Genomic DNA, 72,089 nt, shown 5'->3' on the forward strand with positions numbered 1-72,089 from the left:
TGCATGAGACTCATATAACTTTCATTATAAATTTTTCATGTTGGGACTTCTTGTTACTCAAGCTTTTGTACTTGAATGTGAAGGTCCATTTGACAAACAATGATTTTGTACGAAACTGACAAGTTTATTTTTATTTTATTTATTTAGTTTATGGGGACAAAGGATCCTCAGAAATGTTTTTTTCCCCTCTCACCCACTGATTTTGACCTACTTGAAATGAATATTAATCATTTACTAATACTATTTTGGAAACTTGGTATCGTCAATATATAGTCAGCACCTGAAACATATTAACAGTTTGGTTGGGGAAGCTGTGGAAACTTGAGATCAGCTTCCTTGTTTTGCTTTGGTGAAGGTTTCAACCAGAACCTGTGGTTTTCAACAACACTTAAAGAGTTTTTATGTGCAACTTGGATGTTTGCCATTAATTGTACTTCCAGTGTAGTATTTCTTTTGCTGCACTGAGTAAATCCAGCAGTGATGGATGCGGGTGAAAAACAGATGTGGTAACACCTAAGAATCTTGCTGCAAGCATTTTCTCAGACGTATTCCTGTAAAATGCCCCTTGTGGTTCTATTGGCAACTTCAAGCCATGGCCTCTGGGTAAATTTGTTCTTCTGCAAATTCCCAGCCTACTTTTGTTCTCATGTGTTGCCATTTTGTCCCTTTCCTATTTTTTTTTGTAAAACATACTCATGTACGTACTTAGCCATGGTGAATCAGTTCATCTTTGTAGTTAAGTGTTGGTATTATGGTGAAATGTGAGATTCTGATAATCAAACTACAATGACTCCAGGTGACCTCCAGTTGGTAAATAATACTTATTGATGAAACATAACCTAATTATTGTAGAGCAACCTATGAGCACAGTGAACCCCCGATATTTGCAGGGATTAGGGATTACGTCCGCCCACAAATAGCTACAATCTGTGAATAATTGAGATCCCGCGTAAAATTGTTGAGAACTCCCAATTTGAATAGCACAAACACTAAATATGCCTTAATATGCATAAACAATTACAGAGCAAGCCATCTTGTCACTACCGCAGAAGCTAACCTTAACCCGTAGCCTTAAGATCCCCAAAATTAGCAGGAGAATGCTGATGGGGAAAATATCTGCGTTTCCCCTTTAGTTACCTCAGTGACCTGATCTTAGAAAAAAGAAGAGAGAATGAAAGAGGGAGGCCTGGAGGTACGGATGGTGTCTCCACAACTATGGGAACACATGAAAATGTTCCTACTTATTTAGGCTAAAATGAAACCTGCTTTTATTCATTGTTTAAAATGATCCAGTTTCTGTTACAGTGATTCATCAAACATATTTGATGATCATTATTTTCAAGTGTATTAATGACTTCCAAAGCAAGCTAGCATAGAGCTTGGGTCCTCAAGCACTATGTAGCTTTCACATTGTGAAAACGGGAAAGCTTTCATTTGAAAGTTTGTGAGGACGTTCCCGCGGTCAGGGATGTAAAAAGTGAATGCCAAGCAGCTGTAAACTAGAGGCTGTTTGATGAGTGGCTCCTTTGACCTTTAGTGCTACAGTGCACCCAAGAAGTTGTAAGCTTGCACACTAAGTGAAACTCAGCATGTCCTAAAAAAAAAAGATGTGCCTGTACAACAAAGCGCAGCTGTGATGGCCGACTCTGATTCATCTGTTTGGACAAAAGAAAACAGGAAGTTTGGAAGACACAGACCTTGAAAGGTGCCTCTTCTTTGTTGGCGTCACATTTTATCAGCTGTGCAGAGGCCTGTCCACTGATAAACATGACTGCAATGATTGCGGATGGTGCCGGTGACTTGTAGGGCTCCTTAGTGAAGGATGTTCCTGCTTTACAAGAATAGTTTCTGCAATTCTGAATTGGAAAAAAAAAAAGTCTACCTTAAAGTCTATATAGACTTCTTATTTATTTATTTATTTTTACTTCAACTAACTTGAAATGTTTCTATCTATAAACTCCTTCTTAATCTGCATCTGCACTTTTATTTAGAGAGAAAATAATTGTTCCCTCTGTCCCACTCTGAGCTCGAGGGTTTCAGCATGGCTCGAGCTCAGGGTTAAAACCCACGGCCACCTGGCAGTAAGTGCGTCAGTCTGTCATGTGTAGCCTGTTTCCTCACATTGTGCTGGCCCTCACAGCCTGCATCTATTATGTTAGCTGTTGAACATGTCACCTCTCAGGGGGACAGCAGACGTGACCTACCAAAGCACGACCGCCTGGGTGTTTTTTATCCTCCATATTTGACAGTGCTAATATGTTGGTTTAGATTTTAGTGAAAGAGACGTAACTTGAGAAGCGCACTTGCTTTTCAAATTGGAAAAGCAAACATTAGGTTCTTGCTTCTTAAACTGTGGTACAAGTACAGTAGTGTGGAGTAAATGAAAATGTTTGAAGTGCATGTCTTTTTTCAAGACAGCACATAGTACTCAATCATTAAGGAGTTTAAACTGAAACTACTGCCAGTACATCGGCAGTGGTAAATATTTTCAAAACCCTGTGGTCAATGAAATAGATGAAAGTGCCGATAGCCACAGAATGGATAAACTCTCCATATGCTAACAACAAACAGAGCAAGAAGAGTAAAGTAAAATATTATTTGAAGTATCTCAGATTTTTATTCAGTTGTGAGGTGGGGAAAGCCAAGACCACAGGATGTGGTTGCTTTCCTAGCATCAAACGACAAGCTGCACCATTTAATGAAGCATTAAATTTTGCATTAGGAAACTTCATATGATGCAAGCTGTGAAGAGACGAAAGCTGGTTAATGATGAACAGGTACTATTGTGGAACGATCCTGAAGAAAATGGTCAAACCCATCAAAAATGTGAAGTTTATTAATTCAGTCTAAGAATTGATGTATATCTATCTATCTATCTATCTATCTATCTATCTATCTATCTATCTATCTATCTATCGATATATATATATAGATAGATATAGATATTTTCATATTTTCATTTTCATTTACTCCACACTACTGTAGATATATCTATCTATAAATATATAGATATATCTATATCTATCTATATACTGTATATATAACCATCAATATCATTTGTCTTTTCTTTTTGGTATCGTTTGATTATTTATCAGCAAAAGATAAAGTATAAACAAAATTGACTTCGAGACCAAAAAAGCTTAAATAACTAAACTTCCTGAACTTAACAGCAACGGTAGCCAGCAAGTCAGACTGCAAAGACAAAGAAGCAGGTCAGGTTACCAAATTTATTTAAAACCACTGTCAAATTACATTACATCAGAAACATAGCACTGAACATAAATATAGACATCAACATACATGAAATAGTGCAGGAGAACAATGTAAAGTATGCTGAATTTAAGAAAATCACAAATATTCAAGTCATTTTTTCCAAAAACATCATATTGAAAGTTCTAAACACAATTTAAACACTCAGGCAATCAGAGAAAAGTCAAACTACAATATGTCCATCAGAGACAGATGAGAAGAAGTCACTGCTTTTGTACAAGTGAGTTTTTTTCCTTATAATTTTAAGCATTATATATTTTTTATGCTAGATATTTAGAATAATTTAAACCTTTAAAAAAATCTGAGTATTACTGACATACTGCTTTCTGTCTTACTCTAAATCCTGACACAAACCAAGTCTGATTCATGCATTAAGCTCAGAAAAAAATGAGTCCTTCATTCAATACTAAATAAACTAATACTGCTATTGAGAAATAAGAAAAAAATACTCCATCAAACAAATAAACATCCCCAAGACATAAGACCATAATACATTTATAAAAATAAATCAATAATGAGGAGGTTATTTTGTCAATCACAGTTTTAAAGACTTCAAAAATGTGTTTTATTTTGAAACATTTATTTTGTTAAGCTGCTTTATGTATTTCAGACTTATTTGCAGTCACTCAGCTCACTGCCCTCTAAACCTGCCCCACAGAGAAAACTCCGCCCCCTCATTCGACTAAGAACATCAGACTGAAATAAAAACAAAGAAAAATCCACAAATACGTAAAGTAGCTTTACAAAATACAGGTGTCTCAAAAATAAAACACAATTATGAAATAAGCAATGAAATAAAATCGTAAATAAATCATGAAATTAATAAACACTGATTGACAAAGTAACCATTCCTCTCCCTTCTCCCCCCCCAAAAGCAATATGGAGTATTTATTCAGTATTTATTAATAACAGTATTTATTGTTTTTTACTTATTTAAGTTTGAATGAAATGACTCTTCATACCATCATCTCCAAAAAGAAAAACAAAACAAGTGGAAATGATAACCCAGACTGTAAAATGGACCTACAATAATTTATTTTCAGTGGTTCCAAATATTAATGCTAATGCACTGTTTGAGTTATTCCACGGAAAAATAAGAAACACACACACAAAGAAATTCAGAAACGTCTTGATTCACTGAGTTGCTTTGCTGGTGGTTGTGATTGTTGTCTGCCATCATATCGTGTTGCCAAAGCGGTGTGTGCTGAAGCGGGGGAGTGTGTGTGGGGGATTTAGAGCCACAATCCTACATATTGTTTCACACACTCCTCTGCCTCCTCTCATTGCTGCCGTCGTTTCCTACCCGTCTCTGTTGGCCTGACCCCAATCGCAACCCGGGGGGGATAATGTTACAGGAAGCCTGACGTTCCTGGACAGATAACGCTTCCCCCCCATGGTGACAGCTCCCTCTTCACCTCCTCTTTGAGTGCCTGCCTGGAGAAAGAGCAAGAGGAGGAGAGGATGCATGGATGGTTGGTGCAATATCTATCCAATCAGTGTTTTGGAGAATCTCACATGTATGTTTAAATATAAAATTTTCAAAGGTTTACATACTGAAGTATAAATGTAAATGGTATTTCCCATCAGGAAGTTCTAGATTATTAATAAAGTTACTCAACTCATTGAAGAACACAGATAAAAATGTAAAAATGCAATAACTAAAACGCTTAAAACAGTTGGAACCGTGGTAAACAAGTGGGGATCCAAGTTTATCTTGCCAATACGTACAGTAAGGAGGATTTAACAGCGTTAAAAAATAAAAATCTCCAAAATCCACCATTGTAGAACTGCAGCACATGTTTTTCAGTTTGAGATTATGAAAATGCAACATCATTTAAGAGTTTTTACTAAAGATGCACAGAGAAACTGCCAGAAGACCTGAACTTTAAGAGCAATATTCAGCTTGACATACGTAGGCCTTGGCTGGTGTAAAAGACCAGACCAAAGTGTGAATGTGTGTGTGAATAGTGTGAAACTAGATACAGCACCAAGTTCAGAAACATAAAATCCAATATATATATATATATATATATATTTTTTTTTTTTACTTTTCAAGAGTAGCTAGTAAAAACACACAACAAAGAGCACTTCTTTAATGTCTTGCCATTGTGAATTTTATATGTCTCATTCTGGGAATAGAGAGAATGCTTCTGAGCAATCTGGGAGGGAACAAGATCAGACATCTTTATGGTAGTTTTCTCTAACAACAGGAATGAACAGTTCTATCAAATACTCATGTACTTCCTCTCCCTTATCTGTTTGGGAGGGGAATCTGTCACCATTTTCAGTTAGCATTGTCAACCTGTCTTAACTTGGATAATGATCTCAGTATGAAGAGAAGACAGAGGCTCTCCTTCCTTGTTTGCACTGCCCGAGTGTCGGGCCCACTCGGTAACACAAACACTTCCTCCATTTCTCTTTTGGCAAGCGAGTGAATCAGTCAGTCATAGCTAAAGCTGCACTTTATATTTTATACTTATATTTTATATTGTATTTTATTTTATTCTGGAGTAACCTCATATCATTGGAACCTCAAACATTGTTCTGAGCCGTATGCAACGAAATTCCGTTCTGTATGCACTCTGTGCATGCAAAATGACAATAAAGTCAGTCTAAGTCTAAGTCTAAAGTGCATACAAAAGGTGGGCTAACAGAAGACCTTGCCACTGTGTGTGGTTTGGTGTTCCATCCCTGTAGTGAGGCCAGAGTTGAACAAAACAAAGAGGCAACATTTAAGTTAATTAATATAAACAGGTTTGCTGAACATGAGAGCTCCAGAGGTTTCACAGCAAAACTGGACAAAACGTTAGTTTTTTGCCAATGTCCTGTGTGTCTGCAATGATTACAGTAAGTGATTTCCTCTTGAGGCAATAAGATGTCAGACACTTGCCAGACCTCAAAAGTGCAACACACTCAAAGGAGGATGTGGTGGCTTTGAGTGACCATTAGGCGCTATTACATGCTTCGTGGTAAGAGTCAGCCGGCGGAAGAGCCCGAGGTAATCGTTTATGAAATGCAGTTAAGATGCATGGAAGCAGGGAAAGATGCTATCGCCACGGCTTAAGAGCACCAGATCCTCTCTGCTGTGACTCAAGTTCTTTATGCGAGATATGACATGAAAAGCTGATAAAGCTGATTGGGCCGGATAGAGTATTGACTTTGCTCGTTTAATATAAACTTAACTCAGTTTGACTTTCCTATTTGCTTATTTAAGAAAAACAAATTAATGATAGACAGTCACTGTATTGTTCTGATAAAACTTTTAAAAAATTGTCTGGAACAAAAAAAAAATTATAAATTTTTATGACAGCCCTATATAAACCATCAATACAAAAATTGACTAATAAAATAGATTAAAATGAATAACATAATATTTTGGTCTAAATTAAACTAAAGAAAGAAATCCTCGATAGGTGATCATTAGGATCATGTCATAAAAGGACTAAGTACTATTCTTCAAAGTCTAGCCTTTTAGTATGTTTATTAATATTATAATAACAATAATAATGCTAAAGTTATAATTATTCACAACAAAACTTTACACACTACTTATGATTTGCTTAAGTCTGATTATTATGAGAGAACTTGTCATGCTAAACTGCTATTTTCTATAACTTGACTGTTCAGTCTTGACACAGCCAAACACTGAAACATGTTTAACAAAAGACTACGGATAAGCTGTCAAAAAAATGAAATCCAGGATTTTGTTACAGAGTAAAAACTGTGTAACTGAAGACATGCATGACAAAGAAAACTGAGAAAACAGGGAAACTGGTACATGACTCAGTAATTTTACAGTAATTACTACTTTTGTTGCGTTGAATGAATAGTATTCAGATGAGAGCCGGAGCAGGTTGTTACAGTAAAAGTCATTTGTGAAGAGCAGTGAAAGACACGCAAGTGTGTGGTGTGAGGCAGGAAGGAGGGGGCTAAGAGAGGGAAGACTGTCAGAATGAGACTCTGCCAGGAAGTCCAAACCTTGGGGTGTAAAAGAACAAAAGACCACATCTGAAGCTATGCTTTTACAGCGCAGTTACCAAGCAGAGCTAGGTATCTATTGTTTAATTCTCACCAAATTTGTCAGAGCTGAACGGGCATTTTGCAGGTCCACTATGAATTATGTTTGTCTGCAAAAATCTTTTGGGAGGGGATTAAATTAAACTTTGTAATGTCTAAACATTTTCAAAACTATTGTGTATTAAACAGAGAGCTCTAATCTGTATATTTGAACAATCTTGACCACTGTATTTTTATTTGTCAAAGAAATGAATTCCTTGTTATTATTGGCTGAGGTTAGTTTGCCACAACATTCATTTCTAGAGTTGTATGAAAAGAGTTTGAGTTCTCCAACATAATTTTCAAAGACAAAGTTCAAAATACTTGCTACAAATGGGCAAGAGACTCATATTTGAGAATAGAAAGCTTGCCTATGTCCGTTAAATTGGCGTAGAAGATAATCTATTACTGGCTTGACATGTTTTTTAAAGGCACTGAACTTCCAGTCATGACTTGATTTCTCTCAAACTTGCTTGCATATTAGAACAAGTCATTAACTGGGGTAGGCATGAAAACACATGGCTAATTAACACTGACTCTGTCTGGTGTTGATTTTCACCCATAACTTATGCTTACTTCCACTCCCTCCTCCTCCTGTGGAGCTGGCAGGCCGGCTGCCCTGCTGTGGCTCCGACTGGGAGAACCGGGGTGTCAGAGCAAGTTCACGACTCCGGTGATCACTGTTCTGGCTAATGGGGGGGTCAGGTGTCCGGGGGATCTTGGAGGAGCTCACAAACCCAAGGATGTAGCTGTCACTGATGGTCAGAGAGCAAAAAGAATTTCAGAGTTTTGCGGTCATTAAAAAAATGTCCAGAAACAAAAAATCACAACCAATATGGTCAGTATTATGGAACTACAGTAGATCCCCAAGTAAAGGATTTCTGACAAATAAATGACTTTGGACACATAACCACTTTGGCAATTTTAAATGTACTCACATGATTTGCCAGTAAAGTTTTTGAACCTATTATTTTCTCAATAATTTAAAAGAGGTACAAAGTTATTAGCTGGGTAGCGCTGACATGTAGGTCACATGACAAGTGCAATGCAATTTGAGTTGCTTTGGCCACCAATGCATTCTTTCTTCGTTTTGTATACAGAATGTAAAATATAATGCAAGACAGACAGATCATTTATCAACACAATAGCCCTCTAAATTATCTGACTGAGCAAATGTGTGATAATGGTTTTCACAAAGCTCTTAAAAACTCCATTCTGTTTTCAAATGTTTTGCTTTTTTGTCACACTTAAATGTTTCAGACAATCTAATAAATAATAAAGATAAAGGAAAAATAAGTTGAGCAAATGAGAAAAGCTATTTAAACCTGATCTGATATGAAAAAAAGTATTTTTTCTTCTTGGTAAATTATATTTCTGTGATTAACTGAATTTTACTGTTTCACTGACCAAGCAAACCCATTATAACTAATAGATATACAGAATCAAGAAACTGCACAAATAGAACATTGCTGATAAGATGAGGTCAAGCTTTTAAAGACCAGTGATCAAGATCAAAACTGCAATCGGTGCAAACCTATTGATGTTAACATTAGCTTCATGAGTAAAAACATTTAAGTGTAAAACAAATGTCACATTTTAAGGAATTAATTAGGGGTAAATAGTTTACACAGTACTGCAAAACAATCAATTGAAAATTTCTGGGTACTAATACTATAAACAAACGCAAATATCTTAAATATATTCAATGTTGAAGTATTTATGAAATGGGCTGTAAAAAGTAATACTGTACAAGCTGTAGCTTTAGCACAAAAATGATTTACTAAATAATTCAAGAACAAAACTTGAAATACTTTGTTCTCTGGCATACAACCTCAAAAAATATCCAGAACAACTACTTTCATTTGGTTCAAAGATGAACTTTCATCCTTGATGAGGATTTCATGCATCATAAGATATAGCCAGAGTCAAATTTAAGCTCATGTGGGAGGACACAAAGAAAAGAAATCAGGACCGTATCACATATCAACTTTGGAGAAGTTCTTGACCTTAATATTTAAAAGTATCAATTTCAATCAATAGCCTCAGTTTCTGGTGATACTCCACTGATGCCTGGTGAAACTTGAGAATCTATATTTAGTGTAATGATACTCAGGATACAGGATGTTGTAGAATATTTTTTCAATGAAAAACAGGATTTAGTTCTGGTTTTTCAGAACTAAAGAAAAACCAGAACTAATCTGCTACTTTCATTCAAGTAACATAACAGATTATTGCTTGAACTGGATTTCAGTAGACTCAGTTTAAAAGTTTTTTTCCCAGGTATTTTTGTCACAATAAAACAAACACAAATGAACAGGCGTAAATAAAAACAAACATACAGTACATCTTCATTGTAGATACGTTTTGCATGTCAGAAACCCCATTTTCAATCATGTTTTGAGATGGATGTTGAAAACACTTATTCTTACTATATGTAAAAAATACATTACTGGAGGATTTAAAAAAAAATCTACAATGCACTCTAATGAATGTTTTTTAGTTTGCATGGATATTTATTTTGCTGCCAAGTTATGTAGCAACATATGAGTAAAACAAAAACAAAACCCTGTCACATCTCTTGATGCTGAAGCACCACTCATCCACTTCTAGTGTCAAATCTGGTTTTACCTCAAAGATGCGCCACAAATCATCATTAGGCAGGTGAAAATCCTGCGAGAAATTGAACAGGTGTAAAGAATCCATCCCTGATAACCTTTGAATGAGCATTGAGTGGGAATGAAATGAAATGTTATCAAAATGAATAAACAATTCCTCCAGCATCCAGTTACACAGCACTCTCCCACTTTATCGCGCTGCAGACAAATGGCTAACATCCTGTGCAGAAATCCTATACCATGTCTAATAGATGGATTTCATGCTTGTTTCTCCTCTCGATAATCACACTGTCGCCAACCACTCAGATATGATCTGCTAGAGCTGCCTATTGTGTGACATGATTGTATCTCTGAACATAGGTGGAGGTGCAATACTTGCCATCTGCACAGCAGCGACATGGAAGAGGGACAGATGTAGCATTGATTTTCTAGCCTTCTGAACTTAAATGTGGCCAGTAAAGTCGATCGTTAGAGGAAGAAATGGAAACAGTGTTTTCCCAAAGTGTCACCTTATGCATGTCAATACATCTAAAGGACTATTTGAACATGAAAGAGCCAAATGTGTTTATTGGTGCGAAAACAACATTAAAAAAAAGGTACCTGCTTATCTGGCACTTGCCAAATTGCTGTGTTGCTAAGGCTCTATTCTCCCGAACATGAATGCCTGTTTCATCTCAGCATAAAAGACTTGTCATCCAGACTAATGAAATTAGGCTGTTCTGTTTAACCTCAGTCAGGCTGTATTGTGGAGGTGTTTTACGTTCCTGGGGTATGGGGGAAGAGGGGCTTCCTGGGACTCATTACTCTTGGCGGTATTTGGGAGTCAAGTTCCTCTGGGATTTAGAGGAGGGACGACGCATGGGAGGTTGGACTGAATGGGTGCCTTTGTGGCTGCAGCTTGTTTAAACGCATGTCACAGTCTCACACACCAGCTTGGCAGTGCTGACTCACCCATTGGTGTCTGGCACTGTTGCCAACCCTGTCTGCAGACGCACACCTTTAGAAACACATGTCACGGCTTACAGGGAGCCCTGTAGACATCTGCTGCTAGGTTTACATCAGTTCCAAATGGATGAAATCCATCGACTCAGAAACCTTCAATGTTATTTGCACCTCTGGTAAAGATCTGAAAGAAGCCTTAAAGGCACAGTTATCTTTTATTTCAAAAACATAATCTCACTGTGAAAAGCAATGAAAATGTATCTAGTGTGAAAGATTCTAATGTTAGAGGTTTTATTCTATTGTTTGCCGTTATGTGGGTCTAAATGTGTGGAAAGGAGTCACTGTTTGTGAAGCATCGAATCTCGTCATGACTGTAATATGTGTGTCTCTACCGATATGACCTCATTTTGTGCAGTGTGTTTATTCAGATGAAGGACTCACAATTCACAGGGTGCTACTGCATCAGGACAAGATATGATACTTTTGCTAGGACATCAGTCTCATTTTTGTCTCTTTTTTCCACATTAGAAATCACCTGACCATCTAGGAATGAATAATTATTAGTTGAATTAATCAGAAAGTAGGTTTGGTAGGAGGCAGTTGGAGCCACTTTGTGTTTTTTGAAGTGAGAGAATCTTCATCAGTCACTCACTTTGATAGAATAGCCTCAGATTAAGTAATATTTTGTTTGGGTAATGAACTGAGTTGCACGTGTGTAAATTCAGTAGCAGTGGTACATGTGTGTGATATACTGTATTTGTCATCTCAACATTTTGATGCTCTTTATATTAAATCCTTTGAACTGGCTAAAAAATCTGTTTAGCTCTGTTTAGATGTTGATTCAATTGTGTGCACATAGTGATTGGTATTTGGTTACTAGTATTGCATTCGTATGAGCAACACCAGTCCTCTGCTTCTCTATAAATCAACTGCATTATTCTCACATAATAAAGCATTAATGAAAGACTTTTGTTTTTTTCACATTTTTATCAGGAATGCAGGGTGCTGTAGTTGTTTGTAACTTCTAGTGAGCTTATTGATGGACTTACTGTAGGCTAGCAATGATACAAAACAAAAGTGATGCAATGTTAGTCATAATGGAGCAAAGGAAGACGCATAAGTCTGTGAGAGAGTAAACTTTGGGTATCATTTACCTGACGGAGTGCCCATTGTGTCTCTCCTGGGACCGTCCTTTCCTGGCTTGACCTTCATATGTCCGGTCTAACTGTGAATCCTGGTAGAACCGTCCGCATTCTGAGTCTGAATATTGTGAGACAAGACAAAGGAAGAGATCAATAAAGCTGTTACTGGAATTTGATCAAACATCTGTCTTTTTTTTTTATTTTGAGTCAAAGTTTTGGTATAAACCAGTAGTCTCAAACTACAGTCCTTGAGGGCTGCAACTTTCAGATGTATCCCTTGCCAAGTGACACTTAAAAACTGCCTCACTAGTATATAGAGCTCTGCTAATGAATCATATTATTATACCTGCAGAACATCATCCCTTGAGGACTGGAGTTTGAGACCAATGGTATAAACAAACAAACAAAAAAAAGACAGTCTAGGATTGAATTTTTCCAAACAACAGAGAAAAATTTGATTCTTGGCAGTTATTTTATCTTCTTGAAAGAAAAAGAAGTTCCTAAAGCCTTTGGCGCTTGGTTTGCCGATAAACGTATCCCTGAAGAAGAAGTTTCAAGGAATTTGCTGCAACTTCCTTGTCTGGAAGTGCCTCATGTTCCCCAAAGACATCGGGCATCACTTCAAATAAATCTGATACAATAGAAGGGAAATTAGATCTTTCCTCAAAATACAGAAAGATTCAGTGACTAAAAACATGTGATGAACGTATGCCACAAAATGTACACACACGGATGGATTATTTTACTAATCCCTGGAGTTGGAATACTTTTGTAGTTATGGAATAATTAGTGAATCAAATATGGAAAAAGAAAAATTATTACAAACCTATGCTGTGATGAAGGGAGTCGGCAGTGCTGGGTGGGCTGCCAGAACGTGTCGGAGGTCGAGAGTTGTATGGGGAGGGGATCAGACTCCCTTCCAAACTCCTCTGTCTGTTTAGGGGATATTCCCTGTTTCTACCCTCATCACACTGACTGCTGGGACGATTTTCACTAAAAATAATACAATCGTAAGCAACATTATATAATCTAGATAGTGTAAAAATATGTCAACATGTATACTGACAAAGAGTAAAACTTATTTTAACCTCAACTTTGGTTATTTCTTTTATTTTTAAATTGCAAAATGATCTCTAAATGTATTCAGTGTATAAAGCAACACCTTCTTTTTTTTTTTTTTACCATGTTTCTATGGTGATGCTGGTGTCTTTTGTCAGTGCTCCATGGTTTGAATGCCAGGCTACTAATGTTTTCCCATGACAATGCAATTCAGACTTTAGAAAACATATTTAATTTGACCCACTATACCAGTTTCTTAGCCAGCAGAAGCTTTATTACCAGTGTAGCATAACAAAAGATGCAACACAAACAGCAAAATGGCTCACTGATTACATAACAAGATGACTGTGCTGGTGTGAACTAATGGGCCGTCAGACCCCAGAAGTCAGGTAACTTTACCAAATTCTATGCTTAAAATAAAATCTGAAATCACATAAAACATACTGGTGTCTTACAAAAACTTTTAATCAAAAGAGACCTGACACCATAAAAATATGTTTTATGATAAATGGACTGAACTTACCCTGCATTTCGATGAGAACTCGGGGTGACTGGCCGTTGTAAGGGCTCATCAACGTTTGGGCACGCCAAAGGTGTTGACTTCCTCTTTACTTTCATCATGTTTGTCATGATCTACGACATAAGAGCCACATGCTAAACATTTGGCCGCAGTTTTATATCGTCATTATTTAGAGGACGAAGACATTCGTTATCGTTATAAGTTATAGCTGCCACAGTTTGCCACTTTTTGACATGGAAACCCAACTTTAGTATCATTGCACATGTACTTTGAGAAACTGATGTAAAAATCTGTGTCTCACTTGACCCAAAAATATTTTCAACTTTAAGTTAAAGAACACACATTTAAAAAAGGACGTTGATCAGGGGAATATATCGGCTAAAACAACAACAACAAAACATTGATGAGAAAATGTCAAAACACAGCATAATTTAAATAAAGGTTGTGTCAAACTACACAATTTTTTTATAAAGAGCAGATAAAACAAAAGTGGCAGTATGCCACGTGATACTCTGTAATTGTACCGCCAATTAATATTTAAACTGCCAACACCTTCAGCTATTGCTTAATTAAAAATGTCGGGCTCTAAACATGTAAATTAAATTATCTGAAAATGTTTACCTAACTTCGGAAAGAAGTAAGACCTTCCTCACTCCATTGTTTCAACATTGTGTTGATGTGGTTAGAAAAGTTGTTCTTTAGACTAAACTTGGACAGTAAATAATATGAGTAAAAAAGAAAAAAACAACAACTTTTTACACATTTCTGGCATAAAGAAAGACAATGACTATCCCTTAAATGGCCATAAGAATTTACATGTCAAGGTCCAGTTCAGAGCTCATAGTTACTGCTGTTATACTGCACAGAATGGTGGAGGAATAACTTTTCTTTTTATTAAAGAAACTAGAAATAAAATTACCAAATTTGGATCCCTCTTTATAATTAAAGGTTTAAATATGTAGTTTAGAAGCATAGAAAAGCTCAAACTGTCAAAAGTCCCAGTAGCAGATGAGGCATCTTGAACACCAGCACTACAACAGTCCAACAGTAAACAATGCTCATTAGCTAAAGGCAAAGACTAGTTAAAAAAAAGAAAGAAAATAGCATAATTAACTTAATATTATGGAGCACAATTTTCCTACCCCAAGATACTCAGTGGTGAGCAGGGTCTCCCCAGACAGCTCCCTTTGCTGGGGTTGAAGAATTTCCTCTTTATCAAGTTCTATTTCCATTAAATCCTCCTGTAAAAACGAATCCACAGCAACAAGATCTGTTCACTGCCATCTTGAAGAACAACTTTATCAAAACATTCATTCTTTCACACATCTCCCTCCACCTTAATACACAACCAGATGTTATCGATATATAAATATGTATTTATGAGATAAGGCTTGTCTTTGTGATTGCTCTTTCTTTCATAAGGTTTCAGATTTATATACAATCAGAAGAGAGGCGTATAATGTAATGATTTTTTTGTATTCTGCCTTCTAAACCAAGTTTTGTTGGCAAAACAAACTTTTTCACTCTCAATAAGAATTTCACTTTGCTATGTAAAGAATATAATGAGAAGTGTAAAAAATATATATAAATATCTAAATGCCTTACATCATTGTCATCCTCTTCTTCCTCATCATCTGACTCTGGTCCCTCTTCATCACCTGGGTTAAAAATAGCATAAGGACTTAAAGAAATCCTTGATTGCTAAAATACTGAAGAATAACAAACAAACAAAAACTATTTGCATACGTTGCAAATTACATTTTGCAAACTATGCCTCAATATTGAGAGATGGTTTTCACAGAAGGAAAAACCCCATCGACACTAATCATAAAAGGTTGACTTTGTTTAGAATTGCCCATCGGATCTAAAGTAAAAATGTATTTGAGTTAACTAACCTGAGTTGAGCTGCTTAATGATGAACTCAATCTGTCTGTTGAGGTCCGGGTTTTCCTCTCTGTTGTAACAACGAAGAATCTCCTCTACACTCTAAACATAAAGCATAGAGACAAATTCAAAGGTGAACACATGGGTAACGCTAAAAGGTATGCAAGCACTCAAAGGAAGGAAAGGAAAATGGTCAAAACGTGTCTTTTCTCCAAACAGACGATGGTATTCCTGCTATCTCACCATCTCTTTGGCTTCCTGTCGCACGGAGGGAATACACAGGATACTGTACAGAGCTCCATTCACATATGGCCGAATCTGAGGAAGGCACACCGACACCAACAAACACAAACTCTGTCTTAGAGATATTCCAAAAATTTAATTTGGAATTTAATTTAAATGTAGATTAAGCATTTTGTGTGGAGAAAATATGCAATGAGAGGGAAACAGGAAACATTAACATCATAACTTCATTAGACTTAGGTTATTTAGGCCTGATAACAAATCTACAGTACAGTGGCAAGGATTACTTAATTCATTTATATGGAAGCGATATAGCAGCAGAAAATAACTTGTATGTGTTATATATAAAACTGCTCTGTGAATATATTATTATTACAGTCTGTGTTCATGTGGTGACAGATGTGTAAATTACCTCATGGTTCTCATGTCCGAGAAGGTCAGTCAGAACTTTGAGCACATGCTTGGCGTTCTCCGCGCACTTCCTTTTTCCTACAAATGGACAGTTATTCAAAACAGACACACAGATTCTGTTGAACGCTACATCACAGCAGTTTTTTGTCTGTGTCAAACAAAGACTCCATTCCATCCAATTCCATCAAGCTTAATTACTTTGGTATTTCTAAATGTAGGATGCAGGGATACAAAACCTGATACTTTAAAGGTGATCAACTCTGTGTATTATTTCTTTTATTTTTTCCAGCTAAAGTGACCTCTATTTGACAGTGGTCAAACAGGAAGGCAGGTTGTGAGAGGGGGAAAACATGTGGCAAAGGTCAGTGGAACAGGACTCGAACCTGTGACGGCCAGGTCGAGGACAAAGGCCTCCATATATGGGTCACACACTTTTAACCCTATCCCTCCAACAACAAGCCTTTCTGTCTTTTATTTCTAGCAGAAGATAAAAGACAGATAGGCTTTTATTTTGTGTGTTTTCAAGTCAAAAATAAACTTGGTAACAAGTTAAGAAAAATAAAATCAGGATTTATTTGAATTATGAAAAAGTTTTAATAAGGTTTGAAGACAAAAAAAATATAGTCTTGCCATATTGAACATTTGAAATGGCAGATGTAGTTAACACACCCAAGTATTTCAGGAAATATGTAGAAAACAGAGGAAAAACACAGACTAACTTTTAGATAGCTCAAAGACAAAGGATGGAAGCCAGAGGCTGACATGGCTGTATGCCTTTACAGTGGTTAAGTAAAATCAGCTCACTTTTACTATTTGTGTATTTAATTTACTGTTTAAAACTCCAAAGGTTAATTTAAGAATAACATCTAAACTGAACCAGCAAAACTAAAACCAGGGGTTGATTCCTACAATATAACTACAAACAGCTAGCTAAAACCACATAATGCAGAAGTGATGAAGCAACGTAATGTTTAGATGCTCCAGATATTTACTCTAGTGTTCTGTTAATGAACCTGAGTTTAGTTTTGTAACATCTGAATTGTAATAACTATCTTTATCCACATTATGTTTTTCATTCTCTTACCTTTGGTTCGCAGACACAAGTTCATAAGCAGAGCTGCAGAATACTCCAGGGTGTAGTCACTGAGGCAGTCCGAGTCCTGCAGCTCATCCACAAGCCAACCAATAAGATCATCTTCAATCATGGCTGTCTGCTGGCTTCTCCTAACAAGGGCACCGCAATTATTCATTCTAATCAGCAAAGCCTAATAAACAGGACATTCATGTAAAAAAAGAGTTTCTGGATTCTGCTTTAACCTTTTCATTATTTAGGATACAAATTTACCTCAGAGTAACAATAACCAAGCTGATGCTAAAGACCTAACTGCTTTAAACTGAAATACATTTCATTCATGATTTCAACTTTATGCAGTAGAGATATCAAACCTGAGTGTTTACATTAGCCAGTTTAGCAGATTAATATACACTCTGAAAGCATTCATGCTGTCATTCATCTGTCACCGACTGGCTTCATAGTTGTTCAATTACTCTCCTTTATTTAATGAAATTGAGTAAATGTAACTTCATGAGTAGAGATGCTGAATAATCCTCCAGTGTGGGGCTTATCTTAAAAATGCATTGATCAGCAGAATCTGAGACGAATAACATATTGAGTATGGCGCACAATTTTGCCTATATCTGAAGCATAGAATGCATTTAAAAAGCCTGAATGAGGATTGTGATGCTCATTGTCTTGTGCAACATTTCAGGTGATTATTGTAATGTAAAAGATGAATCTAGATTGAGCTGTATGATGGAAATTTAAATCCATAATAGGGGGTTGTGGTCACATGTTTATTGTGAAACAATGTTCCAGAACCTTCATTATGTTGTATCCATTAGAAAAAAACTGCAAATTTTTACCTAAGACTGAGCTTCTGAAGGGCAACCAGAACATTTTCCCGAGTCAGAGAGTCCTTCTCCTCCCTCCTTAGTGTTTCTGTCAGAAGCTTCACAAGAATTGGAATTTGGGAGAGGTAAATCCGGCCTGTAATCATGAATACAGCAGGCAATAAAAAAAAAAAGTTAAGTTATCTTACGTAATCTTGAACATTTTTAAGTTTCCACACAAAATATGAAATGACATTCAGCTTAACTAAATTACAACTATCAGCAATAATTCAGAAAACAAAATACTTGTTAAACTTACGCAAGTAAGTCTTTACTCCTATGAAAACAACACAAACTCCACATAAACAGTATATTTTTAACAAAACCTGATTAGAGCCACAAGTTATACTAATGCCATACTTGGCATTAATATGACTAGATACAAGTCTAAGCCTTGAAGTCTCAGCTGTAACTAAAATGTAGTTGATTTGGCTGGATCATATGCTAATCCTTAAAAGTTTCCCTGTAACAGAGACAGAAAACTTTACTCCAGCCTCTTTATAAACTGCTTTTCCTTATTATTTGCATTCTGCTGCAGAGCATCATTAGTGGCTTCAGTCCTGAGGGGTTCGATCAATCTACATTTCCACAAGAAAGTTTAACGAGGCTATGACTCATATTGCCAAGAAATGAGGATGCAAAACCAAAGGCTATTAGGAACATACCCTCTGCAAGGGAAGCAAATGCATTGATGAGACGAGCAGTGTATTGACGGACAACCTCGTTTCCTGACTTCATCAAATGAAGCACAGTTTTCTAAGACAAAGGAAAAACACAGAGTCGTTTCTTTGCATGCTAGGCTTCAAGTTGCATGTAGTAAAAAACAAACTTCTAAGCAACCACTATCGTTGGAAATTTTGAGTTTCTTTTCCTCTAAAGTCAACTTAATCTAAATAATCTGCAAGAGTCTTAAAACATTTGCATTCATCTCAAGGTTCAAGTGGATGGTAAAAGTTTGCATGCATGCATTGTTACTTGGTCACCCTCTGGCAGTATTGTATTTGTGTTTTCAGTTTGCATTTTTACTACTAATTTAAATGTAAGCAAGTAGGTATAAACAATTTTCATTTTCATCCAGGGATGGGCAATACGATGGTCTTAAATCAAGAAGAATTAAAAAGAAAATAGTGACAAGCTCCCAAAAGATCAGATTGTCTGTAAGTCATATTCTTTATGAATTGAGTTTTATGCTATTACAAAGTAAAATAGTAATTGGGTTTAATAATTACTAGCATTAGTGTAGTTATAGTGGAAAATAATATACCCATTAAAACTTTTTGATCATCCATCAAACGCATCATCTCAGATGCAATGCAGGAGACGGGAGCACAGGGCAATAAAAAAATGGCAGCAAAACTTAAATCAGCATAGAGCATCAAGTGATTCATGACGCTGAACTGGACTTTAAAAAAAAGCCTACCCTGTGCAATTCTAAAGAGGTTTGGTCCTCTCTCTGTACAGAGTGAAATTACAGGGCAGATGGTATATTCCTTTATTAGTGTTAGTATGTCAAACGTTCACCATAAAAGCCCTATTCAGGTATTAAACGCTCTGAACTTCAAATAGCATAAAGTTAATTAAACCAAATAAGATTTGTTATAATCGTACACATTTGCTTTAGGATTTCTATCTAATTCAAGCATTTCCACAGAAGCTGCTGGCCCACCTTGTTGGTGCTGTAGCATTCCAGCAGGTCGTTACTGATGTAGGCTTGAAGCACCGTGTCCCTCTGTTCACCAGGGAGTGAGCGAGTTATTCTCTACATAAACAGAATTCAACAATTAAAAGATCTTCATCCATCATGTAAATAGATAAATATTATGCTATGTTTATTTCAGCCACTACTTAAGCTCTCATGGTACTCTTTGTTATGCTAAAAAATTACAATGTGTAATAAGATGGTAATAAATATCCCTTTTAAAAGAAGAGTTGTTGCTACTTCTACCAAGGGGACAGTTTCAATGTGTGTGGATGATCAGCAATTAATTAAAAAGGCAAGACTAAGCTGAAGGCTGAAATAGTTCAGTACCTGCTGATATGAAGAAATGTAATAGAATGCACTCATTTGACAGATACAGCGAACAGAAACAACAAGGACTCAAGCTTCTGAGAACTGAAAAAAGGAAATGAAAATTAATCTGCAACGTAACAATATAAGAATCTCCTAAAACTCTTCCTACCCAGCGCAGAGCCTGCAGCAGGAGACACTTCAGTCTGTCTGAGCCGACAACCAAGTCGTTCTTCAGTTTGTCATAGTCCAGAGAAGGCAGCATTGGCACCTCCTTAGGCCTCCTATATGTCAATGATTTATTTTTACATTTTAGGATCTAACTAAATAAACTGAACAAAAATATAGAACTAAACACTTACTGTAGTGCAATAGATGCACGTAGCATGGACGAGGCCTAAAACAGGAAGTACATGGAAAAACAAGATGTTAAGTATATTTTAGAAGATTTATTGTTTCAGTTTAATAACCATGATTTCAGTTTAGTTTACACAAAGCAGAATATAAAACATGCAAGTGTTCAAATTATTCCTGTATTCTTCATTTCATGTAGTTTCCACCAGCTAAGTTGTTAGTATAATATAATACATGCATTCATCATGCCTTATCTGAACATGCTGAACACTGATGTACACAGTGCAGGGGCCTGTGGGTAATATTGTCCATGCAGTATGCAACATTCAGGCAAAGAACCATCACCATACAGGTGGGGTAGTGTCCTCATAGCTGTTAGATCTCAGTTCAAATATATAATAAAGTATAATGAATAAACTTTTGACAAAAAGCAACATAATATGGCTCAAGACAAGGAAACAATCTGAATATGTCTGTGGAAACAGGGTGAAATTTATTTTTACACTGAGGGAAATTAGAACTCTGAAATAACTTTTTTCTGCTTTCTTTCAATAGCCTCCAAAAGAAACGAGATTTAGCGACACATAAAAGGAATATTCAGCAAAGAGTGAAAATGCTATTCCTGGAACTAACTAATAAAAGTTTCCTCAAACTAAATAATTCACAGATGAATAACAATTATTTATATTTCAAATTTACCTAATTAAAATTGATGTAACAAAAAAAAGAAAAATTGAAAAATATGTGAAAGAAAAAGAGACAACTAAAAATTATAGTCCTTGCCCATATTGCCTGAAGAGTTCACCATTGTGTACAATCACTTTAAATGATCCAATTCAACGTCCCTTTAAATCCACGAGTTATTAGAATTATTATTCTAGCTATTCAGTCTTTAACTGTGTCCATCTTTCTTCTCTGTGACTTGACCTGGAAAATGATCAATATTAAACCTCAGACACTGTCATTAATACTGAAACATCACATTTATTGACAGTAATTAATACCATCTGACAGCCTGACTGTGGGAATAAAGTACTTTGTGTTGGCTACTCTCATTAAGGTTTTTATTTAACATGTTAAAAAACATTACCAAAGAACCTAACAGGATAAAACTGAAACTCCTTTTAAAAGAGACACAAGCAAGAGGTGAAAGAATAGGACACAATATTGAGGTAGAGTCTAAAAGACACTCTGGCCTTATAACTAGTCTAACAAAAGGATCCTTAAGCAGACAAATAGAGACACATCTTTTTAAACTAGGGCAATCTAACAGAAAGAAGAAAAAAATATGGAAAACTGAGCATAGGGTCAGGCAAAAAAAATGGATACGTGTTGACAGAGAGCAGTTACATTTTATGATGTGAGGGGAGAAGATACAGAGTGGAACAAGCAAGATGGACAGTAGGGACAGAAGGGATGCTGGAAGAAAAAGATGTAAACATGAAACTTACATAGCCATCATCATAGGGACTCATAGAGTAATATCCCTTTGTGGATAAAAGCATCACACACAAAGAAAACACACACAGTAAAAAAAGGCTCGTTCAGATCAAACCATACAAACACAAGATTTCACAAGAGGAATACAACAGCACGTCAAAGACCACTGACTGCAAACACCACTATAAGAATAGAAACTTCTGTAAAGCAGGTTAAGACCTTGTCCGCATGTAACCAGGTCTTTTTTAAACAATGTAGCATAAATTTGGAATCATGTTAATGCCAGTATGTGGACGTTGAACAGTATTATGCCTGTGTACTGGCAAGGATAGCTAACCGCTGAACTCCAATCGCTCTTTCTCCTTTGCAACTCAACATTTTGGAGCATTGGGATCGCAAAAACAAAATAGCAAAAAGCGTCTGAACCAACAAAAAAATGAGCATCTCTGATAGCAGTCATCTTTCTTCCACTGCATAGTAAAACGGTTTGAATGGTCACATAGGTGACATCAGTCCTGCATCACTTGTTGCAGACTGTAATGCACTGATCTCTAAACTGTCATTAGTTTTTCGTGGCACCACATACAATCCACTGGACAGCAAAGCTTTTATAATCTGAGTGAATACAGATTATTAATTGGCACCAACACTAGTCTAGATTAAAACTAATTTGAAGTAGTGTCTTGCTGTGAATTACAATGAAAGGCAAAGACAGTTACTCCCCTTTTACTCTCACTTGTGTATTTTCAATATGTAATTTTCCTAGACGTTTTTTTGTATGAACAAAGCAAAACTAGGATCTCGGTTCTTACTTGCCGGATATATCCTGACTTATCGCTGACGGTGGAGTGTGCAAACAGAGACACGCACCATATCAGTTAGAAATCTTTAAATCCTTTTCAAATACCGCGTCAGTCTGACCAGCCCTGTCTGACGTGATTACTGACAGCCCTCACCCATGTGGCTTTTACAACGTGCTTCATAAAGCCTTGTTCCAATCTTTGATGGAAGAGGTGGAACAGAGAGAAAGGGACGTGAGAAATAGCTGTGGTTGTGTGTGGTTCTTACAGTGCCAGGCCTTGTGAAGTCCGTGCTCTGAACAGCACTTTGCCTCATCTGGCTGCTGAATAGGCGAACACACACACTCTGCAGATACTCAGGGGAAATCTGTAAAAAAAAATACACAAGGTCCTTTTCACGTTAAAATCTGCTCACTGGAAATTGTGTTTTTGTTAAAAATTAGGATTAAAAATAAATACTATTAAACACAAATGACTTGTTTCTGTACTGCTCTTTACTTTGCAACAAAAAATAAAAAAAGAAACCCAAAGCATCATGTGTAGTCTTTAGTCTGTATATGCAACATGTACACTGAAATAAAATATAAACACCCCATGTCAAATACAAGTTTTATGAATATTAGAGTTATGCAATATTTAGAGAAATTCAAAATATATTTTCAATAATTACTGATCTTTATATCGGCAGTGATAACATTGTGGTATGGCCATTTGTAGCAGACTGACAGTCCTTTGAATATGATACGGGTCAGGTTGAGGAATTTGATTTTGACCAAGTTGGCTTCTCGTAAACGGTTATGGTCAGTCTGAGGTGTGATGAGTCTGTTGTGCAGACCAATAGTCTTATCAGCTTTGTGTGTTGCTGGTCTTAAACGATCCTGCAGATGGACAAGCCGGACATGGCGATCTTGTACTGGAGTGGTCACACGTGGCTGACGAGGATGAGGTCGATTTGCAGTAGTGCCAGTCTGTTGGAAACAAACTCTTAAACGGCCTATGGCCCGATAATGGATATTGAGCCTTGCAGCAAATGCTCCGGTGAACATCCCTGTATCCAACATGCCAATGGCACGCTCCCGCATAACTTGCGACATCTGAGGCATTATGACTTGTGACAAAATTGGACATTTTGGGGTGGCCTTTTATTGTCCCCAGTCCAAGGATTATCCGGTTGTTGCTCATTTTGTCTGATCACCCAGTGGCCATACCCCACCCATGCACTGAGTAAAAATACAACTCACTGAATAATGCCTGTTGACAACAAGTTGGATTAAAAATTATACACAAATCAAGAGAAATATTACTTTTGTGCAGTAAAGTGTCAACAAATGCTGATTTACAGTTGTAAACTCCACATGGCAACAACATTTGACATGGGGTGTTTATATTTTTGTTCAGTACATTTTTATACATGCAATCAGTCCAGCCTACCATTTTTCCACTGACAGTGGCCTCCAAAGAGTCGACCAGCTCAGCAGTGATTCCAATAAGGTTATGGTAGTCAGCTTTGATCTTGTTACACTTCCGTACGTAGCTGGAGATGCGTCGCTCCGATTCAGCCAGCTGAAGCTGCAACTGCTGCATGGCTTCTGCGCGGTCACACAAACACAGTCAGACTGAGGTTGCAGTAGCTTAGCCACAGGGGCAAATTAAAAATGTGCTGTTGCCTCTGAAATCTATTATTATTAATTGGAATATAAAAAACACCCAATTGATCATTTTTAAATCAAACAACTGTTTGCACTAAATATTTCACAATTAAACATTGTGTTTAAGTCAATATTTATCTAATCAAATCTTTCATTACAACCATTTAAAATGGTTGCAAAATTTAGCGTCTAGAACAAATGTTAGTACAAGCCTCAGAGAGTTTATTCACCTTTGTTGCTTTTGAATCATAAACTGCGAAGATAAAATACTAACTCCACTAATCCAACAGATGCTTATGTGGTTAATGTTACTGAAACACAAAACAAAACTGTAAATGGGACTTTTTGTTGTAAATTTTGAAACAAAGCTTTAGACCTTCTATAATGTTCTTTAATGCAAGTAGGTATTTTCATGAAAGGAACACTTTCCTTGCATTAAGTTTAATTAAACATGGACATTTAGACAATCTGAAAATCTATTCAAAACTGTATTACCTGCCAACCAGTTATATACAGTCAACAGTGGACATCTTTTCACAAACAGAAATATATATCAAATAATATTGAAATCTTAATATATTTGACACAAATATTTACCTTTGGTAGTTCTTCCACCCTCCTTCTTCATAATGTTTATTAAAGAATATATTTATATATAGCTGAATTCTAGTAAAGAAGCTAAACAGTATTTATTTCCTCATTTTCTTATTTGAGTGGTTAATCTGGAAGTAAATGCATACAATAAGTTTAAATGTATATAAGTCTTGCATAAGCAGTAGATAAAAAAAAAAAAAATCAAAAAAGCATATTATACATCCTGTTTGAGTAAGAATAATTAATAGATGTTTGAACAGTACTAGATTGTATATCTTGCTATGGGAAAAGACAAAAGATAGAGTCAATATTAGCTTACATAACCAATAAAGCAGTCGTGCATAACCAACGCCCTTTGGTCGCCCATCTGATCTAATCCAGCGTTTCTATAAGAACTCACCGCTATAGGCAGCATGTTAACATAACATTTTAAAACTAGAAAAACAAAATTTCGGAAGAAATTTAGCCGGGGCCTGCCAAGGCGCGCCCGTGGGGTTTGGGCCCGGCGTCGTCACGCCACAAATTGGCATCGACGCTAAAGAACGCCGCAACGTAATCAATGGCACGCGGAGAACCACAAGAACGTTAAGTAAGGTGGACGTGCACCATTCAGTATGATTTAAAATTTTTGTCAAGGCTTTTATTTTGGAAGTTTTGTTAAACTTCATTTCAAAGGGCCAAACTAATCCCATGCGTAATAGTCATTGGGTTAAATCAGTTATATAATGCTCAACAGAGCAATTATCTGATTTAAAAATATTCAAGGGTTTTATTTTGAAATTTGCAGTATGCTTCATTTCAGAGGGCCAAACTATTCCATTGTGTAACAGTGCTTTGGATAAAAAAGTCACATAAAGCCAAAAAGCGCAATTACCTGATGTAAAAATATTCAAGGCTTTTATTTTGAAATTATTATTATGCTCCATTTTAAAGTTCCGAACGAATCCCATGTGTAACAGTGCTTTGGATGAAAAAGTCATATAAAGCCAAAAAGAGCAATTACATGATGTAAAAATATTCAAGGCTTTTATTTTGAAATTTTCAATATGCTTCATTTTAAAGTTCCAAACTAATCCCATGTGTAACAGTTACTGAGTTAAATCAGTTATATACAGCCCATAGCAGCACGTAGTTCTAAAGGCCAGTTCAGTCCTGATCTGTTTCAACTGAGTGTTCCACTATAGATAGAACTACAGTGATGCGTATTTGTAGTCCTAATCAGCAGCCAATAGCCTCTTGAGTTCCGTTGCTATGTTAAATAAGTTTCTCACCAAGGTGTGAAGTGTTAGTGAAAGAGCCTGAGAGCCTCAGAAAATCCTGTTGCATGACTTTGCTCTGAAGCACCGTGACAGAAAACCGTACGGTCTAGATAAATTTCGAAAACATTTTACCGGAGCAGTCAGGCGTATCAATGTCAGGACCGATTTTGATACTAATCGTGCGATATTTGTGGGCGTGATGGCGATTTGAAAATTATCTTGGGCTCAAAAAATCTCTCCATTTCTCACTCTAGCCGGGATGGGCTCTCACTCTAATTTTAGGAAAAAGGAGAAACTTTGGGTCGCTTAGAGACAAATTGTGGACAAACTGTAACTGGTATCGACAAGCCGTCTTCACTTTCGAAGAGATCACAGACGTATCTACAAAATGAAATTTGAATGGCATTTCTACGTGAATTTGTGACGACACAGAAAATCCTCAAAAATAGGGTATTTCCAGGATTTTTCCCATTGACTTATAATGGGGGTTTTTTCGTAGTTTTTTGCGAATTATGTCACCATGTTAACCCCAAATCCCACCAAAAGTAATAGCAACAATGGCGTGAATTTTCTGCACGTTTTGATACCTCATTTGTAGGTGTGCACCCAGCGGTATGAGCCGCATTAACGGTTACGGAAGAAAAATAAAGAATAAAGAGACGCTTCTCTCCGACAATAGTAATAGGTTCCTGCCATTGCTTTGCATGGCAGGCCCCAAATACTACCTGCATTTAAAGTTCTTCTCTTGTGAAGCATGTTTGGTATTGGAAAAGCTTTACATTAATAAAAATTTCATTTTTAATTTTCTGGGATTTTTTTTGTCAGAACTATTTGCTATTTTGATGATATGAGACCTAAATAAAATATGGTAAAATAATTACAAATTCAAGAATAAAACATAAACCATGGTGCAAGGTCTGTAGTTGGGAACGTCCATTGTTTATTACCATTTCTTGGTACCATTTCCAAAAGAGGTTTCTTCAAAATAAATATGGATGTTATGCAAATTAAAATTTATAGTATTTTTACAAAAATCTTAAGCAATAGCTCTTCTTTTAAATGTTACAATAAAAGAGCCACGCTTCCTTGTAATACATATTTATCCATTTATTTTGGAAAAACTTAATCATTATCCAGGTTTTCTAAATTATTGCTTTTCTTCCTTGGCCCCGTTAATTATTGATTATTGATGCAAAGCACTTTGAAATGCCTTGCTGCAGAAATGTGCTATACAAATAAAATTTGATTGATTGATTGAATTATCATTATTTATTAACTTATATAGTACTTCTGTATGAGTCTTAAATAATGTAGAAAATTAAATAAAAATACCTGTTTAAGTCTGAGGGCATAAAATACCAACTACAAGTCACAAATAAGTATCTTAGCTACAGTTATATTTTTGTAACAAACTACACTTTGTAATAATCATCTTAATGAATACATTGACAGGAGTAATTTGCAAAACTGTTTGCATTCTGACACATTTTGTAAGCATAGATGCCTTTTTATTTAGAATATTAGCTACAAGCTAGCTAAAATTTTAAAACCTTTTACTCTGAACGCGAGGCTTTGAGATCACTGATGAAAACAACACTAAACTAACCACACCAAACCAAAGATTCAAATGTTCATAAACAGGAAGAAACCTGCCTCAGCAGCACACTGAAAATTTTCTCAGAATTTTCTCTGAGCCAATCGATGAGGCACAGTAAAAGGATACATATAAAGTCAACAGCCTTGGAATCTTAGTCGATTTTAGAGTCACTGATAAAAACTTCTCCAACTTGTCCTTCAGCTGTGGCATCCAGGAATCCTAGTAAAAAAAAAATAAGACATATTAGAGAAAGATTATAAAGAATGTTTGAAGGTGGTTGTGTGCAAAAGAAAAAACTATGAAAAGAAATGCCTTTTATAGCAGTTTGAGCACCTGAAAGAGATCTTTAAAGGACGGATGAATGGTTGGATTGGGAACAAAAGGCAAAGCGTAATAAGGCAAAAACTCAGTAGTCTGGCTCAGAGCTGATCCACGAGTTTCAAGGTATTGCTTGAAAAGGAAAATCCTCTCCTCAAATTCAGCTCGGTCCTGCAGAGAGATGACAGTTGGTCAGTTACATTATTTATTTGAAACAAATAGCTGAATGTCACAGAAGCCGATTATATCATTAAAAAACTTTTCCCATTGGCTAAATGACTCTCGACAGTATGGTAACAAACGCTGAATAAAGGAATTAAAATAATGTAAGCAGCTCTAACTATAGCTCATAATTTTCTAAATAGCAATATATGTTTAATTAGAGTTTAGCTAATTAGAATTATAATGGCTAATAGAGTGAAAGATGTGCTGGAAGTCAGGAAAACGGTGCATGACCAATGTGCTTTGCTTAAAAAGAGAATGTGGCACCACCTAGTGAACACTTTCAACAACTGCACATTATGTATAATTTCACAATTACTTGTTTCAAAAAATAAATAAAACTATAAATCTACATACTTGTCTACTGGGGTGTGTCCTCAGTGGGTAGACAGTAAAGTGGATATGAAGGTAGAACTCAAGGTTCTGTGCTTCGTCATCTGAGTCTTTTACCGCTGAGGGAATGTTTTCTGCCCAGAGATCAAAGAACACTTTGTGGTCACCATCATCAAATGAGCTCAGAAGATCTTCCTGAAAAAGTCAGATTTAAACACATGGACATTTGAATAAGTAAGAACTTAGATGGGGAAAATTGGTTTTGTGCATATCTAATTGCATATTGCACCATTAAAATAGAACAGAAATATATTGGAATATTTGGAAATATTGTCTCACAATGGGGGAATTCCAGTGTACCAGCAACAAGTTAAATGAAAATAGAAGCATGCATATTCAAGCTAAGGCAAGACAAATATAAAAACAGGACAATAGGAAAGAGGGACTGTACAATAAGGGCAAATTTACAACATAAAAAAGTAATTCTGCACAGTTATTAAGAAATAGAATAATCAGATCAAAACAAATGTGCTACAAAGTACGGGCATTTAAAACATTCAAAATGTGCATGTGTACTTTTGCATAAAACACCAGTTTCTGCTAGCACCAATCCACAAAGTCCACTTGAATCTGTGCCCTACTTCTTACTAATCTTCCTATTTGATAATAGTCTGTACCACCACCAAAATTACCATAATGGAACAAAAGCTTCCTCAGCTGTTTCATTACTGGATCATGTACCTGGATGACACGGGTCTTTGAGTCTCTGAGAGCGCTACCACGAGGCTTCGACACAAGCTTCCCTTTGGTTTTGCATTCCTTGTCAAAAGTTTGAATAGTCTCTTCAAATTCTTCGAAGTTAAGGTACTACCAAAGAAAAACAAAAATAAAAATAAAGTTCAAATAAACTCACATGTGGGACATACAACATACAAAATGTGTCTGCAAATTTTATGAAGTACCAATAGTTTGCAGTAAAATTCTAAATCACATCCATTCAAATTCAAAAATACTTTATTAATGCCAACAAAGTGTATGCTGCAAAAATGCGGTACCTCTTTGATCATCCCAAGAAGATCAGCTTCAGTTGCCAAGATGTCCCCCATCTTGGCTCGCTCCCTAGAACTCATGCGAGTACCAGAAATGTTCAAACCCCAAAGAGACAGGAAAGATTTCTGCTTTCATAAATCGTGTATGGAAATCAAAGTAGCATTGTTGTAGGCTGCAAAGACAGGACAATTTATTACCATTATAGCAAGTCAAAACAAAACAGCACACATACACAGACTAAATCGTTACTGTACGCCAAATAAGAAATGTTTGGTACAAACAATGATAAACCGATTACTTAAGTAAAGTATTTGGGTTTTGTATCCTTATTGTCATTACATTGTTCTCGATTTTAATCAAAGCTGCAAATAGGCCAGACAATTCTCGCAACATCTCATCTCACTGTTATCCCTCTGATGAAGCTAAACATCTTTCAATCAATCAATCAAATTTTATTTGTACAGCACATTTCAGCAGCAAGGCATTTCAAAGTGCTTTATATCATTACAAACACAAAAACACAATGCAACATAGAATCAACAATCAAAACACGACATTAAGTCAGGTTCCATCAATAAATTTGTAATTGATTACATTTCAAATACAATTCTAAACAGGTGGGTTTGTAGTTGAGATTTAAAAGAAGTCAGTGTTTCAGCTGTTTTACAGTTTTCTGGAAGTTTGTTCCAAATTTGTGGTGCATAGAAGCTGAATGCTGCTTCTCCTCGTTTGGTTCTGGTTCTGGGGATGCAGAGCAGACCAGAACCGGAAGACCTGAGAGGTCTTGAAGGTTGATACAACAACAGCAGATCTTTAATGTATTGTGGTGCTAAGCTGTTTAGTGATTTGTAAACTAACAACAGTATTTTAAAGTCTATTCTTTGAGCTACAGGGAGCCAGTGTAGGGGCTTTAAAACTGGTGTTATGTGCTCCATCTTCCTGGTTTTAGTGAGAACGCGAGCAGCAACTTTAACATATTAAACGTCAACTTTAACATGTTGTCCAAGCTAGCTAATCAATAACGTCACTTGAGGATATTATCGTTATTCTTACCTCATTCGCCCATCGCTTATTGGAATTAATCAGATTAGAAATCCTTATTCTATGTATCCGTCCGTAACTAAATCGTATTAAACACATTTTCGACAGGGCTTTGTTCGCCCCTTTCTTCCCTAAATTTCAGTCAGCTAACGATTAGCTAGCAACTGTACACAGAAAGGACGCTAAAACTACTTAGCAACCAGATGAAGCCGGAAAGTGGAGGTAAATGTCGTGCACACTGTTTGAACACGCTTATGTTTTATCCAAAAAAATTAATACATTTTTGTTTTTTTTAAAGAAATAAAACCAAACCTAAGTTCCGTTGAGTGTTTTTTTCTATTTATTAAAATTAAAACGTGGAATACACATAAAACTACAAAGAATAAATAAAATTGTTAAGGTTAATCTATATTTGTCAATATTTAATTACTGTCTATGAGCTGACTGGTTTTTGTGCAATTTTCAATATTTTTGCCATTTTAAATCGCATCAGTTTTTTATGTTATTTTCTGTCCGGAAGTACTTCCCGTGTCAAAGGTTGAACACATTGTTCCTCCGCGGGTTATTATGGTTTAGATAGTTATGAATGAAATCGCATTGTGTTAACAAATTTAGTACTTATATTCAACCCTTGGGGCCTTTCAACCACCCGGAGTGGCTCTATTTTTATTGTGCTTATAGTCTATTTCAAGAACAGTGTTTGTGGTAAGTATAAAAAATGGTCTGGGAAGCATGCTAAAATTAGCATTTAGCTTGAACATAGCAGCAGAAGTTGTAGTAATAAATGTATTTGTACGGGAGGCGTAAGGAATACGGAGCTCTGTAAAATAAGATGTTGCAAGTCCAAATATTGGTTGAAAATCTTACATTTAAATCTTATTTTATATGTTATCAACTTTACACACCACGGGTAAGCAAATGCAAAAAAGCAAGAGTTGGAGTAAAATTGTCATATTCTGCTGAGATCACTAGCTTCGTTGTTCTGTAATAATCTGAGATGTTTGAGGGGATTTTTGTAGGCAGACCAACAAATAAGGAATTACAGTAATCATGAAGAGACAAAAGCATGAATGCGGTTTGAGCATCAGTGAAAAATACAATTAATTTTACCCAACACCAGAAAAGTAGACTGTACAGTTTTAGGCACCATGAATTTTTGTAAATATCTATTTCATTTTCTGTATGTTTTAAAAGTTGCTGTTGTAAATTGTGTCCTCTTGTTGATGCTGGATATCTGTTATCTCGTGTTTTTATTTTTTGTTTTTTATTTTATTTGGTCTCTTCCAGGAAGTCAGACTTAACACAAAATGGCTGGAATTCTGTTTGAAGATATCTTTGATGTAAAAGACATTGATCCAGATGGCAAGAAGTTTGACAGAGGTATGCGAGATGAAATAAAAAACCCTACACAAGAGGGAAATGAAACAAAAGCGCATAATATAAGGCCTACACGACTGTATTATTAATGGGTTTCATGGATTTATTGATCCTGTCTCTGCTTAGTTTTATGAGGGTGCCATGTGTTTTTTTTCTAACCCAGGCAACCATAGCATTAAGCCCATTGACTGGTGGTGACAAAACAACATAAAATAAGTAAATACAAATTTCAGGAGGATTGAATGGAAAATCTAAATCTTCTAGAAAACTTAATCGTTTAAAAGTGTGTCTCACTACCACACATATAATTTTAGATAGCATATGTTGTTTACCTGTTGTTTTTTTTTTTTGTTTGTCTTAAGTGTCTCGACTACATTGTGAAAGTGAATCTTTCAAGATGGACCTCATCTTGGATGTGAACATTCAGATATATCCTGTTGATCTTGGTAAGATCTTAACTGCTTTTGTCCAAGATGGTTGTTATAAAAACATCTTATTTTGAAATAATGTTATCTAGTTAAATAGAAATCTTTGGAACTGTTTTGCATGTACTTTTTTTATCTGGTGTCAATTGGCGTTTAATAAGGTACAGTGGGCTGATTTTGTTTTATTTTTCAATTGCTCAAACTAGATGTGTAAAAAAACATAGGTGTAAAAATTTAATCAAGGGTATACCTATGTCAAGGTATCTGTCAAGACAATAATGTCATCATTCTCTCATTTCATTTTCTATGTCATTAAGGTGACAAGTTCAGACTGGTGATTGCCAGCACATTATATGAGGACGGAACACCAGATGATGGAGAGTACAACCCTCAGGACGATCGACCGTCTCGGTAAGGCATTTTCCACTGCATACATTTCTGCATGTTAATGTCAGTGAGCAACACCATGCTTTTCCAGTTTGAAGTTTGTACTCAGAGTTACATTTGATTTTGTAGGGCAGACCAGTTTGAGTATGTGATGTATGGAAAGGTGTACAAGATTGAAGGCGATGAAACATCAACTGAAGCAGCGACACGTCTGTAAGTAAACTGGTAGTGCAGCATGAGTGAGTGATAGTGACATTAAGTCAAATGAAGTTATGTATAATACAAAACATGACATCCTCATGAAGTATGGCAAATATGTCTGACAAAAAAAAAGTAATTGTATGATGTGCTTATACTTTCAGTTCTGCCTATGTGTCTTATGGAGGTCTGCTTATGAGGCTGCAGGGAGACGCCAACAACCTTCACGGCTTTGAAGTGGACTCCAGGGTTTACCTTCTTATGAAAAAGTTGGCCTTCTGAGCACCAGTCTACTGGCCCACCAACTCACTGCATTCTGCTGTCATCTATCTTTGAAGTCATAGTGAAATTCACATATCTAGGTCTGGAGCAATTTACAGAAGTATAACATGGACTCTATTGGAAAAATACTTTTGGAAATATATTTTCTACGTGTCTTGATTCAAAAAATGCTTCAACAGAGACATAGTACAGACTCAAGACTTTGGCAAAAATGAACCGATACAATCTCATGCTCAAGCAATTGTAAATAAATATTTCTTTTATAAAAACAATGTTTAGCAGATGATCAACCTGGATAAAGTTTTGTTTTGTGGCTTGGTGTCCATTTACCAGGGATTCTACACAGTCTTGATTTCAGGTCTGGATAGAGCTTTTTGTAGTGTATTTTTTTACAACTAAAAGAAACATTCAAAGTACCAGACATTTGCATAAGGATCTTGATCTATTGTGGGGTTTATTCTTTTTTTTTCTCAAAACCTGCAGATATTCGCCTCAAACATCATATTTATTTGGATTTTTAACAGCACGACACCAGCGAGACTTGTAATAGTGAGATGAAACATCAAAAATGTTATCGAGACAACTTCCTCCAATTCAGAAGTTTTGTTCAAGGGGATGACAGTTGATATAATTTAAGTTCGCATTTACATAATTCATTTTCAGATGTTACATTTTCAGAACAACCATTTTGTTTATTTCATATATAGACAAACCACTCAACTTAAAGATATGTAAGATCGACTTTGAATATTAAGTGGTGTGCCCATGAAAAATTCAAGATGGGGGACAAACTGAAATTCTATGATGCTGGGGACTGCAAATCAAATTAAAGGCAAGAAAAAGCAGCTTTTGTGCACAAACAGAGCTGTGTAAGCCTGTGGTAATGAATGTCACAGGATAGAGAAGAGTTACCAGTGACTCGCACATTAATTAACATGGAATTTTCTGATGCAGTAAAACAGGCCTGCATGCACATCATGTACAACAATATACTCATTTTTTTAAATGAGAAATATTTAAGTTTTTCAGATTGAAATTAGTAAATCACAACATTAGATTCCCCAATTCACACTAGCTTCTCACATAAATCTTAATGCATTTAATCTAACGTGTTCAAATGGGTCCAATACATTGCTTTACAAAAGTATTCATATCCCTTTGTTTATTTTTACATTCTGAGTTTCACAACAGTACATCTACTTTCAATTGAGAACCACATAAAGCAGTTCATAATTTTAAAGAACAAGAAAATGATGTCATTTTTCTCTTTTTTTCTCACACGTATACAATTTTGAAAAGTGTGCAGTGTATTTATATTTAGTTCCCCAGAACCTAATTAGAAGAACCCTTTTTGGCTGCAATTTCAGCTGCAGTTGGTTTTGGGGATGATCTCACATTGGCTACATAGTGTCTGTGAACGCTTTTCTCAATTGGCATTAAGTCTGGATACAGATTGTAGTGTGGATACACTCTTCCTAAAACACTATTGTTGTTTTGAGGATATTTTTAAAGTCATCTCAAGTCTCTACAGGGGTTTTATATCTGTGGTTGTCCATATTTAGATCTATCCATCCTTACAACTTTATCTCACGCCTGTTTGCTGTGTTCATGAAGGTGTTTGTGCACAACCACTCCCTGAGACATTTTAGACCCACACAGAACAACAAAATATAAATTACAAACAATTTGAATTTATTCACTAATTAGGTTGCTTCTGGAAGCATGCTGGTTGCACTTTATGTTTTTGGGGGGCATCAGATTAAATGGGGCAGAATTCATTTGCACACCCCACTTTTCAGACTGTTATTTGAAGAACATTTATTTTCATTCCATTCCATTGCATTAATTTGCAATGGTCAAATTAATTAACATTGCATAATATTGTCATATAAAATCACAATATTATGCAAAAGAAATATATGAAATAAAATGTGAAAAAGTTCAAGCAGGAATACTTTTGCTATAGGCACTGGAAGCACTAATATCAGCCACCTTAAAAAATCCCATAGTATTTTGTTTCTGTTATTTGCTGCATAGTTTTTGAAACAGAAATATTACAATGACTGATGAGCCGTATGTGATGACAAAGTTAATTAGATTTCAGAGGTGTCAAACTCCAGTCCTGAAGGGCCACTGTCCTGGAGATTTTAGATGTGACACAGGTACAAACGCTGGAATGAAATGGCTTCATTACCTCCTCCTTGCGTAGATCAGTTCTCCAGAGCCTTAATGACCTAATTATTCTATTCAGGTGTGGTGCAGCAGAGGCACATCTAAAAGTTGCAGGGCAGTGGCCCTTGAGGACTGGAGTTTGACACCTAAAATATTTTTATATGTTTAACAAACTTTTATATTGGTGAATTTTGTCATTTATCATGGTTTTCAATGGTTACTTTCACAGACTCCATTCAAATGCATTCAAAATGCATAGGAATGCTTATTTATGAAAACAGGAATGAAGATTCAGGCCACACTTTGGGATGTCATTAATTTTTGTGCGACCGGAAGTGATGTAATCTGCCAAAAGGCAGATTTATACGTGTTTAGTGGCGTAGGGATTGGTTGCGGTAAGCAGGATCTGTTCTGAGACTTTACAAAATTGTGTCAAGTCGCTTTATGCTTATTAGCTGCTCTGCAAAGCAAAACCTAGTGCGCTCCTAGTGGTTTTCTTTCTCCTGTCTTTCGGCTCCCGACAGAGTTAGAATCTCATCTCTGTCGGCGCTAATTGGAAGCACCCGGCACACGGGATTATTTCATCAGAGCTTCATGTAGAGACGATGATGTCTTGAAAAATCAGTGAAGGAAGATTAAGTCAACCACAATGGACTATCAACGTAAAAAGAAACTGACATTCTCCACCATTGGACTCATTTTTCTTTTTAGCGGTGTGGAATATGGTAAGATGTTGAACTGCTCACTGACACTCTGTAGTATTAGATGGACAATGACATTAGTGTCTGAAAATGAATATATTTTGACTAGTCGTGTGAGTCTTTTAAAAGTCTGCAAAGACGCTGGTTGATTATGCCGTTTTGAAAGATATGGAAGTGGATTTGATCATACATTCCGTTTAAATGCCACGCTTCATCTTCGGTTGCCGTATCACATCTTGGGTATATGTTCAATTTTGCTAAGAGTTTTTATCTCAACCAATAAATGAACAAAAAATGCGTTATTGTTTTTACGCTACATACACTCCTAGATTATGAATTTAAATCACAGCTATGGCTTAAAAAGTGCAACTCCCCATTTATGCTACCCCCTATTTATAGTTTTAAACAAAATGATGTACAAGACGTCACAAACTGATCAAGTTTGTTAAATTCTCTTTCAAAGAGACGAGTATAAAAGCACTTTCAATACTGTTGAATTAAGTAAAAATGCCCCTAAATATCCAGATCGACATCCCCCCCCCCAAGATGATCCTATTTTTTTTATCAGGAAACTTCACCTTTTTGTTGCTTCCTGTAATATTTGAAGAAAATGTTTTGTACTCGAATGTATGGGTTGTTTAAAAAAAAAAAAAAAAAAAAAATCCCAGAAAGATCTGGAATCTTCGCTCTGGAAAAGTACAGAATTTTGAATTGGAAAATTTGTGGGAACATGGAACATAAGCAGGAAAAACAACATCAAGGCCTTAAAACAAAAGTTTGAGCTCTGGACTTTGCCTGGGCCATTGCAACACTTTGACGTCTTGCTTTTTCAGTCAGGCGCTTCTAGCTTCTTCTAGCCCTTCCTACATTGTCTTGCTGCATGGCCCAATTTGGCTTTAGCTGTTACACACATGTTGAAAAGGCAGGAAAAGATGCCCAAATCTTGTGGCTAAAAAAAAAATGTAAATGCATGTTCTAATATCTAACCACTTTATGGTAAAAGAACTTTATGTACATCTGTATTACTTGGCTTTTACAAAATTTGTCACTAATGTTAAATATGTTGTACCTGATGCTACTAGCCTTTTGTTATGGAATCAATATGGCTGGGTTACAGGTTTCTAAAAACACATCTGGACTTTGTCTAGTCTTTGTGAAACTCTAAACTCTTTAAAGTGAATATGCAATTTCAAAGTCCTCAGTTCATATATAACAAGGAATGTACAAGTAAAAGCCAGCGGTAAATGCAGAAATGTTCTTCAGTTCCTTAGCTAGATGAAGTTGATCCAGATGACTTGATTTCTTCACAGAAATGTCAGAATTTGAGTCAACAAGATACTACTTTTTGGAATATTTTTTACAGATAATTAAAAAAACAAAACATGAATTGCTTGATGACAAATGGCTGTCCCAGAATTTCTCGACACAAATTTAGACCATTGGTTGCCAAATTGTTCACCTTCCAACCCTCAAAATAACAGTGAAGAATGGGAATATGGGTTGAGGGAAATTATATCATAATATAATTGGGAATATTATGCTGTCTATCAATTGGAATAAATGTCTATTCTTTACACTTACAAGAACAAATATTGGATTCCAAATAGCTCTTATGATAAACCCTCATATGCTTTTACTGAGAAGAGATTATATTCCCTATATATATGTATATATAGTATAGCCCTTGGTCAGTTAAGCAGGAATTTATTGACATCAACTGCAAATATATTGCTTTTTGTTTTCTATCTCTGCACTATGCATTGTTTGCAGTAATATGGGTTATCAATATAATTTCTGTCATGTAGTTTGGTTTTGGAAAAGTATTTCAAGACCACACACTGGCTGATTCTTGGTACTCCTATTTTGAACTGCTTACCTAGAAACTTAAACATGGACTATATTTATTAGCCAAGAATAGTGACTTCTAAGGAAAAATCATACAGTTAGTAACTGAGTGGCTAAAGCAGGCTAATATTGAGCTTCACAATTAGCTTTCTCTGAAAAAGGCTTTATGCCTGAAAAATCTAAAGATTATGTCTCTTCCACAAAAAGAAATGCTAAAATTTTATTTAAGATCACATTTAAGATTTTTTTTATTAGTAGTCAAAGTATGTGGTCATTGTTTAAATTGCTAAATGAGATTTAACAGAATATTTAATGTCTATTTATATTTTTTAAGGCTGGCTTTATTGGCTGTTTTTAGGATAAGTCTTATGATAAGAGCTGTTTTGCAATCAGAGTTTAGTAAAATTAATGACATCCCAATTTTGGCATTGGCAAATATTCATGTCCATGTTGATGACTGTGTTAGAAAACTCGCACAGTTATCTTTCTCCAAGTGACAAAACAGGCATTACCCAGATTTCAAGAGGGCTTGAGTAATCGCTTCCTCTATTCCATTGTTTCTCAGCATGATTTATTGAGCGTCACCTGACTTTGCCATTGAGTTTAGATTGCATTTACCTTGGTTTATCCTTTGTCTGAGTGATAATCCAGATGGACATTGGTGGAGAACAAGAACCTCTTCTTTTTGGAAAGTTTGACTGCAGTTCCCTCAGCGGAATATAAATTGATAAGATTTAATGTTGCTACATAATGACATCAACCATACAGTTATTTTATCCCCACCTCTTTTTTCTGTAGATTTTCAGTAAAGCAGAACTGATAGTTTTCACACAAGACTTGATTTTTTAACTTTTTTTTGGGGGAAAAGTTGATCTTCAGGTATCTGTAAAGCCTGTTAAGTTCTTTAAGATTATCGAGATAAGTATTTAAATTTGTAAGTTTAACTTTACAAATTTAAAGAACACTTTCAAATTAACAAAGTTATAATGTTATATTTTGAAAACCAGCAATACTTCATTTTGTGCTGATCAAATAAAATGTTTTGCCTTTTTACAGCAGGAAGTCAAATTAAAATGTACATATTTACATATAAAAACCTGTTTTCTTATTTGTTTTCAGCTGTTATATTACCCACAATATGGAGGTATCTGCAGACTTTAGAGGCACCGCCTTATTTCCTGGGTTTGGCCCTGTCAGCCTTCAGTCTGAGTGGGCTCTTGTCTGGACCGCTGTTTGGATATTGGTCTGACCGGACACAGACAACAAAGAAAATCATTTTGCTTTGTAACATTTTTGAGATAATTGGTAAGTCTTCAATTCCCCATGTTATACTCATTGTTCTTGCCTACAAATATTATCTTCAGTTGTCTCCAACCTTTCTGTAAAAAAGGGTTGGAGACAAAAACTAACCAACAAAAACTACTACATACATGATTTGCTAACATTTGTCTTTTGCAGGTAATTTTATGTATTTCATGGGCTACTCAAAGTGGCTTTTACTGTCAAGTAGGCTGCTAGCTGGTAAGTCATCCTTCACAATGATGCCTATTAAAAAATAGCACTGCTATAAATCAGTTTTATAATTTACGATGATGTAAGCCAACACTTTATTAACCTTTGAAAATTTATAGCACTGGTTGTAGATGAGATAATGGACATAATTTGTAAACATTGCCACCTCATTACGTTATTGGCCTTAGTAGAATGTAAATGGGTGTAAAAGAAAAAGTATTTTCCCACTTATGTTTTTCTTTAAGTCTTTGGCCAAGTGATAACCTAAGTAAATACAAAATGCAGTTTTTGGGATTTCATTTATCTGGAGAACAGAACTAATCAAACCTTCAGTTTATCCTGGCCCTTTGTAAAGAAAAAGTAATCAAAGCCCTTGTTAAATCATGAATTAACTGTGGGGTGATTGTGGACACGATGGTAGGAGGTTGCTGGTTTGAGCCTCCATTTCATCCACATTCATTGTGTCTTTGGGAAAGACACTTTGCCCATCTTGCCTGCTGGTGGTGGTCAGAGGCAGTCACTCTTCTGTTGGATTACCCCAGGGCAGTTGGTGCTATAATGTGGCTTACCACCATCAGCATGTCTATGATTGGTTGAATTAATCTCTTTGGAGTCCTCTAAACCTGATAAATTGCCATACACATATACAGGCAATTTAACATGAACTTCCAATTTTTTGTTCAGCAGAAATTTTTCGATGGTTTAAGACAGGGGTGTCGAACTCCAGTCCTCAAGGGCTGGTGTCCTGCAACTTTGAACTGTGCATCTGCTGCACCACACCTGAATAGAATAATTAGGTCATTAAGGCTCTGGAGAACTTATCTACACAAGAAGGAGGTAATTAAGCCATTGCATTCCAGTGTTTTGTACCTGTGGTACATCTAAAAGCTGCAGGACAACGGCCCTTGAGGACTGGAGTTTGACACCTGTGGATTAAGACCTCAACAATTTGCTGTCATTGAGGGGACCATAAACCTTTCTCTGTAGTAGAAAAACTGAAGAAGAATGTCCAACCATCAATGTCTGACCTTATGCTCAAGTGCAACTGCAGTTAGTGATCCAGAGCACATCACAAAGTCAACTTCTGAATTACTGAAGACCACACAAAAGACACAGTCAAGAGTTGATATATGGAATGCATCCACACATCATGCCAAAATCAGTGTTGGGTGGAATTTGTCTGTTGTTCCTAACTTTATAAGCTTCTATAATGCTGGCTTTGTTTTGGTTATGTTTTACTATTGAAGCTTGGCATAGGCTCCATTAAAAATGGTGCATTTGTGTGGATTTTTAGACACTTACCCTGACTTTACCATTGATCCCTAATAAACTTTTTAAATGAACTTGGACAAACTTCATTCAATGACTTGTTCATTTTCAGTGTATGTGTTTTATATTTTGAGTTTAATGTAAGATGGTAATATGCCAAGCTGCGCAGGTTTGATTCTAGATTTTCTTAGTGGAAAAACTGAAATGTTCTTAGTAATGTGACCACTTTCCCTCAAATCAAATTGCACATTTTGTGTTTTCATTTGTAACTCGTACCAAATCACAAAAGCATGAGAATCTTTTTCTCAATTTTTCATCAGGCATTGGTACAGGTGCTGGCTCATCAATTTTTGGCTTCCTGACCAGAAGCACTGCTTCAGAGGACCGGGCCACTGTATTTGCTGCTGTCATGGCTTGTAGACAGGCTGGCCTTCTAATTGGTTTGTGCTTCTGTATTCTGCTATTATCATATTAATAAAAAGATTATTTTATTGCAATCTTTCAAAAATGTTTAAATCATATCAAGGACGGTGTTTAATCTGATTCCACTTACCCAGAATCTGTCAAAGTGAAAATTTTACCTTGTTTCTACTTAGGTCCTGCATTCAACATCTTTCTGAGACTCTGTGACTTCCATATTGGTCCTTTTATTGTCAACAAATATACTGCACCAGGGGTAAGGATGCAAAAAAATCCAAATTGTAATATAAACTGATCACAAGCTCCCAGATGCCTGACTAAGGACTAACAATCCTCCTTTGTGCTCATTCCAGCTGTTTATGTTTCTATTGTGGATGCTCCTTCAACTGGCAGTGGTCTTCATGTACTGGGACTTGCCACCTACGGAAAGAAGGAATACTGATAGCATTTCAGAACGCCATGAAGAAGAGAACGTACATGGACTTGGCGAAGAAAACAACGAAGAAGAAGTCGAGGAGGAGATTGTGCCGCTAATGACCTCCCAGGAGCTTGTGGGCTCCTACGGCTCTATGATGACATCCAGCCAGTGCAGAAGCCACAGACCGGATGAATCCAGCAACTCGCCCCGTCACAGTAATTCGCCACTTGAATCTCCTGTGGGAACGCCAACCGATGAGCTTCAGAGTTCTTTCAAGAATTCCAGCACATGCCAAGGTAACTGTTTGATGGAGTATGTATTTCATTGGCTGAAATAATGTATTTTATTTGTTTATTATCTGTTCAATAAAAATCTTAAATTCATTTGCTGTAAGGTATCAAAAATTTTTTGCTTGGTCTCTAGGGATAAGTATTAACATTAATTAACAATATATGACTGCAGATTTAGTTTGTAATTTTTAAAGTGATCTTAACCACTTTGTAGGTCATTGCACATTAATATTTGCTGTAGCTTTTGAAGAAAGGCATATCAAATTTCTTGAAATTTGGTTTTCCTGTAACTTTGTTCCGTCTTTTTGTACCAGAGTTCCTGAGAGAAGAAGTGGTTGTGCTGTTGGCTGCTCAGTTCATCACCCTTTTCAATCAGACTGCACTGGAGGTATACTTGTATACAACTGTCATGTGACTTTAGCAAATGAAAAGCAAACTTGACTTTCATTTGACTAGTTCACTTTGGACCACAACATTGGTCAACTTCTTTTTCTTTACACCTATGTAAGACTTTTCTGATGTCATCTGTGATTCTGGAGTTGCTTAAAACAAGGAATTGTTTGAGTTGTACTCTGTGTCTTGTGTATGTTAAAAGAAACTCTTGATGAACTGACCCCAGCTGCAGTTCAGATGTTTTAAATCTCCAAACAATTTATTTGGTTTTACCTCACAATTTGCTCGTGGCTGCTCTTATCGCTGCTGTTTGTACACGTTTTTCAACCACACTTTTTCCTTCCACTCAACTCTTTATCAAGATATATGGAAAAAACCCTTTGTTAAAATCACATTTCTTTAAGAATGATCTTTTATGGCTCATTTGGGAATAACATTAAGATAAGCAATAATTAACAACATTAGCAAGCATAATCAGTTGAAACTTTTCAGTGTATAATTAATCTGTATAACGCAAGTGTTTTAATTTTGAGTGAAGGAATTACTACAAATTTATTTTTTGCATGATATTATACTCATTTAAGATGATGTAAATTCATAAAAACACAGCTTAATAAATGGCATCGTAAACTTTGATTTACTGTCCATTTTAATTTGAATAAAGATGAACTTATAGGAATCAAATAAAAACAGTAATGACATCAATACCTTTTACTTGCAAATTTTTAGACAAATTTTCCTGAAACAATTTTTTACTTTCTTTTTTTATTTTTTCCAGACTATGGTGACACCATTAACCCAGAAATATTTCGACTTTAAAGAGCTGGAAAACAGTGTGATGTACTGCCTCGGAGGTGTGGTGGTGATTGCCGGCTTCCTGCTTGTGCACTGGCTAAGCCGGCACTTCACAGAGCGGGTGGTCTTCACCATTGGTTTGACCTTTTGCAACATCTCCTGCATCTGGTGCCTCATCTTTCTTGCTAATCCGTTAGGTCAGTTTCAGCTTGTTGTACTCGTATGCATACTGGATGATGCTTCAAATCAAGTCCAGAATTTAGTTTTAGTTAATCATTTAAATTAATACCATAAACTTTGAGGAGCATCAGAAATGCTGTCACTAATTTTGATCCTACTCTTTTTCTTTTTTCTGTAGGTAGTTTTTCATGGCAGCTGACTGAGTTCATCATCGGGGTTTTTCTGCAGGCACTGGGTTTACCTTTTGTAGCTGTGGCCCAGGTTTCCCTCTTCTCCAAAGTTACATCAGAGAGAACCCAAGGCGAGTAACACCGCCATCTAATGGATGCATAAATATCTGCTTCTCTTTGGATTTATGTCTCCTTCCTACTTACCTGGCTGCTCCCCAGAAGCTCAATCATGTTCATCAGTAAAAGATGAATACGTTTAACTCCCTTTTTGCTGAAGTGAGCGTTTGTCACTGTCTCTACAGGCTTTAGTCAGGGAGTGCGTCGCTCAGTTGGGGGTCTAGCCACCATTCTGGGCCCTCTATGGGGAGGCGGTCTGACTGAGAACATGTATATAATGGTGGGTGTAATGGTGGCACTTCTGATCCTGCTTACGGTAGGTAAAAAATAATAAAATTGTACTAAGTTCTGAACATGAAGCATTGAAAATATCTCCAGCTTATGAGTTTGAAATTTAGTTCCATAATATCAAATATTCTAATTACAAAGACAAACTTGACCATTTTATTTGCATGCTCCATCTACCTTAACTGAATGTTTTTATTCTTCATCATTAAAAACGTGCAGCTTTTTACACCCCAAATGAAGATCTTATTTTAAGCATCATTATGTGTGTGGTTTCGTGCTGGTGGATTTTATAATTGTCAGTCTATTTTGCATTAAGCATTTAAGAATAAATTACACAAAACTAGCTCTTATATTGGTGAATGGTAAATTAGTACTTCAAATAGGACCAGTAAGAACTTCTCTATGTATTCAGTCTGGTTATCTTGCAATAACATGCAACATTTTCATTTGGCCTTGTTGGTCACTTAAATCTTTTATATATATTCTTTTAATTAATCCAGATGACTTATTTGCACTTTCTACAGATTATGCTGGCTTTCTCATACAAACGGCTGGTGGAGCCAACAGTGGAACACACGGAAAGTTCGGAAAGCTCGGAACACGCTGAAAGCTCGGAACACGCTGAAAGCTCGGAACACGCTGAAAGCTCGGAACACGCGGAAAGTTTGGAACACGCGGAAAGTTCACAGCACGGCAGCAGCAGCAGCAGCAGCAGTTGAAAGGTAAAGTAACTTTAAGTCTCTATTGCTCATTTCCCAAAAAGGATAAACTATTGTGCACAAAGCGGTGATCCTTATTAAAAGTTCTTTAGAACAAAATAATTGTGTTCTTACATATTTAAAACAAATAAAAATATTTGAATAAATCAAAATAATTGTACAGGAGATATTTTCCACAGACATATTGATCTAAATAGTTTTATTCAATGAATAAATGGCTGCTTGTGAAACTGGTTTGAAAACTTTTTGTTTTCTCAGGAATTCAGGTTCTAATTGTATTGTGAATCTTTGTTTTATACATTTTATAAACACTTTATTTGCTAAGAAAAATCAGTGTAATTTCAAATTCAGTACAGACTTGGATGAGTATTTTCCAGTTTTTTTTATTTTGTTCTGTATTTTTAAAAATTAAACCAACAGTTTGAAGTTTAAGAAAACAAAAACATATTTAATAAAATGAAATAGTTTATGGAACTACTGCAATTTTATTATTTTAACTTGAATGAATTTATTCTTGTTACCTGTACAGCCTTCGTGGACACTGTGGAAACACTGCTTTCACAGATTTTCTGATTCTCTCCTTTTTTTTCTTCCTTTTTTTATCAGAACATGATATAAGTATCTTGACCAGCATCTTTAGTCTGGGTTGGGACCAGTTCGTAAGGTGACAACATCTCGCTAAAGAAGCAGTTAGCCAACTGAAACCTGGATTTTAGTGGCTGTCCATTTGAAGAGGTCTAATTGTAACTACTTGATTAAATGTTTATTTTTGTACATTTTATTAAATTATAAATAGTTTTCCAATTAGTATCTTACTGGCTGTAGTAAATTAAACACTAACCTATGCAACGTGCATCATTTTACACTTGTTCTGGTGGGGAAATGCAAAGGAAACAAAACTAACAAATTGTATGTACTAAATATATGATACCACAGTTAATGTCAAATTTGGAGTACACTTTGTGGTGTTTGTTCATTCGCTCTGCCATTATTGGAAAAGTGTTGTTTTTTTGTCACTAATATTACATGTCTGTTCCTCTGTCTGCATTTTTTCCCCCCCCCTGATTAGAATGTTCTGAATAAAATTTTTACACTTTAAGTACACACTACTTCTTCCATGTGTTTAATGTAGTGCTTGCTTTTAACACGAGTGGGCGCCCTTAGTCTTTATTCTGTTCGTCATCCTCATTAATACTGAAACCCGCATGCGGGGAGGCCGCAGCCAGGGAAGTGTGTCTTGTTAATCACTCATGTGTAGAACATGAGCTCTACTGACGCCGTCGGAACATGTATAAAATCTAATTGTCGTTTTCATAGACGGTACTGTAGATGAAATAAAGATTTCATTGGGTTTTACATGCACAAAAAAGAGAAATTATTAGTGATGCTAATTTTTTTTATTATAATTTATTGTGGTTTACTTGACCTGTTGTAAGCATATGGTTGTCTTTGGTTAGATTTTTTTTCCCATATATTAAAAAAAAGAAGAAAGTGTCTATTCCATCCTCTTTTTAATTATTTATCCAAGAACAGTGTTTTCCTGGGTAAATAACTGTACGTTAGTTGTATTTTTATGTCTTATATTTAGAGATTTTATATTTTATAGATCACATTGAAGAAAAAAAATTGCTTTACTAAAAATATGTCTGACAGAATTCCTGAGTTAATTTCTAGAAAATAATTTTTTAAAACAAATTAACCTTATTATACCACTTGTAGTGTATGGACCACACATTTTTAAAAACCTGTTAAAATTATGACTGGTGTTGAACTGAAGTGACCTTAAAGTGTTAATTTTTAAAATTGTTTAGAGAAAAAAAGAAACAATTTTAGTTGCCATTATTTGGTTACTTGAGGTTGCCCAGAATGTGCCTGCATTTCCAGTTAATGTTAATTTTTTTTGTTTTTATATTGTCCAGCAATAAAAAAAAGTACAATTTGACCATTAGAATTTTAAAATGTGACCTATTCATGTATACATTTATTTTAATCAAAATTTAAAATAAATGTAATAAACTAAACAATACATGGTAAACGGGATCAATGGTTTTACAATTTTGCAAACCTAAAATTATGACTTGCGTAACCCCATTATCTATTTTTCCCTTTTCTTAAAATAGACTTTGGAAATAAAAAAAGAATATTGATGCAATGAAACGATTAATAGTTTTCCTAAATATCCCAAAAATGAATAATTTCAATAGAATTGATTTTCAGTTTCTATCTGTTTAATTTTATTGTTTTCAAAATTAAAAAGTCCTCAATGTTTAAGTAATATTTCAATTATTATTAATTAATTTTATTTATTTTTTTAAAGAGCCATTAAAGCTCAAATATTGGTAATTTCTTGTGAATTGTTTGTAGGGGCATTGCACCTTGATGCACAATGACTCAACACCAATATAATTAAGGAGGCAAAAATGTTATAAAATTATATTAAAAAAAAAAGTTCACCAATGAAGAAATTAATTTTCTTTAAACATAAATGGACCACAAGCTTATAGGAGAAGTGTACCTTATAGAGGATGTTGGAAGCTTTGAAGACTGTGGGTTTGGACCCATCAGGGGTCGCTGTGACGTCGCTATCAAAAAATAGGATAAAGTGTGCTGTGCTTATGATAAAACATTGTGTCCATGGTGACGTGGTGGCAAAGAGGCGTAGCTCGTCACTGTGAACTCTGGTTGAACTTGTTTCCACGTTGGGCGGGGCAAGTGCAGAGATGTTACGACACAGGGCCAGTAACAGAGATATTTTAGGGTTTTCCTTTTTAAAAAAAAAAATAAAAAAAACTTAACTAAGACCCTGTGCTCATCACACAACAGAATCCCAAAACACAGTTGGCCTGGAGCAACACTCTGACCGACGATTGACCCCCCATATCAGGCTTGAAAGTGCAGAACACGTCATGTGTCATAACAGTTTTTCTGGGTAAATTTGGCAAGCAGGCTCCTCCTCTTTCCTCTCCAATCACAATCCTATGGTACCAAATTCCACTATGATGATGGACGCGTGAACTTTTGGTGAACTGTTTTACCTCGAGTAGACAGGGCAGCGAGGGCTTGCTGAGTTTAGTGGGACTTCAGTGTTGTCATTTTTATTTATTTATTTTTTTTCAACTCCCCAGGCTCAAATGCTGATTGATCTCCTGAAACTGGGTTGGCGTAGTCTGGAGAGGGTGCCCAAGACTGGAATTTCTTTGAAGCATTAAGGCTTACTTTGTACAAGTAGTTTTTTTGTGGATGCCAACAAAATCTCTGACATGACCTATAAGCTTTTATTAAATTAATTTTAAAGAACATTTCCATCCGAGAAAAAGGAACAAATCTGTATGACCAAGCAGCAAGCCAGCTAAGGGAATGAAAATGATCGCATTACAAAAATGCTTGCCCCGAATTGGATGTCTTTTTATTCAAAATGTTTTTTTTGTTTCAGATATTGAGCAAAATTAGTTTCGACTAACATTTAACCATCCATGCACACAACAATCTGAAGCCACCTGGTTTTTATGTTCAGTGAGATACATGAGACTAAAGTATTTGTCTGAGATACAGTAATCAAGTCACCCAAGACTGTAAATTCACATTTCCATTTATTCATTATTTTATCACAGAATCAGAAATGAGATGCATATACATTAAAATTTTGTGTGAGGGGATCACTTCAGGGAAGCCATTTAAAAATATATATAGTTGCTAGGTTTCTTAAAAACAATACAATCTAGATATTGGCAGTTTCATGGTTCTTTGAAGATGAAAACTAGTTTCTGAACAACTTGGCACATCATACAATATTCTTAAAGTAATTCTAGTTACCTCAAAGTAAATGCAGCCAGACGTGCTCAGGCTTAAACACTTAAATAAAAATGGAAATGTATTTCTCTATTCACTAAAGATAAACGGTAAAAATCATTGCTTTGCCAAAAACTTTAACCAAAAACAAGAATCCAGTCACCAAGATTAATACAAAAAATGCCAAACTAATATAATAAAAATGATTAGAGTTATTAGTTGAGGATAAGTGTCAAATGTAGAAGGGAGAAAATGTATTCTCAATAGTAATTAAGTTTAGTTTAATCACTTTATTGGTCTCCATGGGGCAATTAAAAGGTGCAGAGAGCATAACGTAAAATGACAGAACAAGAATGACGAAACACCACTGACAGATTTAACCAATGTAAAAACGTTCAAAATCTAGTAGCTTGACCTAGAAAAAATATGCTTTACCTATAAAAATAAAACTTAAAATTGCATTGATTATTAGATCCAAAAAGGTGCTAAGAAATTAATTGAAATTGCCTAATTTTAATAATGTAACAGATTAAACAAAAATAAAATTTGCCAAACTATTTAAAAAGATAAAGTAAATGACACTACATCATTCATGTGACATGATGCACTTTTTTCATTGAATGAAAACTTGATAAAGGTTGGGGACATCAGATTTGATGGATAAATGCATACAATTTAATTAAATTCATTAATTTCTCTAATATTTGTCTCTAAAATAGGAGAGTCTGCAAGTCAGACCTCAAACAAAACTGGAAATTGATATTGGTAAGAAAAAGCCTGATAGGGGCAGTGATGCTTTTAAAGTAACTTCTATACAGTGAAGAATCTTAGAAACAATCTCCTCTAAAAATATTTGAATTGCCACCATGGGCATAACATATTTAGTTTTTGCTCTGGTACTGGGGATTCCTAATGTTTTCGCACAGACCGTCCCTCACGTGGTCAAATCAAAATGATGGCACCAACACCAGCGTGTGAAAGTCCCACAGTGGTAGCACTTGAAATCCTGTTTAATAATACATGTGTCTCTTGGAAGGTGCGACATTTTAAAAGCAAGACGGTTATGGAAAAAAATGGACGAAGCAGAGTGCTGCAGTTGTGGCAACACAGACTTAAAAGGCTCCACTGCAGCAGAAGGACAATACAAGTCAAGCTCATGCTTTAGTTATACCATGACCCAGTTTTTTCTTTTTAAAAGGTCACATCAAAATGCTTACTGTGTTTGGTTTATGTAAAAGAGTGAACTAGTAAGAGGACAAAAAAATGAACCCCATCTGTCACCCTGGGCAACATGACGGGAAGAGTTTTTCTTCATCATTGGTTTTATTGGGGATTCATGGTTGTGTAATACCTCTGCTGACTGAATAAATGAGTCTGCTCTGCTTGTACACAGGGTTATGCTCCACAAGGGCTTTTTATTTTCTAAAATGTGTCAAACTTCAACTGTTCTCCTCACTGGAGCCAAACTTCTGGCTACCTTTTTTTAAATTGTCACTTAAAACACTTGGCTTTTGTAATTCTGTGAACTTTTTGACCTGTGATATTATGAACTGTGTGGGTGATTAAAGAGGAGCCACTCGCAAAGAAGGGGAGATTTTGAATATTTGCATCCTATCCCATTTCAGAGTTTTGGAGCTGGTTCTAGGTTTATCTCCTCTTCTTTTTGTGTCACACATGTGATTTAATCTTTTCTCCAGGTTTCAACATTTCCTGTTTGATTTGCATAGTAAAATCTGGCATCATTAATTAATATTTCTATGAAACTAATTTGCAAGCGGGTGTAGAAGAAAAAAAGTACACCAGATCTAATATGTATGACTTACAGTAGGTGTTAAGGTTTCAGTGTAAAGGATTGATTGAAAGAGGTTTTGAGTTTTTTTTTTTTTACCAGCTCAAGTTTCTTAGAATAATATTTCTGGAACATAAGCATAAGTTGATATATTATTTCTTTAACATCCCTTGATATTTAGTTGTTAAAAGTTTTATCTTCTCATATTCAGATCATTTTCTCTGTAATAACCAGGATTCCTATGTACTCTGCAAAAGTATTATGGAATTTGCTTTTATGCTTTTCCAGGTTTGGATAAGAATAGTCCTGTTTCTTTTATTTGCTAAACGATAAAAATCTAATGATGGTTTAGAAATGCAGCAATTTATAATAAAATTGTTCATTTTCTATGAAGTGCAACGTAAAACCACAATTTATACCTCTCCTGTAGATTGGGCTCTTTACAGCTTTAAACTCGGATTGAAATAGACGTTTGTTTCTTAATTGAGGTCTGGTTAAAATAGCAAACTAAAACATTTTATTAATGTGTTTTTACAAACAGGAGATAGATGCCAGTGATTGAAATTTGTGTTCTCAAGAGTCAAAATTGAATGCAGGATACTTAAGTCCTTATTACTTCTCTAAGAGTTATACATTTTTAAACAGATTTATTTTCGTCCTAAGACTCAAAAAGCACTAAAATGTCCTTTTAACACTCCCTGTTATTTTCTGGATGAGACCAGATTCATATTGAAGTAATTAAAGGTCAGTATATTATACTTAAATGCCAGAATGTTATAAAATATCCCATACAAAGACAAATTTAGTCTTAAAAAAAATATAATTTTAAAATCTGTGTGAATTCTGTCTCGCCGTTTAAGGCAATAATAAAGTCTGAGTATTTCCCATTGTTCCGATTGCATTCAGACTACTGGTTGCCTTCACAAAGTGCTATGAACCAGCTTCCACTGGCCTCATGCGTCCCCTGTGCGCCTAGAAGGGAGATTACCAGCCCATCTGCATCGCCCGAGTCAGGCCACGCTAAGCCGATGGGAGCCCTGCTCAGCAAGCCCCTGCTGCAATTGTTAACCCTGATTAACTTGATGTGGCGCTCTGTTGAGGGAGCAGTGTGAAAATCAAGTCAGTGCCATGACCCAGTGCCCTGCTGCTGAACCGAGTGGAAATCGGGCAAACCTGGGAAGAGGAGGGGGATGAGAATTTGAAGCAGAGAGGGGAAAAAAATAAGAGGAGATAAAAACAAAATGGAATTAGGCACGGGAGAAGAAGCATAAATTCACGGACTAATCACTTTTCACCATTTTTTTCTCCCCAAGTCAAAAATACTTTTTGTTTTGACTTTAACAAGGCATCAGTTCATGAAATGATCTCTTACTCAGGGAGACTCATTTGCAACACATTAGGGTATTAAATATGAGGATTGACCTGATGCAACATTTCCTGTTTAGTCACTGTTGTGCAGCACATCATATTACATTTTTGCTTCTTAGAGCTCCATAGCCTCTGGAAAAAATTAGCTTATAATATATCTGAAACAGGTTATTTCTATGTGTGTGACTTAATTTAAATATCAAGTAGAAATATTTAAATTATCTGTCTCACTAGAGAAAATTATGTACACAGCAAATGTACAAAATGCCTGGATTAATCTGTGACTAAGGAGACTTGCACACCAAATAATTCAAAACATCGCTTTTCTCCATTCATCCACTTGCTTAAAATACACGCTTCATCTTGGTTTGAGCACTAATTGTTCCAGTTCTCAAAAGATAATATGAATTGGATAGGTCTTCCATTTAAATCTTATTTTTAGACAGTAAGAAAGATTAAAAATATACCTTAAATGGTCCACAACCTGTGAGTATAAATTTATCTATTTAGCTAATGAGGTGGGCTTTACTTTGGTATACAACTTATTTTTGGACTAAAGCAATGATAGACAATGGAAATAGTAAATTTTTCTTGTCAATTGGATTTTTTTTAGAACAAACGTTAGACAATAAAAGCCTAAATGAATTAATAATAATAAATCATAACCCCTAGCTTTTACTTTTTATTCTTTAAATCTAAAACTAAGCGGTCTATTAGTTGAGAAGCTTATTTTTTAATTATTTGGAGGCCAGTATGGCCTTCCTTAAAATGCACCAGCCCTTCATTTAATTGCAATTTTTTTTTTCATCATATTGATACTTATATAGTATTACAGGTACTTCTCACTAAAGTGGAATGTACTTTGATAAGGCGTGTTTGTCAGATTAAAAGTACCCTTTGAAGAAATACCTTTAAGCAGGTATTAATCATTTGTTTCATTAAGCCCACCTTGCTATTTTTTTTATATTTTCTTAAAAATCAAATGCTGTGTTTTGATTGGCTTCAAGTGAGAAATCATAATTATTAACAGAAATAAAGGTATCAGTCTGTCCATAATTATTGTATATAATAATTTTGTGAAATTAACTTACTGAAATAAACTTTTTATTAATATTCTACTCTATTGTGTTACACCGTACTGATTTTCATAAACAAGAAGAGAAATATATTTTTAAAATGGCTACATAGCTGAGATTTTTTAATAAGACTAATCTGCAGTGAATACTTTGTGGAACAATAAACCCACAAAGGGAGAAATCTAAAGAAGGAATTAAATCTACATAAACAATGAATTCAATAAAAATGCGATATATTCAAAGAAAGAAAGCAATGTGTTAAATTCAGAAAAATCTTTAGAAAGTTTATATAAAACCAGAGATGAACTCAAACTTAAAAACAAGTTTCTAAAAGCAGCTTTAAAGTTCTGCGCGGTTCTCATGTAGAAAAGCAGAACATTTCACAAAATGTTTCTATGCTGGAATACATTAATATGTGGTGATAAAATAATGCAAAGGTACAAACACCTCAAATCTTTAGTTTATATTTAGAAGGATCTGAATATTGGACCTTACTGTTCAAGACACAGAGCAAGCAGAAATGTGCTAAAGAGAGAAGAGGTCAGACTCCTCCCGACCTGCAGGTGTGATTCACACCCCGAAAACAACAACAAACTCTCAAGCTTATTGTTTACCAAATACGACAGCCTTTGTTGCTGGAGAACATTTTGGACAGAGCGACTGAGCATGCCGTTTGCAGGAGGTGCAGGACCTTAACAGAAAGAGACAGCCAGGTGAAGGAGTAGAGAGGGAATGTGTTTGGCAGGAGTCAGCACAACTAAGCTGGACTTGCTCTCCGAGGAAGGAGGATCCTGGACTTGCATTATGAAGGGAGTGACCTGGAATTAAGGACAGTAGCTGTTTGGTTTCACTGAGCAAGTTATGTTGTTAAATTGCTCATTAAATCCAATTAGAGCGGGGTAAAAGGGAGACCGAATTGGGGGCGGTGGGGTTTAAACTTTGGTCATGATGTTCACGAGGGGGATGGTGTGCCAATATGAGCAGGTGACAAACTCTACCTCTGAACTTCTGACCCAGCTTTGGGACTCCCTGGTTCTTCTTGCCTTTTTACTCTTCTCCCTTCCTCCAACTTTTTTACCAGATGCCCATTCACAGCTTTCACCTGCGACTTTTTCTTGCTTTGCACTGTCTCCGTGACATGTTTTGCTGTTGGATCTGTATGTGATATGTTTGACTTATTAAGGTACAATCAGTTTAAGGTAGATTCTGAATTCACTAATAGTCTAAAGTCTCATCTAATGAAAAATATGGCAGTCATGGAGTTTTCCACATTTACACACTGCATCAATCAACCTCTGTGGCCTTTTCCTTTTAAATAAAGAGGAATTAAAGGAAAATAATAACCATGGGCAACCTCATACCAATTCATCCATAATTTCTGGTCATTTCAATTCCACTGTCTTTTTAACTTTCTTTAATTATAGTTTTATGCTCTATAACTTATATTTGTTTCCACCCCCCAGTTTTAAATTAATTGTTGTCTCTGGAACTTATTGCAATAGTCAGAAACACAAACAAGAAGGGATTAGGCGAGAGTGAATAATTTTCCTCGTGCATTCTCATTTTGGTGTTTTTATCTTTTGAGTTCTTGTTTACTTTCCAAATGCAGCACTGCTGCTCTAGTGGAGATTGTGTTTTGCTTTTGTTTTTCACAAGTCCTATTCCACTGTTTGGCCCTTATCAGTGACTCATGCACTGCATCTCTGTGAGGATTGTCCTTACTCATCCAAATCTTCTGCCTCTTTGCTGAAGTTTCTAACCATGTTTTTACCTACACTCGTAATGTATTTTATGCTTGAAAGAATCTATTTCTATGCTTGAATACATTAATATGTGGTGAAATAAAGCAACAAATTTGAAAGTCTAAAAACAACTTTACCGTTCTGTTTAAGTTGCCTGCACTTAGTTCATAATAATTTAGCATTAACAGTTTATTTATTTTTTAAATTATTTTGTACTACTGCTGTGTACCATGCCTAAAAGTCACCCCCAAAACCCACTCCCCCCAAATAAAGATGTGCACAAAAATGTGAAACGTGCAAGGAAAGGCGAGTAATTATGTTCTCTTGACTATTTGATCAGTCATGTTGATGCTGTTCTCTCGTCTTTTCCATTTTGAAGACGGACCTCAAGGAATAGGCATTTGTTTCATGAAAACATGGAGCATTACTTAAAAATTTCTAGTCATTCAAGGCATCTTATATGAGTATAAAAACCTAACATTTAATTCATGGGGCATGTTCTGGGTGCATATCCTACCTCTCTCCCAATGACCGTTAGAGATAGGGACCAGCTTCAACCCTGCTAGAAAATGCTGGTGTAAAAACGGATGGATGAATAGATGGATGGATGTAGTGCCAATCATTTTTTTACGACTCTAAGATCTTAAATAATCTCTTTATTTCTGGTTACAAACCTCATGCTCATTTAAATAATTTTATTATTACTTACACTTTTAATTTTTTAACGTGAGTTTTTTTTTCTTAGACAAGTAAATGTACTCAAAATAAATGTTTATTTTTAAAAATAATTTTTAGTTTGATATTGTACTGGTGGAATAAAAGATTTATTTATTCAATGGCTTTTTATGCATTTTTACCTGCAACGCCAATAATTGTCCAGAAACTGTAGCTTTTACAGACCCAGCATTGATAAACATAAAACATACATATAACAAGGTTCTTTTTACCAGCTTCTTTGCATTTCTATAACTATAAATGTTTTTCATTTAAAATTTCCTTGACATCAATAAAATAACGTGGGAGGCTCGTTTTCAGAACCAAATCAAGACGAGTTTATGTAAAGAAGCAAATCCCAAAGCAACCAAGCAAACAATTTGTCTTTCAATAGCTTGAAACATTAAAGCCTAAATATCAGGTTGATTTGTTACTGTCATGCCTTTTTAAATGTACATATTTTTTAATAAGAAATATTTAATTTTACCTGTAAAGTAGCATTAGTTTCACCCATTAGCTAAACACTACAACACTTAATGCATATATGCTAACAAACAGCAATGTACAGTTATTTATAGTGCCATATTGATCTAATTAAAATGTTTGTAGTGCATTGTATGTACACTTGATATGCACTACCAAGTCTGGTTTTCATTTATCAAAGTGCTTCTATTTGCTTTCCTATTTAATGGAGTGTGGTTAATCTTACATTATCTGCGTTCCAATCTGCAGGTTCCTGTTATGATAATCACACACTGTTAAGCATTGAGTCTTGGTTTTGCCTGCGGTTCTCGTGTATCCCCATGTCCTCACTTTGTAGGTAGACATTTACTGGGTCCTTTTAGGCCTGTAGGTAGATTACAGGGATATTATGTCGTTAAAATCCTTGGTTGAAACAACTTTTTATGGCCCCAGGAGTTTCTCTGGTTATCTGTCCCCAAGGACAGACTAAATTGATGCTGGTAGAGAAGCTTTTAGGTCTTTTTCAGTCTATAAGGCACAGGAAACTGATGAGAAGCTTAAATACAGTACTCAGTCTCCAAAACAAAAATATTAAAATGACAAAAAAAAAGTATTCTTGTAGACTTTTTTTCCTTAAAATATAATAAAACATTATATTTTTAAAACAAAATGTAAATAATACATATGTAACTTTGGTACGTGTAACATTCTTTTAAATATCCTTGTAATATATTTAATGTATAGATATGTTTTAATTATTTATCATAGAAATAATTTAAAAAGGCCAAATAACTAATTCAGTAGTGTCAGTATTAACATTATCTGAATACATTAAAAAGAAGAGAAAATATGTCAAAATACATTTTTATGTTTTTTATAACAAATATTATTTAATCTATGGTAGCATAATTAAAGTATAATTTTTCTGGGCTTTCTTAAAAAATATGTAGGTAAATCAAAAATTACATCCATTTTATGTCATTGTCTTGTTATGAAATTAATAAAAAATATTAAAATTCACAAATAAAAAAATGGTAGATTAATATTTTGATGATCTAAATGCCTGTGGCCAAATATTATTAACACAGAGTAAATCAAAGTTATTATTTTAATTAGCAAAAAATAATTAAATAAAATTATAAAACACTGTCTATTTATAACAAATTAGGTCTCATAATTTTTAAAAGCATTTTTCTGTTCAGAATTTTGCTAAACCTGTCCTTTAAATTTGTGAGAGCATAGATGTTATTATTACAATGCACATTTCAATAATATCATATAAGATTTCAGAGTCTTACCTTACCAAGGACTGTATGCTGCCTTTTATACAATAGTGTTTTAATTCAAAAAAATTCAAAACTCAAGTAGTGCTTCACTGTTAACATTTTGTTTCATATTTTAATATATTATTTCTGTGATAAGTTTTCAAAACTTGAGTTTACCACCTATACCACCAAGTGGCTCCACCCTGAGAGTTTTGTCCATGAAAAGGGCAGTTAGATCCTGACACACCTGCATGTGCATTCAAACATCTTGTTCCATGAAGATATAAGCATTGCCTCACAGACCATGCTTGAAAGAGGTCTCATCTTGCTGTTTTGTGTAGCGCTGCCAAGAACTTCACTAAGTGTTAATGTTAACACAGACCAGAAGGATACACACTCAAGGAACGAACTCTTCACCCTTTCATTTTTAACTTTACATGTTTGACCTCTCTTTGGGAAAGGCCGCCAGCATTTATACCAAAGACAAAGAAATGACTCGGATCAGTGGACAACAGGGTCAAGGTAGAATTGGTGGCTTAAACCACGTAGCAAGATAAGGTTTGCTATGTCTGTATTGCACGACTATACTGAGATATGCATCTGTATGTGCCTACCAAGGAAGTCCTAGGGCCATCCAACATGCTCTAAAGTCAGCAGAGCATCCATAACCTTTTCCTGACCTTTTCGATTCTGAACCCTGTTCATTGGGTTCTTGATTTTAAACTCAGTTGTCTCTGACTTCAACAAGCCCAGATCACTTACAGACACAACATCTGAGTAAGTTGTCCACATGCAAAACATCACAAGAAAGAGAGATGGCCTAATGGGGTTCTACATCATTGTAATTATTCTTAACGAAGATAGCTGAGCGGTAAAGCCATAGGGAATATCCACAATCACTTCTTTGATTAGCACTTACAGAAAATAAAATATATTGCCAATGAGATTTCTAGTCCTATTTCAACTTTAAGACTAATGTGTCATGTCTCAGATGTTCAGTGGAAGAAGGTGGCTTGTTTTGGTTTGATGCTGCACAAGCACCATTACAATAGAAACCTGGGGGTAGGGGATTGTGGGGGCAATTAAAAAAAGTCCTATTTGGGATATTCCACTGTAGGGTAAACAAAGGATTGGACCTCATTAAGATAAGAACGTACATGAAAGCTGACCAGTTGTTATGTGAAAATGCTGCCGCAGAGGTTGCCGGGAGGCAGTGGCCCATTTTTCCCTGTCTATCTGTAAATAGCTCAGTGCCTTTCGACTGCATCGTATGTCTTTGTGAGTACCAAGCACGCTCATCAACATCTGCGCCGCCCCCACAACCCTCCGTTCCCCTTCATCAAGTTCATGTTGCTCGTGGTCATGTGTGTACGTCAGGAGTTAGAAAACAATGATAAACTCTGACAAACAGGCCACGTTGTATTCTTGCTGTGCCTCAGCGGAGAAAGAACAATAATGAACGATTTATTTTTACAATATTGTAAAAGAAACCACTGTTAATTTCTGTGAAATCTGACTGTATATATTTTTGTGTTAATTATAAAAAAATTAATTGCAGTTATACATTTTTATTTTTAATTCTTAAATGTTATTTTGGAATGCTAAATTTTATTTTTGTTTTGCTAAAAAAAAAGAAAAATGCATCCTGGAAGAAAACGTTCCAGTTAAATAAGGCCAAAAGGAAAACATAAACAAAACAAAAAATAACTAGAAATATCAACTAACAACACATCAGGAAAAACAAATTAATCAGAAGTGATGAAATTGCACCTGACTTTTGGTTGTAGCCGAGATGAGATTAAATTAGTGAACTTCATAGTGTTATACAAGGTACAAATTACAGAAACACAGCAGCCCCAATAAAGATTTGAAATCAACATCAGTTCCTTCTTTTATGTGTTTTTCAGAGGGCGACCCAAACTGTCTTGCAGTTTTCCATGTTTTTGTAACCTTATTAGAATACTATAAAGTTGTATTATTTTATATTATTATAAAATAATGATTTAAAACTTGATTTAACTGTAAAAAACGCAATAAGGCTAAAGTTATTTGAAAAATAAAATACATATATATACATATTTTTTATATAAATATAAATATATATATATAAATATAAATGTATATATACTGTATATACTGTATATATATATACTGTATATATATATATACATATATATATATATGGTATAATATTAATGGTAATATTATTATCATCCTTTTGTAGCTAAAAGGCTTTTTTAAATTTAGACTCTGTTTTGTCTGTTTACTCTGTTACATCTAAAACCAAAGATACTTCTTTTGAATTCAGAAATTCAAAAGTCAAAATGTGAATAAATTATAAAAGTCTACAACAGTCAAATTATTCAGAGTGGCCACTTGCTTCTCTGAGGTGTACATAATTTTGTTCAAACCATCAGCAGGAAGCGTGTAAACGATGTCCGTTGACATCATCATCATTGCTAAACGCTTGGAGCCAACAAGCAAACGCTCTGAAATCATTAAGAGTATCAGGCATTTCTAAGCTTTATTATGTGAGAATACAAAGAAGCTTAGCTGTTAACTCACATTCTGTGAACTATGAATGACTCTGGGTTCACAGAGCGGTTATTGGATCAAAATTAGCTAAAAGACTCGCAAAACTGACTGGGGGTTTCTCTTAAGTGGCAGGTGGGCTCCTCTAGGGGGCAGTGTTCTACCTCAGATTGACAGAAACTGTTATTGTGAACAGTGTAATGAATGAACAGAGAAGAGGAGTAAGAGAGATATGACCCTCTGATGAACTGTAAATCTGCTGGGAGCTCAGCGGGGCAGTGCTGACTGGTTAAATGCCAACCCTCCACCTGCGAGAGGAGAACAATGACAATGATGCATCTGTATGCGAGTGAGGGGCTGTTAGTTTGTGCCCAACTGAATGTAATTCCCTTTGTCTGCTACAACCCACCCTTGGGATTTTGGTAGTGCTTAATTATGCTAACGCGTGGCTAGCCCCGCAGCATCCCAAATTTCTGATTTTCACAGTTCTATCTCATTACAAATATCCTCCTCTGTAAAAAAAAAAGCAAAAAAAAAAAAAAGCTTTACAATGCTAAACCATTTTAAAAAATCTCTGCTGTTCTGCACATCTTTTGGCACTTTTCCCATCACTTTTTTCCCCATATCTTTATTTTGTTTCCTAACAAAAGCCAGAACCTGGAGGCACATGATTAGGCCTCCACTAATTGGTATCAGATTCACAGGTCTGGATCAGCATCGTACTAGCTGGAGCCAAATTATTGCTCACAGCTGCACACAGGGAGAGTGAGTGGCTGGGAACCTGAGCGCATTGAGCTGTTGGCCCACCATCAGCTTTCCCCTCGCAGAGTCGTGTACCCCTACCGTCACGCACAACCCTCCAGGGCCAGACAAGCTGCAAGCGTGCATGTATGACAGCTTTCATGTGCAAGCCAAAGTCTGATCAGAGGACCCCTGTATGGACACCTTTCATGGTTTGTTAGCACCTTGACAGTGAAGGAGCAGGACAGCTGAGATGTCTGCAGTGTGACGGAAAAGAACCCACCAGTTAATAGAGGCGGTCTGGAAATGGGGATTAGAGAAGGGGGTCTTGCATTCATGGCCCGGAGACACATAAACTCGCAAAAGACAGACGCATGCAACAAATATAAACATAAAATTTTAACATACACTTGTGGCCGTCACTGGTAATGTGCTCTGTCAGAAAACAGCATGCTTTCCTGAATGTTTAGGGAAATGAAGGGAGAATTCTAAAAATTGACTGAGCCACCAGATTTACTTTGGCAACCTTTTTTTTGGAAAACTTTTTTTTTGCCGCATATGCTGGCAGGACTGTGGTTTTGTGCTGAGATAATTGCTATAACAAGGTAAACAAGAAAATAATTTTTAAAAAACCAACAAAAAAGAACACAAAAAAAAAGAGACAGTGAGAGTTAAGAGTATGCTCACACAACACACCTTCTTTGCCCAAGGGACTTCCTTGACCCAGAAAAAACAATGTGTAGCATGTTGTCGGTGACTAAAGGGTGGTTTGCAGCCGTAAAGCTAGTCGAGCGATAGCCAGGTCACCAGAGCACATAGAGTTTGCCGGCAGCGAGGACTCAGAGGTCTTTCATGCCAGTAGTTTCAAGCATCGAACATTTGGCAGCTTCAGCTCACCTCTTTCATGGTTAACCCTTTATTTAACCTGACAGCCTCTCCAGGAAAACACATTTATGACAAATTAGATATGCATGAGTGGAGCTGAATGAGCAGCATTCCAGACTTGGTGTGTGCATTTACACTCAAATGAATACTTAAATGCCGTGCCTTATCAAATACTTTGCGTCCCTGAAATATACACATTTTATTATTTCACAAAAAAAATCTGAAAAGTGTGGCATGCATTTTGGGCCCTGAGCTGTACAGCCCACTGCTCCCTACATACTTGGTGTATTTCTCAGCTAGCTTTGCTGAAACTCATCTCTAACCCCAGTTATTATTATTATTATTATTATTATTATTATTATTATTATTATTATTATTATTATTATTGTTGTCTAGAATATACATCTGGACTTTGACTGGGTAATTCTAAGACATGAATATGTTTCTGTAGTCTTTCATCAATTTTTTCTCCATATATTTTCATACTCTGTGGGGCGGAAGAGTTCAAAGTTGCATTCAGTGTTAGTTTTTGTTGTGCTTTGTGTTTGCAGCCTGAAAAACGGGAAAAAAAATGAAGGGTATGAGTACTTTTGCAGGATTTATCTCCTGTAAACTTGTAACGTATTACGTTCTGATTGATCAACATTATAAAAGATTTGGTCAGTTTTTTTTTTAAATGTTTTTTTTTTTTTATGTTGCCATCAAATAATACTAAAAAGGTTTTTATATTACAATGTAATTTTGGCTAAAGACAGCCTGTGCCAAGAGAAAAATTCTACCACACCACATACCATCTTGGCTGATAACATTCATTAATATCCTGACACGATCCATGAGAGCAGACTCCATTTCTTATTCATGCTGCAAAGGTCTCGAGCTGGCCGGGTGAATACACCTGACAACGTTCCTCCTAACTATCTCATCTCACACCTTTCTCTTATCACACCCCCTGCTAGTGCTTTCATCCTGCCATTTTCCCACCAGTCTAAAGAGTTCTTACTGCTCATCTGCATCTTTACTGCTGTTTCCCACTGGTATCGACTGGTGTCACACCCCTGCTGCTGCTTTATCTCTACCTCCTTCTTGTTGCTCCACCTCCTCTGGCATCATCTGTCAGAAGGTGTTAGCGGATTCTTCCTGAAAAGGTACAATTAATGGTGAAGAAAAACCGAGAAATTAGGATTTGCCTAAAGGTGGGAGTGAAATCTAGTGAATGTGTAGCTCATGAGATATTGGAATCAGAAATGGAAATATTGTAAAGAAAACACACTCCCAGGTGATTTAACTTTAAAATCTGAAGAAATAAAATATTCTAAGAAGTTCTTTTCCAATTATTAAAAATCAAATCTGTATTTGAAACAATTTCTCACAGTATTTACATTTACCTAACATGTATTTAAAAGCTGGAGCATTGAAGAAAGAAAAAACCTATTTAGCTTCTTATACTTCTGATCAGTTTGGCTAAAACTGGAATGCATATTCGGTGCTAATACTGGATACATTCTTTGAGACTTACATGAAAAACTTATGTCTGCAGAGTCCAGTCTTTGTAATTTCATCAACTTAGCCATAAAGGAAGAGCACCTTATTTAGATCCCCCGCTCTGTCCGTCTCTGTCGTTGTGTCCTTTAGCAAGACACTTCCCCAGACTTGCCTACTGGCAAGTGGTCAGAAGTCCGGTGGTGCCGAATGTTTGGCTGCCTTGCTTCCCTCAGTCCGCCTCAAGGCAGCTGTGTAGCTTTTCACCATCAGTGTGTGAATGTGTGCATCAATGGGTGAATGATTGCATATAGAGTAAAGCACTTTGGGGTTCTCTGGACCAGATAAAATGCTGTACAACTACAGACCACTTACCACTTACCATTCATATCGCATTTGATTTTCATACTCAGATTCTAAAATTAATATATTTCAGATAGTACAAGGCAGGGATGGGTGTAAGATTCCCACAGCTGACCCCAGGCACAGACAACCTTCTGTAAAAATACTACATCAGAATTACTTTGCACAAAATCAATTATTCCAATTATTATTAACATGTTGAGTATTAGAGGTAATATTTAATAATCTATTCCATGGCATTTAGTATTTTGAATTTGAATACAGATTTATGCAACTTTAAACAAGTGAACATTATACACTTTTAACATGGTGCACTTTAATAAGTGACAGAATTATAAACTACTAGCTTGTTAATTAGTTGCAGTTTCTACTTATGTAGTCAGTCTGTAGTGAGCTACTTAACAAGTGTGCTGTGGGTAGATTGTCAACATACAATACAAAGCATTGTTACCTTAATAAAAGTGATGACTGGTATTGTGGTTTTCACACCATCAGTGTGTGTAGTCACTGTAAGAAGCAGGTCCCACGTGAGTTTTAATGTATTCTCTCTTATATTCTTAACTCCCTCTTCCTATTAACCTTCTCACCTACCTCTCTTCTTTTCTTTTTTCTCTTTCCCATTTCTTTTCTGTTTGCTTGTCTGTTGTGATTGATATAAACTCAAAGCAATTTCTAATAACGTTTATTTTTTTCAAAAAATATATCAAGTGAAAATAGAATAGCAAATGTCGCAATTCTCTATTTGTGAAAATAAAACTGTCAGAGTTCTTTTTGGCACTCAGACGATAATTCTGATTGTTATACTATAATACTGCTATATTAATTGATAACCAATATTCGCAGTATGACGTGTATAAAATGTGTATATGTTGAAACCAGTGTGTAGCCTTGTCCAATCAAGAGACCTTATTTTATCTGCAGCAGCTCCCCACACTGGGCTACTTTTGATTGCCTATTTTTTTAAAGACTTTCATTTTAACTTGCTGTCAAATACCAGAATTATACTAATTAGTGCCTGTTACTAAGTTACAGTTTTGCTCTCTGTCTTAATAATAAAACTTTAAGAAATTTTTATTTCAATTTGTTTTAAATGACTTAAATGTAACTTGTTCTTTAATTAAATTAAAGTTAATGAATTTAAATAAAGATTGTACTGTCACATTTTCCCAGTGTTCTGCCACTTTCCATATCTTCATCTTTGTGTTCTAATATTCTGAGCTGTTTCCAAGCATAACAACTCCTGACCGCACATAACATCAAGAAATAGTGATATCAAACAATCTTTATTTTTCTTCATTGCAAGTCTCACCACCTTCCCCTCTAGCACATCCAGTCAAATTAAAAATGAAGGAAGAAGAAGTGGTCTGCTCTTGCGGGGGCTTTTGTTCCTAAATTTTTTAAAAAGAGTGAAGACAGAGGTTGATAGCCATCCACTAACCCCCATTACGTCTTGTAATCCCCAGCAGAAACCAAAAGGGGGGATAAAGGGCAGCGTTTGCTGCGTAAAAGACGCTACAATAACAGAGAGAAACCCAAGCATCTTTTTCATTATCGCGGCAATGGGAAATCTCCACAAGTGACAACACTGGGGTGCGCATTCGCTGTGTACGTGGATAGCCCACCAGCTCCACTCATGGGTAACAGATGGTGCCTTATCATTGGCCAGGATCAACCGTACAGCGTACATTCCTAGACGTGCCGGTAATGGCTTTTGTAAAGTTCAGTTACCGCTGACTCCACATAGCATTAAGCACTAAGACACATTTTGAGTGTACTCGATACTCTCTGCACCATCAATGTCAAACTTGACAGAGCATGCAGGGAGTGGTATCCGTAAAGATAATTATTGCCTAATCATTGATCAAGCAATTACATCTTCCGGTGTGCTCTTTTCTATTTACACATCCTCACAGCCAGGTCAGCATTCACTCCTACCGGTATTACCCGTTTGCTTTGTAGCATAAGTTCCTCCCAGCAACTTATACTTGCTCACCTGCTTGACCTGAAAGCTAGACCTTTAGTGGCCTTACTACCCCCCTCTACAGATTTAATAATGCCCTTTTATTCTTGAACACTTTATTAAACACTGTCACTCAGGCTAAATACCAGAAATAGTTGGATAAGAGCCCGAACAAGGATGAGGGGAAGGCCCATAAAGCATCCTGAGTGATGGATCTTTGAGTCTATAAATGCTGGTGTTGTGACTAGAGAGAAAAAGGTAAAAGCTGAGAGGCTGGAGGAAGTCTGGATGGAGGCCAATTGTATTATGGTTGGGGTGAGGAGTTCAGGCTGAAGTGCAGCAGGGGAGGGCAGTTTTCACCCTAGATGTACACTGTGATAGCTGGTCAGCAGGGCTGTTGATTGATGCCTGATAAAACCTACTGAATGACTGACAAATGCTTCTCAAAGTCTTCTAAGTGTGAAATAGAATGGAGGTAGTGTCTTGGGTGCATAGTTGTATAGTAGTCATAGAGTCTTCATAATTTTCTTATTCTAATTTTCTATTAAACATGTGGAAGAGGTTTAGATAAGAAAAGCAGTCCCAGGTCATGTATCAAACTTTTGGCAGCCAGACTAAGAAGTTAAATACATAATATGAGAATAAAATTTGAGCAGGCTTTTATGTCCGTTATCATAGATTAGTCTTAGCAAAATCCTAAAGAGAATTGTTAACTTTTGAATTGTTTTGTGGAAATATCAAAAACAAAGGCAAAGTGAACGAGTCCTTTGAAATAACACGGATTTTCAAATTTACCAACAATAAAATACAATAAGCAATCACCCATAACGTAGCTTCTGAATAGCCTGTAAAGCTTTTGGGGAATGACTTTTCCCCTCGTAACTTGTTTTTCTTTTAGGTACACCACTGAGTGTGACTGATTTAAATAGTTTTAAACTCAAAGACAAATAAATATTTTATTGCATAAACTATCATCACTACTGATGCATGAAGCACCCAAACCAAAACTGACTTTGAAACTGCTTTGTGGTTTCCCAGTGGATCAAATTGCAACTCCTAAATGTTAACTTCTGAGTACATATGGGTGAAGCATGATGGGTAGTTGTTAATATGTTTGCCTCACAGTGAGAAAGATACTGGTTTTGAATTTTGTTTTTTATTTGTGAAGATTGCATATTCTACCCTTGCAAAGATATATTTTCTCAGTGGATTCTCAAAAACATATATGTCGGATTAATTGATATCTCTGAAGGTGTGAATGTGTGCTTACCTGGTTGTCTGTCCTGTGTGTTTTAGTGTTGGCTAGTGCGCTGGTGTTCTTTCCAGGGTGTAATTTCTTAATTTAGCTAAATGAGCAGTGCACAAGCACCCTATAAAGGATACTGTGATTCAGCAATTAAATCAGTGACACCAACTATAGTAGTCTGTTGTCAGTTTTAGCTGAACCATAATTTTCAAATTTTCCACAGCTGTGTACCCCAATTAAATTTACTTACTGCTAATATTTACATGCTTAACTGATAGCTGAGGTTGCAGGTAATCTACACTGTTTTCTTATGGCTCAAAACTTTGAAACTGTTGGATTTTGCACTTTTGGTCAAATAAAACAATCCAATTTTGGCATCTTATAAAACTTTCCTTTTTTTTATTGTAAACTAAGCATTAATCCCTACTGTGCCATCATAGTCACTGTAATGAGAAAGGTATTCTTATTGATCTTAGCCTTTCCACATAACATGAATCATTCAGGCAAAGAGAGTACTTATAATGGGATATCAATCTATTGATCTATAATAAAAGTTTAGACGGATAGCACCTGATAATACGCTTACCAATGCCTATGTGGCAGTGATTCATGCTTGAAATACACTAACAGTTAGATTTAAAGACAGTCCTTTCTAAGTGTACCTGTTTAGATATTCAATAGCCTTAGTCCCCTCCTGTGGGAACCAAAAGGTACTATAGAGAAATAGGGGGGCAATGACAGGCTTAGTGCATATTGGACACTGTGAGAAGTGATGACCTGATGTGAAAATGAGTTCCCAAAGCAATGAGAGATTATTCACGGTTTGTAGATATTGCCAAAGAGGGAGTGGGAAGATAGACACAATGTTCACCTGCTAGAGACAGAGTGGATTATGGAGAATTAGGGGACACTGTGTGACTTGGCATCAATTGGGGGACCTGTTGAGATCGGCACATAATCTGATCATCTGCCAAGAAACACACACACACACTGAAACTCTCTAAGGACAGAAAGTACACAGATGCCTGACGACACGGTTATTTGAACACAGGCATAAGGTAGGGACAGATTTCTGCTCAAATGCTTTTGCTGACACATGGCTGCAAAGACAGACACAGACCAGGCTTGCAGCTGTGTGGGTGTGTGTGTGTCTTCTGCTTAACAGTAGCAACTGTAACAATGACAAGGCTTAGCAGTGTAACAGGAGTCATCCTGCAGATTGACATTTAACACCGCTTCTCATACAGGGAAACCATTCACAGCCACAGTCCTTAATATCTTCTTTTAGCAAACATAAAACCCAGCTGTACAGTATAAAAATTAACGCAGAAGCTTTTATAAATAAACCACCAATCTACATTTCACCATCGAGGAAAAGCATTAGAATAACATGGATTTTAATCCATGGGTGTTTACACTGAGAAAGGGAAACCAGTGAAAATGTTGGTTTTCAACAAAAAATACCCTTGCCTTACAAAAAACAGGAAGCATAGGAAATTATGTAAGACTTACAAAATAATGGAATATGTTTTTAAAATGAAGTTAGAGTTATGTAGTGGGTTAAAAAGTATAGCTCACCTTGGTGTTCAGACTTTTTTTTTTTTAAATGAACATCACTAAAAAGTGCGGCCATACATGCAACTCAAGAGACAAAACATGTCAGTGGGGTTAGAAGAAACAGAGACCACAAGACAAGATAAAATAAGAGAGTATCTTCTGGGGAAAAACAAAGAATCCTATTGTTTTGTTTTGTTACAAATGTTATTGTACTCTTATAAAGGCAAAAATTCTATGCTCAGTCCACTTTTGACTAATTAATACATGACTGTATGGCTAGAAAAGAGTTAACAAAGCTCTATCATTGTGTTTTTACAAATAGAAGAAAAATTGTATGAAACTCAAACTGTATTTTATGGAATTTATGTCTAGCGCAGAAGTATCAGGCTCAGATTGGACCACTCTAAATATTTTAGCTTTTGAACCAGAAATTTAAAAAGGCAGTCCAGACTCCTCACAAACTATGAAATAGCCCTTTGAAAATCCTTAAACATAAGGCCAACTTTAACATTATTAGCAGCAACAGTAGCTGGTCACTGTGTTCTTGGATTGCATAAAAATGTTTTATATCGTGTCGGTCGCTCCTTTTTCATTGGGTAATCAAAATGTTGCCTCTTAAATGAAATTAAAGGAGTGCGGATCAACTGTAATGCTTTTGCAACTGACTATTGTTCAGTGTGATGATGTGTACTCTTTATTAGTTGACTATCATAAAACTGGACAACCACTCAATAGCTCCTTCCCGTCTTTCTTTAGAACAAGCCAAACACCTTTACAGCTGCTAGACTCTTCCTTTTCTGTTTTATCAGACAAAAATGACGGTTTTTGTCCCTGACTGCAGACGTAGTTTGTAATATTGCTTTTTATGTTGTTTTGGAGTCATGGACTCTTCCTGTCTGAGGGGATTTTCATCCCAAATTGGTAAAGGACTTGTTTCACTGTGAATAAAGATGCTCTGGCATGGATAAACAGATTTTGCACCAAAATACATTCATCTCACAGAAACCATTTCTTCATTACTCACTATAACGACTGGAAACTCATAATCGGTTTGTTCATGGCACATTTAGGCATCTAGAAGCTGTGCACAAAGATTAGCAGTATTTGTTGAGGTTTGCAATTCTCTTCCTGATATTCTGGTTGATTTTCTTAGTTGTGTGTTGTTAAGATACCAAACAAAGAATTAATATGTCTGAGGTATACCTTACCAATAAGCCGCAGCCTAATTTACAATACATTTGTAAATTAACCTGTCAGAAGCTTTACGCTTATCTTATCTTATCATCTTATCTGCAATTTTCTAAAATGTTTTCAGGCCAAGGAATCTTAGTGAGAGTCAACTTCTGGATTTAAGAAAGTAAGAAAAAAAAAGTTTTTCTCTCCCATAATTCTGGTATTTAGCAAATATAAATAATTTTGATAATCCTAACTGACCTAAGAGGAAAAGCTTGTCCTGATTTAACAGAGAAACAGAGAGGGAAAAAAAACGGTAATGTGTCTTCTTATACAATGTATGCTAATACCTGGGCTCAACTGCAGATTTAAGATGTTAAGCTGAATTGAGGATCTTGGAGCACTCACAGTCATGTCTGAGATCCAAAATAATAGCTTAGAGTAGCAGCAATTACAGAGTGCGTTGCTAGGCAGACCAAGACAAGAAAGATTAAATGCCTTTTTTTATAAAAGGATTTTATGCCATAATTGTTTTGTAACATCACTAAAAAGGCCTACTTTATACTGTGCAGCTATAAATAAGGGACTTTACAGGCATCTCCAAAGATGCTAAACAGTGACACAATGGACTTCCTCTCAAGCAGTATGTACCTGAGCATACACACCACTGCTGGATGACAAACATTCAATCTGCACATACAAATGTAATCCAGCTTTCCACCACCACATAAGGATTAAACCACATGCAAACTGAACACATGCACAAACCCATAAGTAGCACTTAGAAGCTCTGCGTGCCCATTCACATGCATTCACAAACAAATTGCAACAGGAGGCCAAAGTCACGCATATCTCTCACCCTCTGCCAGTTGTCAGTCAGTGCCTTTGAGCACAAGGCATAAGGGACCAGATTAAATCCTTCTGGAGACAGAATGACGGGCACAGCAGCCTGTGCTCAGCATACACACACACCTACAATGAATGACAGCATGTCGAGCACTACCTATATCCATGCTTTAATGTACAGTGTTCCTTTCCATGATCTTCTGGTACATCTGCAAGACAAAACAGATTTTTATTATCCACTGAAATAACTGTCAATTCAGTATTTCAGAACATAAATTAAAAACATTGTGAGTTTCATGAAAATGTCCTTACAAGCCCGTTGGATTATTTCTCAGACCATAACAAGAACCAAACAGAATGGGATGTTTAACTTTTAGCCAAGTGTGACTGAAACCAGGCAGGAAATGAAAAACCGAGCAGTAAATATTTTGTTGTGATTCTCAGCAAATAGCAAAAGATAAAACAATGCAAACTCATAAACAATTTATTGTCTTGGCCTCCAGAAATATGACAACCAAAAGGCTAATTTGGTCTTGATCTGAAGGATCTAACAAATGACAGATTAAAGGCTTGATCCTGCCACACTTCATCTCCCACTTAATGATACACAGATAACAGCAGCAACAGTTTATGTGAATTTTCCCAACGACCAAAACTACTTTGAGGGGTGTTGCAGCAATATTGTCAGCTGATTTGAAACAATTAGGCTTGCCTAGTTGTTTTGTAGAGATCTGCGGTATTGCACTGTTGGCTGACAAAGAAGAGTTGGCAGCTGCAAATGAGTTATGGGCATTATTTCAAAGATACTTTGAAGTTTTTTGCTGGTCGCATCACAACATGGCAGCAGCTAGGCAACCATAAGTAAAAACCCTTTGCCTCTCCTGGCATTGAGAATGAAAGCTATGTAAACGGAAAGCAGATGGTGATGAGATGGTGAGGATTTTTGGCACGGCACGTACCAGTTTTGATGCGCTCCTTTTGTTGTTCTTCAAGCGCTGACATCAACTGTCTTCTTGGCTTCACTGTAAGCGGACAAAGCAGCTGAAATAATACTGTAGTGACAGAGGTATGAAGGCTTTGCAATGTGACCTAGTTTCTGCTGGGAAATATGGCACTTTACTGTGTAATTGCAACCTGATAAGGTTTGTAAATCATCTGTGTTTTATTGTATGGAAAATAATTCTTTGTGTGTTTGATATTAGCTGATAGCATTTTGTTGAACATAAAGAACTCGAATGACATGCAGTGCAACGTATGGCTTGCCTGTACTGTACTTTAAGATGATCCATGTGTGACACAGGATCATGGTGCACCATTGCAGTGAGAGAATGAAAGTATTTCACTGACAGATGGCATAATGTTATGGCTGCCTTCTTGTCCTCTCAGAAAACCCCTACATTTTCTTACCTATCAGGCTTTAAATTAACTAATCCCTTAAGAAGAAACTTCTTTAAAAAATATTTAAGCTCAAGTTATTTATGTTTCTTGTAGCATTTTCTTTCTCAAGAGAACGAAACAAACCTTGAATAATAAAACCAACTTTTTCGGTTTTATACCTATTGGCATCGACACTGCTCGGTGTTCTTGGCATTAAACCACACATGCGAATCTACACTTGCAGTTACTCTACGTCATGTGGGTGTAGTCCAAACTCAAGGGCACGGCCCGTCTATTTGCTGTCTCTCAGCGCCCTGTCATCTGGCTTCAGTAATTACACAGGCATAAATTTGGTCAGGAGAAATAAGTTTGACTGCTGAAGGAGATTTTGTGTTGTTTGAGCTGTGTGCTGTAAGTAAAGAAATTTGACTGAAGTCAGAATTGACCTGAGATGAACACTTAGGCTAAAGTTTCATTTCAGTGCCAAAAGCAGAGATTTCATATTTTGACAACTCAGCTCTCATAAACAATCTTTATGTGACCAAGGAAGAAAGTAAGTGTGGATCATTCGAGTAGATTACTAAAATGCCCTCAGGGTTATATAGTGTTTAAAAATTGCTAATTGTTATGGTCACATTATACACACTGTATATTGGTTCCTCAGTGCAGTATGCATCAGTAAAACTAGTTAATGTCAGCATTTAATGTTACCAACAAACAAATGAAAATTCAGCTGCACATTTCTAGAGAGGTCAATTTTATGGCTAATATTGTTTTTAATAACTTACAACAGTTAATAGTTAATTTATTAATCAATCAATTAATTATTATTATTCAATACTGCATTTAATCTTCTGAACAAGATTTAAATGTTAACTGATTATATGTTAAATTTAGCACAAAGTTCATAATTCTATTTTGCAACCTACAGCAATTCTGTGTAGCATTCAAAAGTGTGAATGTTTTGTGACCCATTAGGACTTGAATCTTCACTTTGACTAAGAGCAAAA

At 35.9% G+C, this 72,089-nt stretch overlaps 3 protein-coding genes across 4 annotated transcripts; 2 read left to right on the forward strand and 1 right to left on the reverse strand.

Moving 5' to 3' along the window:
* Positions 1-3,213: 3,213 nt before the first annotated feature.
* On the reverse strand, positions 3,214-30,940 carry armc9 (armadillo repeat containing 9). Of its 2 annotated transcripts, XM_014469238.2 has the most exons (26): positions 30,770-30,940; positions 29,722-29,888; positions 29,408-29,533; positions 28,691-28,861; positions 28,127-28,282; positions 27,920-28,012; positions 24,941-24,965; positions 24,126-24,283; positions 22,963-23,061; positions 21,906-21,941; positions 20,463-20,497; positions 20,273-20,384; positions 19,759-19,851; positions 18,758-18,848; positions 18,066-18,189; positions 17,227-17,366; positions 16,144-16,220; positions 15,732-15,806; positions 15,500-15,590; positions 15,210-15,262; positions 14,747-14,845; positions 13,608-13,717; positions 12,852-13,018; positions 12,038-12,143; positions 7,903-8,081; positions 3,214-4,704 (listed from the first exon to the last, which is right to left on the reverse strand). In XM_014469238.2, exons 2-26 carry the CDS (start codon positions 29,794-29,796, stop codon positions 4,682-4,684), a joined length of 2,514 nt encoding a protein of 837 aa, XP_014324724.1. In that variant the 5' UTR covers positions 29,797-29,888; positions 30,770-30,940; the 3' UTR covers positions 3,214-4,681. The 2 variants fall into 2 exon arrangements, with proteins under 2 accessions (XP_014324724.1, XP_023195861.1); XM_023340093.1 differs by lacking the exon at positions 21,906-21,941.
* A 348-nt stretch (positions 30,941-31,288) lies between these two features.
* On the forward strand, positions 31,289-33,698 carry polr2h (RNA polymerase II subunit H). Its single transcript, XM_005800316.3, has 6 exons — positions 31,289-31,462; positions 32,045-32,137; positions 32,497-32,580; positions 32,877-32,970; positions 33,076-33,159; positions 33,309-33,698. The coding sequence occupies exons 2-6, from the start codon at positions 32,065-32,067 to the stop codon at positions 33,424-33,426; spliced, it is 453 nt and encodes a 150-aa protein (XP_005800373.1). The 5' UTR covers positions 31,289-31,462; positions 32,045-32,064; the 3' UTR covers positions 33,427-33,698.
* Positions 33,699-36,008: 2,310 nt separating this feature from the next.
* LOC106699661 lies at positions 36,009-45,997 on the forward strand. Its single transcript, XM_014469230.2, has 12 exons — positions 36,009-36,323; positions 39,264-39,449; positions 39,603-39,665; positions 41,246-41,365; positions 41,522-41,601; positions 41,699-42,059; positions 42,368-42,441; positions 43,225-43,438; positions 43,600-43,722; positions 43,894-44,024; positions 44,521-44,718; positions 45,322-45,997. Exons 1-11 carry the CDS (start codon positions 36,248-36,250, stop codon positions 44,713-44,715), a joined length of 1,623 nt encoding a protein of 540 aa, XP_014324716.1. The 5' UTR covers positions 36,009-36,247; the 3' UTR covers positions 44,716-44,718; positions 45,322-45,997.
* Positions 45,998-72,089: the final 26,092 nt, after the last annotated feature.

Source organism: Xiphophorus maculatus, chromosome 9 (assembly GCF_002775205.1).
Source record: "Xiphophorus maculatus strain JP 163 A chromosome 9, X_maculatus-5.0-male, whole genome shotgun sequence".
In the NCBI taxonomy this organism is placed as follows: Eukaryota; Metazoa; Chordata; class Actinopteri; order Cyprinodontiformes; family Poeciliidae; genus Xiphophorus; species Xiphophorus maculatus.

What these genes read in the sequence shown, in the direction of transcription:
- LOC106699661 (XM_014469230.2), top strand. Translation starts at nt 36,248, where the DNA reads ATGGACTATCAACGTAAAAAGAAACTGACATTCTCCACCATTGGACTC. An exon ending in TTTTAGCGGTGTGGAATATG is followed by an intron (nt 36,324 to 39,263) that starts GTAAGATGTTGA and finishes ATTTGTTTTCAG; the next exon opens with CTGTTATATTACCCACAATA. An exon ending in TACATCAGAGAGAACCCAAG is followed by an intron (nt 43,723 to 43,893) that starts GCGAGTAACACC and finishes CTGTCTCTACAG; the next exon opens with GCTTTAGTCAGGGAGTGCGT.
- armc9 (XM_014469238.2), bottom strand. Translation starts at nt 29,796, where the DNA reads ATGAGTTCTAGGGAGCGAGCCAAGATGGGGGACATCTTGGCAACTGAA. An exon ending in TTCTTGGGATGATCAAAGAG is followed by an intron (nt 29,534 to 29,721) that starts GTACCGCATTTT and finishes TTTCTTTGGTAG; the next exon opens with TACCTTAACTTCGAAGAATT. An exon ending in CAAAGACCCGTGTCATCCAG is followed by an intron (nt 28,862 to 29,407) that starts GTACATGATCCA and finishes TGACTTTTTCAG; the next exon opens with GAAGATCTTCTGAGCTCATT.
- polr2h (XM_005800316.3), top strand. Translation starts at nt 32,065, where the DNA reads ATGGCTGGAATTCTGTTTGAAGATATCTTTGATGTAAAAGACATTGAT. An exon ending in TGGCAAGAAGTTTGACAGAG is followed by an intron (nt 32,138 to 32,496) that starts GTATGCGAGATG and finishes GTTTGTCTTAAG; the next exon opens with TGTCTCGACTACATTGTGAA. An exon ending in ACTGAAGCAGCGACACGTCT is followed by an intron (nt 33,160 to 33,308) that starts GTAAGTAAACTG and finishes TTATACTTTCAG; the next exon opens with TTCTGCCTATGTGTCTTATG.